The sequence below is a fragment of the Ctenocephalides felis genome, unplaced genomic scaffold (genome assembly GCF_003426905.1).
Source record: "Ctenocephalides felis isolate EL2017-DRISC unplaced genomic scaffold, ASM342690v1 CF-g0.4_SCAFFOLD_01170, whole genome shotgun sequence".
In the NCBI taxonomy this organism is placed as follows: domain Eukaryota; kingdom Metazoa; phylum Arthropoda; class Insecta; order Siphonaptera; family Pulicidae; genus Ctenocephalides; species Ctenocephalides felis.
Genome location: NW_020537324.1, coordinates 53376852 through 53446277, shown reverse-complemented (window position 1 = coordinate 53446277; position 69426 = coordinate 53376852). Strand labels below are relative to the sequence as shown.

The window sequence follows — 69426 nt, the reverse complement described above, 5'->3', positions numbered from 1 at the left end:
GATGCAATAGTATTTTAAATAACCTCTATGATTGCCTGTGGATGGGATGAAAAGAGCTATCTGAACCTTTACGATGGCAAAAGTCTGAACAATGAAAAATATATATCAATCAATTTTATCACCGAAGTGGTGAGATATTATTGAAAGTTAAGTTTCATGATTTTGCCATTAAATCTTTTGTGAGTTGTAGCTAAAGGCCACACATTCAAGCACACTAAGCATGTAGTCAAAAATTGCATATTTTGTGAATTCATAAGATTAGTAGTACATAAAATTAACCTGGTAATCAGTACAACCAATATAATTTCTAAGCTAGAGGCTTTCATTAATCATGTGAGGCTTGTAGGCGGGGTGACAAAAAATCATGAAATCTCAGGTAAGCGAGGGGAAGGTCCAGTTATATATCAGGTGTATTAATTTTTTACCCTCAAAATAAAAAAAAATATTATTGTTTTAATCCGAAAACTTTTACAATTTTTTTCAGGTACTAAAATACGTGAAATGCTTGTTGGAAAAGGGGGGTGATTATAAATATCACCACGTATCACCAAGGGAAAGAGGGGTTCCAAAAATCTTTAGAAATCAATCACGTGATTAATGGACGCCTTCCTAAGGCTAAGGTCAAAATATTTTCTGAAAATACATAGTATGCAAACAGTTTCAATTGGGCCATTGATGAGTATATTTGTCAATCACAGAGCAAGCTGGACTGCAAAGATGAAAAAGACATCTACATTTTACTTCTTTGTTGACATGAGCATACTCGTATATTATGTAAGTATTACTGAATACAGATTGAATTCAATTAAATCTTATATATGTTAATTTAAGTAAGAATAATTTTTGATTAAAATCAAAAACTATTTTTGAAATTAACTGTAAAAAATGTTAACTAAATAATTAAATCTGAATTTTTAAGGATTAAGTCGATTATTTATACGTATTGGAAAATTCCTGTAACTTGCCTCAAGGTAAACTGCCACTCAATTATTTACTTATTTTATACAAGATATTCTAAATATATTGACATTTCAGAAACTAATTTGATTTCTTCAAGAATTGCAGTTCAATACCAAACAGTTTCATTCGTATGACGAATATATCGTCAATACAATATTTTGACACTTCTCCATGACGAATATACTAATCGATCACAGTAAACTACGGATCTCGTTAATCACAATTCACATTAAACTATTATCACAAAATCATCTTATATTATGTTGTGGATTTTATTTTAATTATTAGAATCTTGTTACCGACTATTTCTGGATACAACATAGATATAAAATATAAAACACATGATAAAAATCAACCAGCCCAGTAATGTCCATAAGCTATATATTATATGAATTATGAATATAATCATACTGATGCATTATTGATGAACTGTTTATCAATTTTATTAAATACTTAATTTAAGAGTTATTTGAATCTATAATTAATAAAAATAAGACGTTTTTCAAATACACTGTAACTAATTTGAAAGACGCTGTAATTAGTTTGAAGCAAACCAGGTGTCGATTTTTTTTCAAATAGAATAATTAGGCATTGTCAAGTCACAAAATATATCTTTCAAAGCTTTTACTTCAAAATAGTTTAATTTGAAAAAATATACTTTTTCTTTTTGAGATAATGATAGTGCACCTTTTTACCCGCGAAATTTGGATTTATTTCACTTCTCTATAATTAATCAAATTCCAAATTGTTTTGTAGTCTAGAAGTATAAAAAAGATTAAATTATTTATCAATTTTTCTTCTCTCAGTTCTTTCCATAATATCCTGAAACTTTTCAAAATAGATACTCATTTTGTTTCTTAATGAGGTAATAATCTCAATGTCACTTGAAACATAAAAAATAGTAAAGAAATATGTGCAACCATCATTAATGTCGGTGTTGTTCTAATTCTTTATTTAAAATATCAATATTCAATATACATATAAGCCAAAGTCACCCCCCGTCTATAATGCCACCAGCCCGTTTAGAAGTCACTAGCGCGATTCCTCTCGATGCCTCTCGATGCGAGGGAATGAGATATGCGAATGCGCCCATTTGTAATAGACGCGAGGGATTAAGTCTTCCCTCGGCTCATCATGTACCCATGTACATGTTTAAAGATTAGTGGCTTTTTGATAACCGCTACGGGGTTCTTCATTAAATTATGCTCGACAAGGCGATGAACTCGAAATAAATGGCAGTGGATTATTGTATTATTTCAAATAATTTGAGAATGAAACATTTTCAAGTGAGATAAAAAAATGTAGTTCTTTTTTGTACGTATGAAATGTATTAAAATTTATTACAATTAGTTTTGGCAATATTTGTTAAAATATTTTTTTTATCGTCATGGACTATGTTTGCGTTCATAGGTAAGCAGTTAAGAGTGACGAAACTTGATTCAGAGGTCTCGGGTTCGAGAATCGCTTAGAGCAGCCTGTTGTCAAGCAGTAGTGACAACGATTTTCGCTTGGTAATATAGATAGCAATAGTTTTCCAAGTAAAAATAGCCCTTGCCCGGCATTGCAGCACTAATAAAAGTCAACCCTGTTAGATATAATAATAAGGTCATCAAATATGGATGGAATAACCATTGGGTTACCATCTAAAAATACGTACTAAGGAGTTCAACAGTTTATAGGACGTAAAGTTCTGATTGCTGTTAATATATGAAAATAAAAAAATTGACTATGCACGGGTATTCTTGTACTTGGTATTGTTCTTTTATCGTTAATATGTACACATGGTTCATTTTACAAAATTTCAAATTAAGATTTTTTTATTTTACCAGCAACCAGAACTGAATAGAAACAGATATTAAGGTACAATTAGCTAAACTGTTTATTTCGAAAATAAAGATTTGGCTTTCATTAAAAACCATTTTCAATTGATATCTTTGGATTAATACTTATAATAACTAATTGTATAAGTTAAAGCAATTTGTTTAACACATTTCATTTCATCATTTAGGTGTTTTGGAAATGTATTTTAAGTGTGAACGTGAACAGTAATCAGTAGCTACCAACGAAACATCACAGAAACTGCATATGCTTCAGCATAGATTCTGATTAGAATCTCTTGAGAAATCCATTTATGAAATCTGTTGTTATACATACATAGTTTCTTAAAATATTAAATTATATTTCAACATTCAATTACAAAGAACGGCTTGGCTAATATTTACTAAAAACTAATCAACGCAATTACCAATTAATATTTCTCGTACAAATTTTAAATATTCAAAATAGATTCAAGTTAAAACTTGGACAAAATTTTACATTCATACTTGCACTCGTACTTTTTCGAAATTTTGGTCTCTCTAGATTCAGAATAGCTTGAAACATCGACAAAACATAAAATAAGCAAATCATAATTCGGGAAGGTAATGTATAAGCACTATAATGTATGTACATATAAGCTTATGTTAAGTTAGTAAAATCATGTATAAAAATTTGTAAAAAGGCAAGAAATAAAAGGCTTATTTATTTATTTATTTTATTAATGTATAAGCAAACATGACTCATAGACAATCCATAGATAAACAGATATAAACTAAATAACCTGATAAATAAACAAAATAAAGATCTGAACTACTAGTAGTTGTAATGTTCATAGGGACACATTATTGGGAAAATTGTGAATGACACAAAATAGCAAAAATGAAAAAAAAATTATAAATTGTTATGTGAATGTTACTTCGATTAGTTTTAAAGAAGAGAGGGCTTGAACTCACGACCCTGTCCACGCAAGGCAGTGCATTCAACCGTTACGCCATGGAATACCTATTATTTAAAGTATAATGGAATATATAGATTTTTCTTGCATGAAAGTGTGAATTGATGAGTAAAATGCTTCACGGTCATATAATTTTACCAAACAATATACTGCTTTAAAAGATATTTTAAATGGATTGAACAATGTTGAAATATTCAAACATAAAATTATGTACTATCAAATTAACCAGAACAATTTAACATTCTAATTCAGTCAATAAGTTCAATCATTCGGGAAGTTTTTAATATGTTAAATATTTTAGTAATATTATGTATCTAATAACTAGTTTTGCTAAAATAATATTTTCTCATATCCTTAATCAGGACTTTCTCGTGGTTTAGTGGTTAGAGCTCTAGCTTTCTGGTCAATCGTGATGATACAATATTGGTTAAGCATCTCGTACAGCCTGTTAAGTAGTAGTAATAATAATAATGGTTTTTACTTGAAAATATAGATGATAATATTTTCTAAGTAAAATAGCTTTTTTTGATATTGCTGCATCAAATTAAATATTAAATTTCGCTATTAGAGAAATTTTAATTATAAAATTTATCAAATAAATATAAGTCGTGGTTAAGAATAATGGCTAAAAATAATAATTGCCACATACAGGGTGCTTCAAAAAATGTATATATACTTTGAACTTCCATAGAAAATTTATTTACCGTTCTACAAAGTTAAATTTTAGGAAAATAGAATGCTGTCCAATGTAAATGAAACGTAAGTAACAAATGTTAATACTGTTCAAATTGGAGACCTACAGCATCAATCCAATTCTGAGTACGAGTCACCACCGATTCTGTACATCGTATCAAAACGTCCAATGAGATTTCTCTACACACTATTTTCTATGGAAGTTCAAAGTGTGTATACATTTTTTTGAAGCACCCTGTATTATATTATATAACTTTTAGTTCTGGTTGCAGTTTAAATTAAAAATTCTTAATTTGGGTACAGTTAGCTCAATCAATTCTTACTGATTAAGTAGATTATGTATTCATTCATATCGGGAAGTTCAACTTGCCTTAAGGCAAAACGCTACCGACAACTAGTGTAAATTTGCTCCATACCATCAATGTATTTTTGATTGCGCCAAACATAAATTTGATTTGATTTAGTCATGTTTCACCACAAATAATCCTCAGTATCATTAACATTCGTAAATAATAGCAGTAGAGTAAAATATCGAGACAACTTTCTCGGGTGACGCGTTCGTAGAAACTACGCGCAGTGGGTTGTGTAACGTTGTGAAATAACATACACGTACAAAAGTTTGCTAGCTGAGCGTATTATGTATGATTGCAATGCAAAATTTCACAAATAGCGATTCTGCTTTGTAATCTACGAAGCTACTTCTCTCCTCGACAGATATTTAAATGGCATTGCAATGAAATTAGTACACAATGCTAATGGAATATTATTGCTAATAACACAACATAAATATAAATAGAAATTGCGAACTTCAATCAATTCCATATCAATCGTATAATCAAATATTAAATAAGATTTCATTTTCTTACGGTTACGAAAATATCAATAGTTTGAACATTCCATCCGCGCATAGGTACATGACAATATTATAATAAATAATATTAATTCAATATAAGTACATATATAATAATAATTGGAGTTCCAGAACTAAACTTCAAATCAATTGAGAAACATACCTATAGTGTGAGAACGTTTTCATTTCTATTTCACACCTGCATTGTTTAATTTAATGGAAAGACAGTAAAATTTCTCTAAAAATCTCAAATTAACATTTTAGTATATCTTAAAAAAAATTGATGTATGTATGTATGTGTGTTTTATAATATACGCATATTTGGGTACAATTTTTCACCCACGATGTCGGGATGTCATTATCAACTAATTCAATAAAAAATGATTTAATAAGAAAATTTTCTCAACTCTTTATTTTGAAAATAAAGTTCGCTTTCATGAAAACGATTTTCAATTGATATTTTTGCAACATGCTTATAATATCTGTAATTGTATAAATGGACCAACTGATTTGAATGATTCAAAAATGCTGGCCAGTTTTTGGTAAAGGCAGGTCTAGCCGTTCCAGAGATATAAGCAAAAAGCACAAAAACAACCACGTTTTGAGAGAACGACACATCCGATTAGATTGACATAAAAATATTAGATTTTTATTGATTTAGTGAATAATTGATTACATTATTGCAAAGGCAAGTTCAGCGGATTTGGAAATACGAAAAACAGGTAGCTGTTTTTGAGAGAACGGCGCATCCGATTAGACTGATTTAAAAGGCATATTGTTGGTGATGACGTTGTTTGTTTGTTTATTATGTTTTTGGTCTTATAGATAAACATAGATAGAGCTCGTTGCTCAAATATAAGCTCTTATTTTAGAATAAATTTTAAAATACGACAAAATCTACAGTATTTATAATAATTATTTTAAAATATTTAAAATAATTGCTATTACGCATTGATAAATTTTTATTGATGATTTATTATTTTTATTTTGCAAATATTTAGTTACTGCACGGGAAAGGCACAATTCTATGCACCACTAATTCAATATTATATCAATTGCTTTACTAGAAAATGCATCTTCAATAATTACTTTATACAATTAATTGTTGCAATCGCAATCAATGCTTAAATTTATCATTTTGTTTTTCTTGCGTGATAAATATATTCATTATTTTCGCACTCAAGTTTGAAGTTGATTCAAATGTGATGATGCATTACCGATGCAAAGAAGTAGAATTATTTTTGTTATCGAATAGTTTTCGTGAAATAACTCTTCCAAACGCAAGAATTTCAGACCAATGTAAAATTCTAATTCATTTTTGTGAGAATCTATTATTGAATTAGCAATAAAAATGTTTAATAATTATAATAATTTTTTTCTAGATGTATTCAATATGTATTTCTATAAGCTATATAAAGTAAAATTTGTAGAGCGATAGGCGAGTATGCTACCTAAGATATTTCCTTTTTGCGTTGTACTATTATAAAATATCATTATCTATATACTATTATACATGTTGCGCTAATTTAAAATTGTATCACTAAAATTAAATCATACCTATATAATCAAATTGCATTGCATAAAAATGTAAAATAATAATCATCATATTTATAATAAAATTAAGTTTATTTAACAGGTTAATCGCCACCGTAAGATCAGAAAAATATTCACATAATAATAGCATTGAGCATTGAGCTTTTGTACCGGACAGTTGGTACATCCCGTACAGCGGGTAGCGAAGGCTTGAATCGGACTTATCTTTCACTTCCAAGAGTAAAGTCCGCGTTGTACCATGTATTATAAATAAGTAATAAACATAAACAACATAAACAAGTTGGCGAGGAATCAAATATTGTAATAAAAACTTGCGACAAATTCATAAATTATACTAACGAATCAGTGTTTTATACAGTCCACATTAATTACACATTTACTGCACATTAATTATAAATTTAATTTGAATATCTTTGCCAAACCTACATATTATTTTATAAACCGTTATGTAGAGAAATTTACATTCGTCTTTTACATTTACGCATTTTAATTTTACATTATAGAGTTTGTTATTAGTAAATAGTATGAAATTTAAAACCTTTACTGTATATTAGGGTTTATACAAAAACCGGCATTTTAGAAAATCGGTTTTCGAATTTCAATTTTACTAAATGACCGGTTTCAACCGGTTTTCGAATTTTATATAAAAATAAATTCTTGAAAATTCTCGAATATTTTGTAATTTATCCACAATTTTAGTGTAATTTAGAGTAGTATTTGAATTTATTTATTGTTCAATTTTATAGATAGTAAATAAAATTATTTTAATTTTAATTAGTAGAACTAAAAAATAATAGTTTATCTTGATTAAAAAACTTTGAAAATAATATCACATATAAGAATGAAAATATTTTTGTGATAGTGAAAGGAAAGTGTTCGAATAAATAAAAATAATACATTTTTAAATAAAAAAATTCATTAAATTAAAAAAAAATTAGATACGTGTTGATACATATTTGTTAATATCAATTTTAGTTTTAAAAACAATTAGCTAAACTCGATTATTGTCTGTTCCGAGCAATTTTAATTAATTAATTTTAAACATTCTAATTGTTTTTTTGTTTGATAAAATATGATTTCAAGAAACTGGGAACATCTATCGAATTGCTCACAAATGTTCTTGAAATAGAAAATACTCTCATAATTGCGACCAAATTATGTTTAATTATTTTTAAAGCCTGATATAATAATTCTAAGTTTTTTGTTCTTTAATTTGTGGCTTCTAAAACACTTTTTTTAAGTATGAGTAGAGGAAGTTACTTCAAGAAGTCACACTGATTAATATATACACTGGTATAAAAATCTAAATATATACAAATTCTGGGAACCATTGCAAACTGATAAAATATCAAATGCTCATGAACCGATATGATTTTAAGAATCAATACGCTTTCAACTATCTTTTATATTTGGCTATATTTGTCATTTTCCATTTATACAGTAAAAATCGACTTTTTTCACTAAAAAACCGGTTTTCGATTTCCATAATTTTCGCCAAAAACCGGTTTGTAAAACCGGTTTTTGAAAACCGACAAACTTTACTGTATATGCTGGTGTTTGAGTCAAATTGAAAATTTGCATCTTAGCTAGGGAGCTAATCGTGGATCTTCCATTTGATCTTCTGAAAAATATTGTTCAATAATATCATATCCACAGTTACAAAGGTTAAACTAAAACTGAACAGATACATATGACTGACATGATAATTTGCGTATTGATAAATGTACAAAAATATTTATTATACTTTGAATTTTCATAGTATCTGAAAGAACCCTACAATAGCGAGCTTACAATAACGATTTCTTAATTATGGAATTTCAAATACCATGTTTGCCTTGTAATGAAAAGGAAAAGCAGGAGTAACAATGAGAAACGACAAAAAGAAAATATCTTCGAAGACATAAAAATCTTTCATTTTTTTTGTTTGGTTAGCCTTTTCATTTTCTACCCCAAAACCTCTGTGCCCCACGCGGCCTAAAGAGGCGCAAAACGTTCGCCACGCACAAAACGACTGCGTCGCGGCACAAGCCACACCCGAGCGCCGCGGGGAAGCCGAACTGCACGAAACAATTAGGGAATAATTGCGATTTGATGCGCCAATTGAATACGTAATCACTTCTGTGTTTCGGCAGACTTTGCGTCGTGTTTGAGGCGAAAGTGGAGACAGAAATACAACGGCAGGGTCGGACGATGGAAACACTTCTAATGATGAAACTATAATAGAAATATGCAATATAAAATTTTTAAAATTCATTGTGATAAATAGCACAATATACGGATTTAAGAAAAAATAAATATTAATTACCAACTAGCTTAAGTTGTCCCCCTTAATGAGTACACTAGTATAGAGACATGAATTTTTTGTCATTTTTAATTATGGTAAAAAGGTAATTCATTTTTTCGCTATAATTTTTTTTATAATTTATTTATCAATGTTAAAGATACAGAAAAAGTTATAATTTTCTAGAGTTAGCAGTTGTAGAAGTGGGGCATCTCAAAAAATTGCGAGGTAATCATGCAACGCCAACATCTCTTTTTTAACACTTTCACGCCGTTTTTTTACTACTTCGAGTTTCTCGAATTTAAAAAAATTGAAATTGGGGGATGAGTCTGGTATATACCAGCAAGGTGTCTATAAAAAAGATTCTCTGAAAATTTCTAGTAAATCAGTCTAGTAGAACTCGAGAAAACGTAGACATTGTATTGACTATGAGTGCAATTCAACTAAAACAAAATCTCAAGTATGTATATAGTACATTATTATGGCTTGTGATTAACATTTATATTAAACTAAGTCAATTTATTAGGCTTGTGATTAGCATTTTTATTAAAATAAGTCTCTTCGCCTCTTTCAAAAATGTACTAGCAGCGGGGCTATAATGTCTAGTCCTCTTCCTAGTATACCATTTACAGCCTTAGTTGCACATACTATCTAATGTGTATAAATATTGAACAAATTATAAACAGGGTACGACTTAGGCTATGGTACAACTTAATCAGATTTACCTTTATATAGTTTATTATTCGATATTCGATATATAGTTTATTATTCTAAATCATATTTCTAAAGTATGGAAAGATGAAAATGGTAAAAACTTTGGTAATGACTGCAATAAATTCGATGAAAAATGGTCATTTTGTACTTCCCATAGGGCAAGTTATAGTAATCGCAAAAAACTTTACGTTTCAAGGGTTTCTGAACATTTTGGCATACCTTAGAAAAAATGGATGTAGGCGTGTGTGCATGCGTGTGTGTGTGCGGATACAATTTTTCGTCGACGATTTCGGGAGCACGGATCAACGAATATGAAATATTCAAAAGAACATTCGATTCGTATTGATAAGGAGACGTGCTGATTAGTTTTTGGCGAAGGCAGGTCTAGCCGTTCCAAAGATACGGGGCAAAACGTGCCAAAAACAGTAACTCTGTTTTTAAGAGAACGGTGCGCGTCCGATTTTACTAATACAAAAAACATTTTACTTGTATTGACAAGATGAAGAACTGACTAAATTTTTGGGAGGGCAAATGCAGCGGTCTCAATAAAAGTAAGTTAAAAATGCCTTTTGACGATCAAAAATGATCATTAGACATATGCACATCAAATTATCAGATATTTTATAGAGATTTACAAAATGTGTACCGCATTTTGCGTAAATTTAAACAAAAGTTCCTGCAATTTACCTTAAGGCACGATGCCATGCACCCCACTAGTTATGATATAAAGTATTAAATCTAAATTATTATTGTTTTCAAGTGATAGAGATACGACTAATACTTTGCTCTTAAAATTAATATCTCTGAATATTGCTCAAAACGCAAAAACAAACTTATATTAACACTTTCCCTACTAGAGCGTTTTCCACCGGAGTGTCACTGCTGTCCAGAACAGCGTGTCGCTCAGTAGCACTACTCAATCTCAATAAAATGTATTTAAAAGTTATAAGTGCCACTTCTAAAGATCTAAATTAAATCCTAAAGCAAATGCTGATACACAACATGGCGTTCATAGACGACATAAACAAGTAGTCGAGTAGATGTCGCCCAAAGACGACACTCGTGACCTAAGGGTTATGATTTCATCAATGCAGAAACGTAACTATTTTTGAATGAATAGGGCTTTTTATTAAATTTATACGCGCTAAGAAAATGTCTTTTTATAGGCAATCTGAACTAGATGTTTTATAAGCGATTGTAATTATAATTCTCCTTTGTTCCTAACCCTGGTAAAGCGACTGAATGCCTGTACTTCTAATTGTGATTATATTATACGTACTTAAAAACAAAATTTAAAACGCATCAGAAAATCCACAATCATTGCATTTCAAACGCATCCAACAATTTCTCATGATCAGTTTTTCTCAAGGCGGACATGAAAACGCATTGACGACATTCCATTGAATTCCCTGGTATAGAGTAGATGGCAGACACTTGAGAAAATCCTTAGTCGCGTGTGTCTCGAGCAAAGCCATGTCGGAGTCAACCGCACTTCTCTTACAAATGTACGATGTACGATGTTCGATTATTGTGTACTCGCGGTATCCGTACCGGTTTAACTGGACCGCAAAAGCTTTGTCAAGTCGCCTTCGAGTGTTTGTGACATCAAGCTCGGCTATATGAGTCTATGACAACGGCGCTAGCGGACTTTATTAGTAAAGGATTCATGGAATTATGATTTATTATGAAGTATGGCATAATATTTTTTGTACAAATTGCAGGGGCTTCCAAATGTATAAACGAATATTTGATTGAAATTTGAACTTCAAAGCTGAGTTTTTTTCCCGATCGCCTGCCAGAATTTTCACAATCTGATATTCTTATATATTTTTTAACTTTTTGTAGGGTGTGTAATGGGCGGAAAATCGAAATTGAAAATTTTTACATTGCTCGACGTTTTGAAGATTTCTGAACATTTTGGCATACCTCAGAAAGAAAGGATGTGTGTGTGTGTGTGAGTGTGTATGTATGTATGGATACAATTTTTCGTCCACGTTTTTGGGCGCACGGATCAACCGATTTGAATGGTTCAAAAAACATTCGATTTCTATTGATAGGGAGATATGCTGATTAGTTTTTGGAAAAGGCAGGTCCAGCCGATTAGGAGATACGGAGCAAAGAGTGCAAAAAATAGAAATCGAGTTTTTGAGAGATCGGAGTATCCGATTTGAATGATTCCAATAACTTTATGCTTGTTTTAACAAATTAATTTTGCTTCAAAAATTTTTTATTTAATTTTTTTTCCAAAAAAATGTTTTTTTGTATATCGAAAATAATTCAGATTTTTATTTTAATTCTGTTTTAATATACTTTAAACAAATAATTTCAACTTTCCAATTTAGTTTATATAATTCTTATAAATATTCGACAATGTTACAATATTTATAATAATCTATTTTAAAACATTTAATATTCCTCGATCATTTTGTGACGGTACGGGAGGTTCCAGCAATTTGCCTTAAGGCACGATGCCATACACCCCACTAGTTAATATATTTCGGTACATGATTAAATTTAGTCATTAGAATTAAATTAAAAAATAAGTAATTGACTTAATTACAGTAAAATACAGCAATAAAACAAAATTTAACTTAACATTTATCACGTAACGCAATGTTAACCTAAAGAAAAATTGTTATGATATTGGGATAGTTTGTTTAAGGCTTGTTTAGTAGATCTTGAGATTCTTTTTCAGGTAAGAAATCATTTAAATATTTAAATATGTTATTATTAGCAGTATTCATAAAAATGTTTGAGAACTCTGACAGTTCAATTTTCTTGAGAATTCTAGCATTTTACACACTCTCTCAAAGTTTTAAAAGCATTGGATTCGTATTCATAGAGAGACGTGGTGATTAGTTTTTGTCAAAGGCAGTTCCAGCCATTTCGAAAATACTAGACAAAAACGACAAAAGATGATAATGCATTTCCAAATATTTTATCAGTATTTCATTTCGTCAATACAAATAAATTGGTTTTTTGAATCATTCCAACCCTATCCTAAATCGGATGCTCAGATCTCTCAAAAACAGAATTATCATTTATGGCAGTTTTGAATTATCCAAATCGGTTGATCCGTGTTCCCGAAATCGTCGACAAAAATTTGTATCCGTCCGCACACACACACACACACATGTTTTCTAAGGTATGTATGCCTAATTCAGACATCTTTGAAAAATAAAAATATATAAAAAAAACTATTTTCGATCTTTTTGCGATTACTATAACTTACCCCACGAGAAATTACAAATGTGATTTGATGTATTTCGTTTGCAACAGCTACGCAGCACAATCTCTATGAAAAAGAAGTTTAAAATATTCTAAATATAAAAATAATTAAAATTATTCAAAAAAATCAAAAATTTCAAATTTCACAAATCTGTTTTTTTCCAGTTTTCAAAAAATATTAGTTTTTCTAAAAATTGTAATTTTTGGTACGGAATCCAGCAATTTGCCTCAAGGAAAGATGTTATGCATCCGATTTTTCACAGTTTTCATTCCGACAGTTTTTCCAAAACGATTGTACTTTGCAGTAGCTACTCATTACATATACAAGTAATAGCAGTCATAAATAAATGAAATAAAATATATAAAGCATTTATCATTTTTCTAAATTTAAGAATCTCTGGAAAAGGCAAAGATAGTGTGTCGCGCTTTTATGTTGGCGCGTTTGTATACTCAATTTGTTGTTAAAAGCATTTGTACGCAAGCGGGCGCAGACTTGGCTGCCACTCGTCTTGCGCATACGCTGAGATACTCATCGGAGGGGTTGCAAGAATCGGTGACATCGAGGGTTTGTTTAGAGACTCCTTATTATTCATACTTTGGAACAAAGTTATCAATTTCTATGAAAACTGCAGAAGATATTTTTACAATTTTTTTCCATGAAATGTTTGTTACAAGAAAAATTTTGGCATATATTAGAGAGCACCTGTTAAATTTTCTTAATAATATATTATTTTTAATTTAAACATCTGTATTAATCTCGAGATTTGTATAGAATATTTTGAAGCCATGGCAGAGACTTATAAACAAGTAGTATAAAGTTTGAGATGGAGATGATTTCCTTCTCGAAATAGTTGATTATATGCATTACAATTTATTTATCATAATAATATTTTTTAAATGAAAAACAATACAAATAAAAGTCAATTTACATAGACCCGTTGTGCCTATTACTCTGTTTCGCAAATTATCACTTTACAATTTAAATTTTCACTTTTGTATGTACAAAAATACTTTTACATTTTTACTGTATTTTTAAATTTTTACTTGTACAGATATTTTATCGAATTCATTGCGTTTCTAGTTTAATGTATTTTTTTAGTACATATGCTTATGTTGACCAAAGGTGAGATCATTTGCAATATAATTTTAATTTTTTCGAGAGATGCTCATGTTTTTCAACGAGTTTAATTGGCCCGACACTACTCAGATAATTATTGAAAATACTCAAACAAAATGTAAGTTAATATTTTTTAATTTAATTATGTTAATATACATTTATTATATTGTAAGCATTGTAAAAGTAATATAACTTCATTATATCAATTAGGTGTGCATAGATTATTTTCGAATTTGTGTTAGGGGTCGTCCATTACATAATCGATTTTAAGGAAATATAAACTCCTGGATATTTAAAAGTAACGCCACCCCTCCCTCCCTCAATGTATTTTAGTAGCTAGAAAAAACGGTAGATTTTTTAAAATTTAGGTATAAAAAATAAATACACTTGATATTTCACTAGACCCCTTTTTCCCCGACGTAATATTTCGTATTTTTTTTGTCAAACCCCTATTACAAGCTGATATTTCTGTAATCAAAAATTGCATTTAAATTCTTTTAAAGCAAATTCAGTGCTCTCATATTATTTATAAATTTGACAAAATTTACTAATCTAACCTACGTGCAATGTTTGGTACTATTATCATAAAACTCTAAATATTTTTTGTTCCACAATAAAATTAAGCATACTTATGTGTTATGAAATATGCTAAACCCACAAAGCTTAGAGACCCGATCACATCAATTATAGCAGTTAAATTTTATTATAATTGCTGAAATGTATTTAATATGACATCAAATAATGAACAAAAATTGAATCTGCCTTTGGTAGTTGAGATAGTCTCTATTGATTGCAAGGGATGAATCAGTACATGATAAACCGGCTCGTTAGATTAATTACACAATAATATATAATGTTTGGTAATATCGAAGAAAAAAATATTGCTTATAGTTAATTTCAATATTAAAAAAAAATATATAGAAGAAAAGGTCACTCTCAAAAAAATTTAATAAAATTAAATTTTAATGCAGAGGGTGGCTGGAAGGTCAGAGAAAGAAAAAGTCCACCACCATTAAATCAAAATCAAGTAAATTTTGTAATTTTTTAAATTTCCTATTTTAAACGGCATCTGTGAGGTAAATAGGACCAAATGACAAACATTTGTCAAATGATGCGTAAAAACATATTTCTGCAATTATGAATTAGCTGGTGAATTTTTACTGCACATTCGTAGTTAGATTAGTACGTATTTATTTAGCACAACGGTATTCGGCGTGATTTAGCAGCTTTTATTTTCACAGTATAATTGCCTACCCTACAAGAATTTATAAAATGTTTAATCAATAACTTTTATTATATAAATTATGATATGACAAATTAAGGCACTGGTCTGCTAATACAAATTCTTGTCCCTTGGTACAAATAACATAATCCGCATAGTATATATTTGTATGTTTCAATAGAAATTCCGATTGATCGCGTTCTCTCTAGCTTCAGAATCGTAAAAGCATCAAATCAATAAAGTTTCGAGCGCTCCTGTACACAGTTGGATGTTTATTTTGCATATGTGCTGAATAGAGTAACAAACAGGTAAACCGGTAATGCACTTGCACTTCCAATCAATTACCTCCGCGCCGCTCCTGCGTTCTGCCCAGTTCTGCCGCCGCAACGCAAACAACTAACATCGAATGACCAGAGAAAATATACACAGGCAGAAGGCTAATTGATATCATTATTTTCATTCATTAGCGAAACTAGTGGTGCTGGGAACTGAAGTAAAGTCATATTACCGTCTCAAAAACAAAATCATTACATTTAATAAACATATTAGAATTTAAAAACAAAATAGATGGATGGTGTTTTCAGCGCCCTGGTAGCCTTCCGGCTATAATAACTAGTTGGTATTGGTATGTTGCCTTGAGGCAAGTTACATAAACTTCGCGAAAAATAATTGATTTATTCAATAAAAAATAAATTCATTTATGAGGGGTTAAAAGTATTGCCAGTGGATTTACAATATCACACATAATTGAAAACGAACGAACACGTTAACTCGGAGTATTTTCTAAAGGCAAATTTTCAAAAGTCAATAAATTGAATTTATAATTGAACCAGTTGCCGTAGTACTTTAATGGTTTAGTATGTTCATTAAGACCAAGTACTCTATCGTTATATCAAATAAATCGTCTAATTTTAATTTTAATTAACGTCAAAAAAAATTACTCATTTTCTCAAAGTTTGATGAATTTTTAAGAATAAATTACTTGTCGTAAAGCAGTAATATTTCAATAAGTTGTATAAGATCATGATATATATCATCAAAAAAAGTTTCATCAAGAGTTTCAAAGTTTCAACAGCGAATTACAAGAAAACGGCACGGTAGTTTTGCACCTAAAACTAATCAGTATCATTCCCGACTAATATCTTTCGAACAGTTTTTGATTTTTTAAAATCGATTGGGTAGTTTGTGCTTAAATGTGTACAAATAGTTTATCACTTTTTTCCAAATTTCAAAGGAACGACTCGGCCGATTGTCGCACTGACAAGCGATAGTTCTCATTGAGACACATCAAATGGTTTTTAAATTTCTGAAATCGGTTCAGGCGCTTTTGAGCAATCGTCGAAAGGTCTAATTTTGACAAATGCCAAAAAAACGATACTAATTTTTGCGAGCTTTGACGAATTTTTAAAGCTAAACGAGTTCTCGTAGGACCGTAATATTTTAGTATTATCTAGAAGACTATGGTATCTATCGTCAAAAAAATAATAAAAATCGTCGAAAAAAAATTCTTCAACATTAATACAAGAAAACGGCCAGGCCGATCTCTAACAAAAACTAATCAGCACGATTCCCAACCAATATCTTTCGAACGGTTTTTGAATTTTCAAAATCGATTCAGAACTGCGGGCTAAAACGTTTCACTTTTCCGCTATCTACAAAGAAACGGCTTGGCTGATTGTCCCGCAAAATTGATAAACGCTGGTCCTTATCGCGATGCATCGAATGGCTTTTAAATTTTTGAAATCGGTGGGAAAATAGAGAAAACGTCGATTTACGTCAAAAAATCTGTTCACACACACACACATACTTTTTTTCCAAATTTGGTCTCATTCGATTCAGAATGGCTTGAAAAGTCGAGAAAACATAAAATTAGCGAATCGGATTTTTTGGCGAAAACATAAAGTTCTCTTTCAGGAAATTATTAACGAGTCGTAGGTTCAAACCCGCGTTTGGCCGACCTTGTATCAAGCAGTAATAATAGAAATTTTTGTTAAGAATTATAGATCATAACGTTCCCAATTGCCAAATAAAATATCCATTTGATAGCCTTCCACAAAACGAGGTAGAGAAGTATTAAAGCAATAGCTTAAGTTGAATATAAAGTCTTAGTTGTGATGGCTCCGGAATGTTGTTACTTTTGGGACACGAACGCGTTCCGGAACTATAGATGAATTCTAACAACAAAAATTGGCTGACGATTTTTTTTCTTAAAATCGTGATTTTAACTTACCTACCTAGTTACAGTAATCGCAAAAAAATCGAAAATGAAATGTTTCATATATCGTTACATTTCAGATGTTTCTGAACATTTTGGCATGCCTTAGAAAAAATGGATGTATGTGTGTGTGGATGTTTGTATGTGCGCGCGTGTGTGTGTGCGGATACAAATTTTCATCGACAATTTCGGGAACACTGATCAACCAATTTGAATAATTCAAAAAACATTCGATTTGTATTGATAAGGATTAGTTTTTGGCAAAGACAGGTCTAAAAATTTGGCAAAGACCAAACATTGTAATTCAGTTTTTGAGAGAACATTTCAAAAAATATTTCATTTGTATTGACGAAATAAAGTACCGTTTAAATTATTTTGAAGGCAAGTTTAGCAGTTTTAGAGATCGAGTGAAAAGAGTATAAAAAATGCCATTTGGCGGTCAAAATTGATCATAAGACATATGCACATATTTTAATGATAAGTATGAATTTTGTCTTATCGCTAAAACAGCCACACATCACGATTGCTTTTAAAAAAGTTCAAAATTTTCAGAAAAGTTCAAAGTACAATATAAATTTCGGAATATAAAAACAAAATTCAAATTGACCAAAAAAGTCAATTTTTTCAAAAATTTCAAAAATAACTTCTTTTTTTTCTTTGAATTTCTTTTGAAACATATATTGTAGTATGCAAATTATTATTTTAACTTATTGTTATTATTTTGGATACACTTTCGATTACTTTTAAATATGTTTTGCTTCATTCGTTCTCTTTGAAAATACGAAGAAGAAGTCTAAGCTTTATTACACTTGATAAATAATATTACTGGAAAATTTGAATATTGTTTCAATATTTAAAGATTTATGAAACAAAATACATTACAAAAATTAATGTTTAGTGTACAACGGTATGTATATAAAGGAAAAACGTATGCCTCGTTTGTTATTGTTATCTATTCTATACAGAGTAACAAAGACATGAATAATGTTTCATAATTATTGAAAAACAATTTCGTAGTTTGCGCAAACATTGACATTATTCAATAATTTTTGTCATCGTTAATTATGTTCAACCTAATTTTGATGAATGTAATATTTCACATTGAACATATTCATATTCATAATTCCGGCCATGCTTTGATCACAATTATATTTAACACTAAATATGTTCTGTATTGTACATCTTGATACTTGATATCGATCGCATTGACAACGATCTGTCATCTGAAGAGTTTCATTTTGATTAAGGTCGATATGATGATCTTCGATTCCCGAAAAACATTTTAAAAAAATTATCTTCATCAAACACTTGTATAAACAACCCTATCGTGAAAACACAAAACATTTGTCTGATATTCAGATATCGTGAGTGCATTGTGTCTCAATAAAGTATGTCTAAAATGCATCTTGATTCGATAACACATAAAATAAAAATCAACATAAAAAATACGATGGTTTTGCTGCAAGTCATCTAGCGTGTTTGTCGGCATAAAAAGTTTTCCTTTAAGGCTATAATCAGTAAAAGGGTTCGCGTTTTAAAAACATGTCGAACGATTCTAAATGCCCAATGCAAAAAGCTGGCTTTTAAATTTAATTATAGCTTTTACAGTGGTTTGGTGTATATACATATTTTCAATAGTATAATCTATATTATACAAAATAGTTTGATGGTGCTTAAATATTTATTGCTAAGTACCTACTATATCCAACGTTTTAAGTTTGGACAAAAACTAAAAAATTTTCTGAACGGATTAATTTTCAAGATTTTCTCATACAATTCATTCTCTTTTGCAAGCAAACACGTGCAGGTGAAAAATTTGGAGTTTGATACATTTTGGTGAGTGGAAAAAAAGAAAATTTAAGTAAAACGGTTAAAAAAGTGTTGAACATTTTACATAACTTTGATGTTAGTTTTAGAATTAAGAAAAAGTGACATCGAACGCTTTTATGTCATAAATCGATTATATATATGTTGCTACATCATATAATTTCAACAAAATATTTAGAACAATTATGTTTAGTATTAAAAATTATTTATTATAATCTAAATAAAATAACTTATACTTTTTTATCATAAATTGTGCAAATCATGTAAGCATGGCTAAAATATTTGATTAAGAAATAAGAGTTGCATATTTGGCTTCAAATGATTTTGAAATTAATATGAATATAAAGATGGTTTTGAAATATATTAAGTGATAATCACAGTAATCAAAATTTATAAAGTAACAAAGATATAAAATTTGAATTCACACCGATAAAATATAGCCACAGAAGAAAATATGATAATATTAGAAACATTCTAAGGATATGAATTTCGGAAAAACTGTTTATATTTTTTTTACGAAGTCCAATGGATGTCACGCACAATCACGCAAGTACAAGTACGTAAATTTATTTATAAAGTGCAGAAGATTGGATAGCCCATCCAATCTATATTTTCGTTATTATGGACGTTCTAAATTCGACTTTTTTACAAAATTATACAAGCAATCAGAATACCATAAAAAACATATGTTGTTATAAGGTTCCATTTAAACACGAGTAACCAAACGATTTTGTATTCGATAGAATGGCAATTTCTTTGAGCTTTATGTTTGATTTAAGTAATAGATCCATTGGTTGGTCTGGATAGTTCAAGAAACGTTTAGACCAATATAAAACTTCAAAGTTCACCAACAATATGTCAAAAGCATGCAAAGTTAGGAATATTTTTAACAACAATATTTGAAAGTAGAGGGAAAAAAATGTGTAATCAGCAATCGTCGTGAATCAAGCAACGTCGCTAACAGGAGATAAACGGCCACTATTAAAAATGTATGAAAAAAGTATTTTCTTTTGTTGTTAGTTTTTCATTTACTCTCATCGCCGTTTAGTTCACGAGACCTTAATATAAGATGTAGTAATAATTTTATGCTGAAAAATATGCCCATGAAATTTAGATTTTGGTGTGGCTGAATATTGTAGCTATTTACTTCGTAAAATCACTCTAGGAATAAAAATAAGACATTGGAACTGTTTGGCACCTGGTTGCCCCATTTTGCCTCGCCTCTAATATAAAAAGAACCAGATAACAATTTAAAAAAAAATAGAAAAAAGCATATTTATACCATGATGAATGGTAGCTAGGAGCTCTACTAAACTTATAGTCAAATAGTTTAGTGTTTTCATGTGGTATTTGTTGTGATGAGTTGGTTTAGCTTCTACAATATAATTGCTCAAAATCAAGTCAAAGTTAGAACCTTAGTGCTCCGCTCTACTCTATTAATGTTTCCATTATTCCAATATGATTCTTGTTACTCATATACAGATTAGAGATTTCACTGCTATTTAATGAATGATATCTTTATATTACAAGCATTTCGATCGTTCGTATAAACATAATGGATAATCATCCAGAGCTGTTTGTAACTTGTAATGATCACTAATCTTCAATCTCGATCTGTATCATTTGACTTTTGCTTCGTCTAGCCGCTAGCGCATGCGTATACGTGTGATTATAATCCGCCTCATCATCCTATTAAGTCCCTATGACTTTACACTTCACAGTTACAATAATATTTACTGTCGAATAATAAAACCGTCGAAAACAATACAATTCAAAATCAAACAATGAATTCTCAAAATTCTTGACCGGCGCAACCTCGGGCGGCAGATGGTCTTCAGCGATAGCCGGCGTGTGTTGCCCGGAGCGACTTCAAAGCAGCGCGGAGGTTGAGGTTATCCAAGTGCAGTTCGGAGAAGCCGATGACGTGACTTTCTTTGTTCTTTAGTAGTCAGAACTAAATCATATGATTTGACCATTTCTTTATTTACTTCCTTAACACTTTTACCTAAAGGTGTCTATATTCCACACCTTTCTATGGTTTTTGGCTGTCTGCTTAACTTAAATGTCAAGGGTTCAATAAGTTATGTATGCGAAATTCAGTTATAAAGGCGTAGGCGTACCGTAAGTTAAAAGTTTCAAAAGTTTTAAAGAATTTTGAAAAATTTAACTTTTCGGAAAAATTTGATGTTTTTATATGTTGAAATTCTTTGAAAATTTTGATTTTTTTCAAAGCAGTCGCGCTGCGTAGCTGTTTTATAGACGAAATATCGAAGGGCGTAAGCGTCGCGTCGCTGCCTAACGTTTAAACATTAAACGTTGGTTAAATAGTAAACATTAAACGTTGGTATGGAACCCACAGAAATATAAACAAATTGTGTTCTTATTACTAAAATCTCTACAAAAAATCTGATAAAATTTTATGTGCATGTGTCTGATGATCATTTTTGTCCACCAAATGGGTAACTTAAGTTAACCAATTATTCATAGCTAGACAAACTCTACAATACCACTTTTTGTACCAACTTATTAATTTAGTTAGAGAGCCTAGAGCCCCTAGACTCTTGCTTGTGAACTTTTATATTAATTTCGATTCAAATAAAGGCGCTAGTGATCCATAAATTTTAAAGATAGAATTTATATGTCGATATTAAAAGTATAGTATTTTATAATTAAAAATTAAATATAGGCCATTTCGCATTTTGGCTATTCTAAAACCATTGTATTTTATTTTAATTTAAAATCAAATAATTGACCTTTTTACGTCTTGGCTGTGCTTTCTGAGATACTTTTGGAGTAAAAGAAGACAGACGACAAAGTTTCGATAAATATATAAAATGATATTTCTATAAAACTGAATTAAAAAGGAATTATATTGAACATAGTTCGATAGTTATTATTATTGTATATGTCTTGTGATGGCTTTCACAGTATCATTTCTAATAGACAAATTCGACTCTGCACCCCGACCTACTTTCATATTAAATGATGGCTATAAATATATTATGGTACAAAAATACCCATATATTTATTTATATAAGATTTTTTATAACTTGTTAGTCAATATTAAAATAAGTTCATTATACTTTTAATTTCGTTCTAGCCTCGTATTTCAAGAATTTCTTTCATTTTACAAATAAACCCGATGTTGCTCTTCTTCATTAATTCGATAAAGAACATTTCTCTTAACAAATAAACCCGATGTTGCTCTTCTTCATTAATTCGATAAAAAACATTCTCTTATAAGAAATTGGTATCAACTACTTAAATAGATATTAATGGGACCCATTACTATTATAATCTTCTCAAATTAGTTATTGCATTAAATGATTAATCGTGTTTACTTTGTAGAAGGGAAAATAAAACTAATCCATTGAATTTAATAATTTTGTTAATTTACAGTACAAAAATAATTCATTTAATCAAGTTCATTAATTTAATCACAAAACAAAAACCAATACTTTTAACAATTTACTAAGTTCATTTCTGAACAATATAGTTTCAACATTATTAGATAAAATTAATGAAACAAAAAAAATTGTTATACGGTTCGAATGTGCACTATCATATGACCTAATTAGCTTATTTTCTGGTTGTTACTGAATTAGGCTCAATAAAAATAAATATCTCTATGTAAAGGTGAACAATCTAATCTGACATATTAAAAAGTTGAGAAATAAATATTACATCTTCTCTAGTTCATGCTTTACTTGTTCTAAAACATTTTTTATATTCTTTGTTCTTTTTTTTCTAGCAATTTATCAATCATATGTATTCTTTTTTACTAGCATTTATTGTTTACCTTTTTGTAATATGAATTCAATATAGATCTTGAGTATCTAACATTTAAATCATCTCTTTACAGGTCCAGGTTATAATCTCTTTACTTAGCATCATCAATGAAAAAATGCTTATATCAACTTTTTGGCAGGTCAAAAGAAGAAAACCAAATTGAAACATACAATCCTGAATGTAAATCTTTTCTCATTAGAATCTCAGATTATTGGGACATACAAAGTTGGTTGGAAGTCGTTACTTCACATTTTATACAAACCTAAAAATCAGGAAATAACGGAAAGGAGTTAAGCGAAACTTCTCCTATGAGAAACTTTATTGAACTTATTGATTTTTTTTTAAATATGCCAACTTTTTTAAATGAACTTATGAGTTTTCTAATTATATTATTATAACAACAAGAACGTTTCGATATCAAATACTATATTCGTCTAAATTGTAGATAAACATTTATGAAAAGGTATTAATTGTATTACAAACGAGCCGTCACTCCGACTCAAGAATCAGATTTTGAAGAACTCTTGCGCGTGGATGGCTTTATGGGTGATCATTGTTGTCCGAATAAATATAAACGTAATTGTTGCCAGTTATTCGAGATTTAACCCCGTGGTGGTCCAAAACATTACACAATTTATGGTCATGACCATATTTTTAATAATGTGATGCAGATAAACATTTGCCAATTTAGTATACAAACAAAAAATTATGAGTAATACTTTGCAACGGAAATATATTACCTACAAAGAAGTCAGTAGTTTAAAAATAAGACTAAACTAGTCGGTATTGGTATTTTGCCTTAAAGCAAGTTACATGAACTTCCCTATATGTGTAAATAATCGACTTGATCCATATAAAATAAATTAATTTGTGAGTGGTTAAAAGTATTCGAAGTTGATTTATTACACATTATTGAAAATCGAACACGTTAGTCGGGTCGGAGTATTTTCTAAAAGCAAATTTTCAAAAATCAATAATTTTTATAATTGAACCAGTTTCCGTGGGACTTTAATGATTTAGTATGTTTATTAAGATTAAGTACTCTATCGTTATACCAAGTAAATCATCTAATTTTAATTTTAACAAACGTCAAAAAAATTACTCAATTTCTCAAACTTTGATGAATTTTTAAAATTGAACTACTTGTTGTAAGACCGTAATATTTCAGTAAGTTCTATAAGACCATAATATATATCGCCAAAATTAGACAACTAGTCGTAGAACCGTAATATTTTAGTATGATCTATAGGATTATAGTATCTAAAACATAAAAATCGTCGAAAAAAAACATTTTAACACTTTATTGCTAGAAACGACCCGGCCGATCTTTACCAAAATCAGATCGATTCCCAACCAATAAATTTTAAACGGTTTTTGAATTTTCAATTCAACTGGTTTTTAATTTGTACATCGATTCAGAATTGCGGGCTAAAACGTGGACGAAAAATTTTGCACTTTTCTGCTATTTACAAAGAAACAGCTTGGTTGATCGTCGCGCAAAATTAATGAACGTTAGTTCTCATCGAGATACATCGAATGGCTTTTAAATTTTTGAAGTCGATGTGGCCATTTATAAGAAAACGTCGATTTACGGCAAAAAATCTGTTCATACACACATACACTTTTTCCAAATTTGGTCTCATTCGATTCAGAATGGCTTGAAACGTCGAGAAAACAAAATTATCGAATCGGATTTTTTGATGAAAACAAATTTCTCCGTCGGGAAGTTAATAAAATTATTTTAATTTTTATATTAATGTATTATGCAAGATTAAAAAAATGTCAATCTCGCAAAAATGCCAATTCAATAATCTACTAAATAATTAAGCGATTCGATCACACCATAAGACGTTTCCTAAACACCCACTTCTTAGCACATAAACGTAAAATAATCCATGTTTCTTCAAAATATTATCGGTACAACAACATTTGTGTAAAGAAACATCTGAGACGTCTGCTTTTATAATATTATTATATAAATACGAGCGCGGTCGCGTTCACTTTGTGCTGCGAAATGATGTTCTCGCCGCCCCATTTATATAACATGATAAGAAGCTTTAAGAAAAGTAATATTTGAGTAATATTTTCAATCACGATGCCCGTATTACATTCTATTCATTGGCTATTCTGAGCAGATTAGGAAGCTCTACGAGGCGGATAGGGGGCTTACTGGAAGCCACACGCTGGAACCGACTACTATTGAAAGATGCAATGCAAATATACCACCAGGAATATGTTCCTGCACAGCATATTATGCAATTCTGCACGGGGGATTAAAGAAAAGCGTGGGTATCGAAGTGAGATACCAGATTGGCATATTATTAATTTATTCAAATAAACATCATAATTGATACATACGCCAAAACTGTTATATATGCTATAACTATATAAAGATAATTAACACAAAAACAAGAGTAGTTGATCACTACTATTGAACCATGGAAAGCAAATATACCACCAGAAATATGTTCCTGCACAGCATATTATGCAATTCTGCACGGGGAATTGAAGAAAAGTGTGAGCATCAAAGTGAGATACCCGATTGGCACATTATTCACTCAAATAAACATCAAAGTTGACATATACGCCAAAAATGTTATATATTAATATCTAATATATGTAATTAACACAAAAACAAGAATGGTTGACCACTGGGATGCTCTTTTGGGAAAAATATATCTAAGTTAAGATATTCGACATAATAACAGCTTCTAGACCACGCTGATAGCAGTAGAATGTGATGTAGTTTCTCTGATATTAAGCAGTTGTGATATCTACTTTTTCTTGAAATTCTAGATAAAGATATGTTTCCAAGTAACCCTTCTCATCGTTGCTAAAATAAGTTATATCATTAGTATTAGAAAGATACCAGATTGCTACCTTTTTTTTATTTATCTGTCTAAACAATCTGAATCTTTCAATAAGGTTATCTGCTGTTGGGTATAAGACGTATAGACTTTCTTATTTGTGAAGTTTCACTGTATAAATCTATTGTTTATCAATTTATTAAATCTTGCGGCCACTTTTTTTCAGTCTTCTTATAGGAATTTTTTTTCGCAAATCTTGTAGGTTGCTTTTCAATATAAAAATAAATTTTTTACAAGCTGAAATAACTACCAATGGACTGCCTTAATAGGTGGAAAGTAAAGTACATGACAATCAGATTATGACACAGATTAATTTATGCTAAACAATAATCAAATAAATAAAGAAGTTTCAAACATTGTACTTGAGCTGTACAAAATTAATCTCATAAATTGCATCTGTTCCTAATATTTCCATAAAATTGCTCCATTACGATTTGACTAAAAACTGTTTCAGTTTCAAATTTTTAATAATAGCAAAACCAGAGTTTTTCAGCGAGCCGCAAATTCATTACCACTGTACATTTACCATAATACAATAACAAATGTGATCTTGAGTCATATTTATATATTAAGTTTTAAAATTTATTTATTGAAAATTGACTATATACATACCTATACAAGGTGTACCAAAACTCAATGTCAAGACAAAACGGGGTTTATATTTTGCTCGAATTTTTTACCATTTATCAAGTATTTTAACATTTTACAATCCTGAATAGAAGTGCCAACTTTTGATGGAATTTTCCACTACACTTTAGTACATCTTTAGCAGGGCCTCTAAAAATCAATCAATTTTAAACAATTTAAATTCGAAGTTCAATAAAAAATCTTAATTCTTGAAAACTTAAGAAAATTGTATTAAATTAAATAAATTTATTTATTGTGGTTCTAGAAATGCTATTCGGAATTACGATTCCAAAATTGAAATGAACAAAATTAATAAAAATTAACAACGAAAACCGAAAAATGGTCATAATTTCACAAAGCTCTAAGTTGCACTTAAAAGCTCATAATTTCTAAGCAACGTGAGAAGTTTTTAAGGAAACTTAAAGTCAATACTATCACTCCGTTTTGGCTTACCCACATATTGGCTTGTTATCCAGGTCAGCTGGATAACACTCAGTAGGGATCAGATTATCACTTAAGACTATAGAACATATATTTATATATATATATATATATATATATATATATATATATATATGTATGTATGTATGTATTTATGTTATAAATTTTATTTTTATATATAATATAAAATTACATTTCCATAAACCATGTTATTACAAATAATAACAACATACTAATTATAAAATTTCAATCAAAAAGTGGATTCGCATAGAAATTATTATTATAGTTAATGTGCCCAAATATTTCCTATAATATCAAGAACACATATAGCACTTGCCATATACTATTATATTTAATTAATGTATTTTTACAGCGCATTTATAAAATCTTACCAAATATGAAATGTTTAATTTTCGATCTTCAAAGTTTGCTTGATCATTTAAGAAGCTTAATAGAGAGGCTTTATATGTTATTCAATTCACCGTTGTTCTTAAAAGAGTTTTTCATTGTGTTTCGTAATTATCATTAATTACCGTAACTACGAACAAACTTCGATAATTATACGAATCAAAAGTATTACTTACACGCGCTCCTATTGTCGGTATGCGCGATATATACACATCAATTTTTTACATTAACATTGAGTTGATTCACACTGTAATGTAAAGAGTACATTGTGAAATTAATAGTTGTAAATAAAGAAAAATCAAAAACTAAAAAAATAATAGAAAAATCAAGGAAATTTCGTTACATTATTAAAAATGTAGAGATTTTACTTGAGTTTCTTATAACTATAATTATCAACAAAAAGTTCTAATTCTCCCACCGCTGCCACCTAATAAAATGTTGAAATATCACCGCTGCCACAAATAAAATGTTGGAACGACTGATGACACCAAGCTATGTAGACTTCCAAATTTACTAATTTAGATTAGTATTAGAATTCCTAATTTAGATTATACCAAATAACTAGTGGAGCGCATGGCATCGTGCCTTAAGGCAAATTGCTGGAACTTCCCGTACCAAAAATTATTTTTTTGTAAAGATAACATTTTTGAAAAAAAATTACTCTGAAAAATTAGATTTTGAGAAACTATAAATTTTCAAATCGGACGCTCCGTTCTCTTAAAAATTGTGTTACCGTTTTTGGCACTTTTTGCCCCATATCTTCGGAACAACTAGACCTGCCTTCGCCAAAAACTAATCAGCCCGTCTCCTTAACAATATGAATCGAAGTTTTTTGAATTATTCAAATCGCTTCATCCGTGTTCCCGAAATCATCGACGAAAATTTGTATCCAAACACACATACACATACACACACGCACACGCACATGCACACGCACACGCACACGCACACGCACTCGCACACACACACACACATACATCCATTTTTCTAAGGTATGCCAAAATATTCAGAAACCTCTGAAACGTAAGATATATAAAAATTTTCATTTTCGATTTTTTTGCGATTACTATAACTTACCCTACGGGAAGTTTTACTGCTGCTAATATAATATGTAAGCTCCGTAGCCACCAATAATAAGTGGAGAGCTGATCAGTATTAATAAACACTTTATATTTGATTATTTATTTCAAATCACTTATACATTTTACACAACTGACTATTGACTTATTTTTATAACTAACTGACCTTCCGTTATTACAAGTCTTTATTTAGTATTCTTAAGTAAGGTTACTTAATGCATTTTAAGATAACATACAGGTTATCACTTTGTTTACTGATTACTTGGTTAAGTATAAATACAATATAAGTATATCAATAAATGATTAGCGGAATGTTTTGCGCGTTTCCTATGTGCTTTCGATAAATGTGGATAAGATTGAATGCTAAGGATAAACCACAATGTAACAGAATGTTAGAGATGAATAATCAAATACGAACGAAACACGCAGTGTATCTAGCAATGGATACAATTTGCGTATTTTAGCAATAGTTAATGGTAGGTTAATGATAATGTGAATGAAGCTCAACACCTAATATCACATAAGTCGCGCGCACACATACAAGTGATTACAAATACTATACAAATAATGTGTGTTGAGAGTACAGTCCAGCTCGCGTTTCTCAAACAACAGAATTACTTTTGATATCTTTGTGAGAGCCGCCGCGGAATGACTTGCAAACCGCATCACATTCCTTTGAGACGCAATTTCCACACTCGCATATGTCGATGTCGATGTCGAGACGATTCTCTATAAGTACCGAGAGCGTAGGCTTTGAGAAGATATACCTGACATTTGATTCTTCTCGTATCACAACTCACAAGCGATTCGTACATAAAGCGAGCCGCGATGTTCCCGATAGGAAACACCTCCGCGAGGCGATGCTTTTGTTGGGACATTAACTAAATCCGCGAGTGATGCTAGGCGCCGGGCGACAAGCGATCGAACTTGATCATTTAGTGTTTTACATTAACTCATACAAACAAGTGTAAGTTACAATTTGTACATAAATTAAAGTAGATTTATGTTGTTGTTCTTATGTCTGGTTAAGGCTTAACCAGAGTTAACCATGGCGCTCACAGCTTGGTGTCGTCCAAATCCTGACGAGTGTATCCAGCGGCCGGATTTAGAGAAATTTGGCGCCCCGGGGCACTGAAAAAAATGCCGCCCATCCCTGAAACTTTACGAACTTTCAAACCTTTATGTAAAGCAATCGCGCTGCTTCAGCTGCGAGGGACAAAATATAGGAGCGCATAAGCGCCGCGTCGCAGTCTAACGAAATAAACAATGTTACATAACCCATATAAATGTGAACAAAATTTATACTTATTATTAAAATATTTTTAAATAACTGATTAATTTGATGTGCATATGTCTTATGATCTTTTGTCCACCAAATGTTTCTTTTTCAAATTTTGTATGGATCATCGAAACCGTAAACCTGCCTCCCACAAATTTAAGCAGTTATTTATTCTATAATTTTTTTTGAATGATATTGGACGCTTTTTTTCAACAACCTAATTATTTTTTTGGCATTTTGGCCCGTATCTTCAAAACAGTGGACCTGCCTTGACCAATAACTAATCAGCAACGTTCCTTAACCATAGGAATTGAATCATTTTTAAATCGGTTGATCCGTGGTCACTTGAATAATTAAAAAATATTAATTTGTATTGATGGGAAGACGTGCTGATTAGGTTTTGGCACGAATACGAAAAATGGTAATTGAGATTTGATATTTCTTCTTTTGAAACAGCTACGCAGCGCGATTGCTTTGCAAAAAGTTCATAATTTTCAAAAACTTTCAAAATACAAAAATGTGTTTTAAAAGTCAATTTTTTTCATGTTCAATTATTTTCAATTTTAAAGCTCTTTATAAAATGTAATTTTCAGTGCAGGATGTTTCAATAATTTGTCTTAAGGCACAATGCCATGCGTCACTAGTTTAATTTTTTTTTCAACGCTAGATGCTTGGAAGTGCAGAAATTCGTCATTTTAAGAAGGCTCGAGAACTGAAGAAAATATTTTTCTTAAACTTTCAGCTTGTTTACGGATCTTTATATTAGCCAAATTGACAAATTTGATAATGACTTATTAACCAATTTGATTATTTACGTTCGGAGGCAAGGAAAAATACTATATTTTAATAATCGGTTATTTCAACCCAAAATTTGCATTGCAAATGTATTATGTTTTGTTAATTATATATCTTGAAATAAAAAATGTTGTTAAAGAAAAGTTGATTATATTGTATAGAATTTTTTTCTCGCTATCCAAATTTTGCCGCCCCCAAAAATTTGCCGCCCTGGGCGGTAGCCCGATTGCCCCTACTGTAAATCCAGCACTGAGTGTATCCGTTAGATACAGAGTAGATATCGGATGTTAAATAAGGGGTTTATTTTTAAAATTGAAAAACTTTATTTGCCGACTTTATAGTAAGCATATAGGGTAGGTGCAATTTGATTTTGAGCAATTATATTGTAAAAGCCAAACGAATTATATCACAACGAATAACACATATCCAAGAAACAATTATCTGACTATGTTTAGTAAAACACGTACACACGCACACGTACACTCGCGCACGCACACACACACGCACGCACACTCTCATATACACACACACATACATCCATTTTTTCTAAGGTATGCCAAAATTTTCAGAAACCTCTGAATCGTGAATAAATAAAAAATAAACTAGTGGGGCGCATGGCATCGTGCCTTGAGGCAAATTGCTGGAACTTTCCGTACCAAAAATTATTATTTTTTAAAAAAGATTAACATTGTTGAAAAAAATTTACTTCGAACAAATTAGATTTTTGAGAAATCATAAATTTGACAAAAAATTACTTTTTTTTGGAAAAAAATGTTTTCTTTATTTTGACAAATTTTGAAAATTCTGAACTTTTTTTCAAAGCAATCGTACTGCTTTAACTGCATAGAGACAAAATGTCAAAGCGCGTAAGCGCCGCGTGGCCGTCTAACGGATAAACATTGGTACAAAACCCATAGGAATGTAACCAAATTTATACTTATTATTAAAATTTCTGTAAAATATCTGATAATTTGATGTGCATATGTCTAATGATCATTTTTGACCGCTAAATGGCATTTTTTTAACTTTTTTCACTAGATCTCCGAAACCGCTAGACCTGCCTTCATGAAAATGTGATCAATTCTTCATCTTGTCAATACAAGTAAAATGTTTTATTAAAATCGGACGCTCCGTTCTCTTAAAAACCGAGTTAACATTTTTGGCACTTTTTGCCTCGTATCTTCGAAATGGTTAGACCTGCTTTCGCCAAAAACTAATTAGCACGTCTCCTTATCAATACGAATCGAATGTTTTTTGAATTATTCAAATCGCTTCATCCGTGTTCCCGAAATCGTTGACGAAAATTTGTATCAGCACACACATACATGCATGCACACACACACACACACACAAACATCCATTTATTCTAATAATAAGGTATGCCAAAATGTTCAGAAGATTTTGAAAGGTAAAGATATATAAAGATTTTCATTTTCGATTTTTTGCGATTACTATAACTCACCCTACGAGAAGTTAAAAATACCACTCTACCGATTTGGACAATGAGAATATACTTTAAGAAAGATCTTAGCATCTGTCAAAATGTAAAGGGAGGTGTTATAATACACATAATTATATGTTTACACCTCTTGAACGGAAGTGATTTAAAAGCATTTGTTTTACTAAAACTATATTTGAGTAATGCATTTACATCCAATCTTAGTTGTTTTTCTGTGCTTCCATTCACCTGCTTTCTCGGACTAAAATACGAAAACTAACTCATTCTTTTAATTAAGTTAATTATAAAATAACAATATTTGGTAAATACGTGGTGTAAGTAATTAAAAACCTCGCTTCTAAATTCACAAGATTGTAAGTTCAAATCCCACGTTGCAAATTGCCACATATCAAGGAATAGTAATATCCATTTCCATTTGAAAATATGTATTAAGAATGAAAAATCACGTGGGAGGGAGAGGAGACTAGTAAGATATCACGTATATTTATTTTGTACCTGAATTTTCAAAAAAAACTTTATTTTCGTAAATTCAAAAAATTCGTTTGGAAAATTTTACGTAACTAAAAATACACGAGATGTTTTTTGGGAGAAGTTGGGTTATTCTAAATTCCTTAAAAAATTGATCGCGTGATCAAAGGACGCCCTCTAAATATAAAAAAACGGCTTGGCCAATCGTCGCGTAAAACTAATCAATGCGTATTCTTAACAAGTTTTATCGAATATCTTTGATATTATTGTAATTGTATTAGAATTTCGAAAATTTAATTGTAATGTAAAAATCTTCATTGAAAAAAAATTTATTTTTCAGTGTTAAAATTTTCTAAATATTAAAATTTTTCCATTAATTCTAATTTTTTATCTATTTTGATTATTATATAACAAAGCAAATATTATTCCCAATGCAGCCCGAGTCTGTCCAAGTTGCGTCAGGTGTGCATCTATTATTCACCGCACTTATATCGAGCCACTATGCATACATAAACAAATTAATTTCAATTATACGATAACAATCTAAAACACTTACAATAGTCGATTCAACATAATTCAATTGTCTTTTTTTCTCACCACTTGCATCACACAAACACCAAAGTGAAGAAGAAAATATTTTACAGCAAGTTGCGGCCAATGCAATATAAAAAACAATTGAGGGTATATTAAATATTTCTATTATTCATAAGGAATGTACAGACAATTCGAACAGGACGATAAGGAAAATTAAAGTATTTTAATAGGAGTTGTTTTTATACGCATGCATAGGTATGTTACCATATTTTCAAAAAGAGAAATTTAAAAATTGACAAAATCAGTCTTCACAAAAATTGCATCCACTGCAATTTTGTCAAAATAATCGTTAAACTTAAGAGTTCTTTAAGCTATTGTGCGGAATTGACTTAACTACGTCGATTTTAAAACAGACTAAACAACAGTTGAGCTTTTTATTTATTATTACAATTTCTGTAAAACTGTTGAAGTTTTTATTGATGTAAGCAATCCGGGAAAGGATTATTTTCATTCGGAAATCTGCTATCTATATTTACAAGTAAAAACAGGTGTCACTACTGCTTGACATCAGGCAGTTCGAAACGGGTGTCAAAACTGGAATAACAAATCCCATAGTTCTAACTACAATTCTATGGGGAAGACTGAGAAGAAGTCATCAACTGCACTTAAATTGTTTCAGTAAAGGTGTAAACGAAATCAGAAATTAGAAGAGGTACTATTAACGATGATTAAAGATTATTAAGATATGTTATTGAGCAAAACCCTAATAAAATATAAAATATGGTAAAACCTAAACAAATCAAATTTTTGTTTAATCTAAAATTGTTAAAATCGCGGTACAATAGCTCAATAAATGTGATGAAACTAATACAAAACATAACTAATTTGATATTTATTATTCCAATTAGTCTTAAACAAAAATCCTTTGAATAAAATTAGCATAAAATTTTAATGAAGATAACTTCGCATGTTGTAAATATATAAATATCTTTTCCTTAAAAGCAGAAAATCGCAAATGAATTTTTTTGCAAAAATAATGCACAGATCTGGAGTTAGCACAGAGAACTTCTCAGAGGATGAGGATATCTTGCAAAAAAATGATCGTGTTGCTTGTTGATTATCACTAAATCATGATATTTATGTAACGTATATTACTTCTTTAAAAAAATTAATGATTATAACAATATTTATTAAAAAATCATAATATGTAACATGGTTTTTTCTAATTCTTGGAATGTAACCCTTCTTTTTGTACTAGTACTTTGTCTCGTACAACACGGATTTGCATAACACGCTAGTTTTTTGGAACGTATCTATCGTGTTATAGGCGGGTTCCCTGTACATATATAAAGCTTTGTAAAATATTAATAAGCCCTAAATTTTTAAAAATTAACTGCGGTCCTTGACTTAAAGAGGTTGATCATACTTAGAATTAAAATAAATCTAAGCGGTGATAAGACATTGTTCTCTTTTATAAACTTATTATTAGTTATTTTCAAAGTATTTTTTATTATTTTTCATTATACATATAGTCTTTTTTCTAAATACAATAAAATTGTAGAACAGAAAACAGTAAATCACTTATAACGATATTAATATCAACCCGCTATGCCTTTTGGAAATTGATTCAATATTCAATACTGCAGAATATAAATTCAGATACTATTCTAAATGTATGATCTTCAATGTCCACAAACTCATATCAAACAAATTGCATAACATACACAATAATATCAAGTTTATGGCAGGTGCGTTTCCATCAGAATACTGCACCGAGTTGTTAGATGGTTTTTAAATTAGTGCCGAGTGGCAAGAATTAAATATTTTCAGAAAATTTATTGATTGCCTATATCATAAGCTTATTATATTTCATTGAAATGCTTCATTATTCAATCAATGATTTATATCAAAGCAGCTATTTATGTATTGCCGTAACTTTTAAGGTAAAAAATAAGGAAATCAAAATGTCAAAACTTAAGAAATATTAACTTTGTGAACACTATGAAAATTCATCACAAATTAAAATAATAAATTAATTGTGAAGTTAGTTGTTAAAAGAACTACTTAATTTTAGACATTATTATCTAAGTCTTTATATATAAAAATGTGAATGACTAAGTTTTGTAAATAAAGGAGGCAAAAAACAAATGTAAATTTATTATAAATGTTTACTATGTATATCGCCTAGGTATAGGTAAGCCTTAATAATTGCATTTTAGCTGCCTGACATTTGAGTCTTCCAACGGTGCCATGAAAGTGGTGACGTGTAATTATGTTGTATATTTCGAGTCGCAAAACGTCTTAGAATTACGTAAATAATGAATGCTTTTTATTCAGTGTTTGGTTAAAACATCGACAATGACTGGCACGTCTCAGCGATGAGTAGCGACTTTTTTATTGCACAAATTGCACCGACAATGAGTATTTATTCTGCCTGAGACCACTTCTCCGATTTCACAACATAATATGAGCAGTTTTCAAAATAGTCCGTTATGATGAAATAATAAATTAAGGGCATTTGTTATAACATAGTGAAAATAGTGCGCTTCTTGCAACGTAGATTTGCAAAAAGGAATAACATACTTTGATTGCAATAACCGGATAAAATTCGACAAAAAATCATGAAGGTGTCACATATAATTATATATATATATATATATATATATATATATATATATATAACACCATCGCAATGCATTTAGGATCGTAAGATATGTAAAAATTAATAAACATAATCCATGCAAATAACATAATTGAAAAATATTTCTAATTTCGAATTATTAGTGTTCTGATATATTTAATTTATTTTAATATGTTCATTTTTAGTTTTTTTTTCAATTAGATCATCTAATATTATATTATTAAGTATTTCTATATTTTTCATAAATGTATCATCAATTTTTCATGATTTAAGCCATAGCACTAAAAAATAATAATATATGTAGTGGCTTATTCCACTATTCCAATTTACCCGAAAAAATGAAAACTTACGATCATAATTAAATATATTTATATAATTGAAATAATAATGTACTAATAGTACAATATAAAATATTTACTTTATAATATTTATTTAATAACTTTGGATCTTTATCATTTTTTTGTTAGCAATTAAACTTGTTTCTCGTTAACCGATTTGGGAGATTTTTTTATGCTGTGTTTTATTTGTTTAAGAAAATAACTTGCAAAACATTTAAATATTTTTTGCAAATATGTACACGTAAAGTGTGGTCAGTACGCGAAAACAAATATTTTGAGAAATAAGTGATTCAATACTAATTTTTTTTTTATTTGTATTATATTTTGGATATTTAACCGGAGTACGGCACTTACATGTTTATATATATATATATATATATATACATATATATATATGTACATATATATATATATATATATACATACATAAACATTATATATATAATATAATTTATAAACGTGGTTATAAATATAATATAAAAGTGGGTTCGCTTTAATTTGACTATAGAATTTACATGAGGTAAAATTGCTCTTCGATAAAAGCCGATAAAATTTCTTCCGATAAAAATAAAACAAAAATACTGGTAATAAGAGTATTCAATAAAAATGCCATCTAAATTTCCTAACATAGCCCATTATAAGGTAAGATGTTAATTGTTATTAACTCTCTTGTATGACACTATAATTAGTAATAATTTATTAGTAGACATTTGAAATAATTTTTAGTAGTATACTAGTCAGCTGTGTAGTTTAAAATGCGCCATATTTCTTTCATTTGTGACGTAGCCATCTTTGAAAAAAATTAACATACTTAGTCATAGAACTAAATTATTGATTGTTCACGCATTACAAACCAAACCAGTCAACTTAAAAATTTATCTTATATTTATTTATATATCAAGAAGTATATAATTATAAGTTTTGTACTTACTTTGAATAAAATGCTCTAACAAAGACGTGGTCTTTGGGCACAAAGCGTTCAGTACATTTATCACTGATTTGCACAAACACTTTACACATCACCTCACCACATAAAAAATATTGAAAATTTTCACGATTTCTACAAATTCACATGCAACTGAAAATTTTAGCAATTTGATGGAAATTATATATAAAACTCATACTAAACTCCAAATTCCAGGAAAAATCGATTTCCTGAACCACGACAACACTTTATCGCTCGCGTCGGTAAAACTTGGCTATCCAAACATGAAATGAAATGGTATAAAGTTTGACTTATGCAACAACTTCATTCAAATAAATTACCATAAAAATAAAATGATCATGAAAATCAATTCGGGCGGCAATTTTAAAATCATGTCTTACTGACATCAACGTCATCTGACTATACTATAATCATCAAAGATTTCTAATAATATTTAATTATGACTTTAAATGCTTTAAATGTAAGTTATCTTATTGCCTAAATAATTTAGGCTAAATTATTGCTCATGTTTTTTGAATTTTTAAATTTTTATTCAAAATATTTATATTTTACTGTAAGAAACTTGAAATATACCAACATGATAAAATATTGTCATGGATATGGATGATAAATCAGAGCTACTTACGCCAAATATGCAGAGAAATTTTAATATCCATATATCTATATTTTCAAAGTTTTTGTATATGAATTACGATGTTTCCGTATTACAATGACAACTGGTAATTTTTTTGGTATCATAGCGTATGACTTGTTTTGGAATGCAACCCAATAATTGTCCTATCCTAGTAGTGAGCTATTATGACTAGGAGACCCAGGGTATTATTGTAACAGTTTTTGATTGTAATATCTTGGAATTATTGCTGTAACTATTCCTCTAACGAATTGAGTAAAATTAACTCCTAAACAGATGTTCACTATTTCACAATTAATCATCTTCAAGAAAAAGTGCGGTGATACAACTAACCTTGATGGAGCTCGTTTCAATATCACGACAAACGATTTTTTCCCTTTTTAATTTTTCAATTATTTTTATTGGCCTTACTTACTCAAAGCATTTAGCCACTTACATTTCATTTTTTGTATTCTATATTATTTTCATATATATATTATTCTATTTTTATATATTTTGCACTATCTTGTATAAATTATTTACTATCTTTTTTATTTATATTCTATTTTATCGAAATTCTTCAGTGATTCTTTCTTTTTTTTAGATCTCATTTACTCGAAATCTAAACTTGCTTTTCTTCTTTCTTCTAATTTTTTATTTAAATTATACTCGAAAAATCAAATTCAATTTAATTTCCAATTAACTATATTCTTTACATTCTATGTCAATGACAGGATTCGATTCGAAGATACCTGTCGTGTGAGTCGAACACGCTACCGACTGAGCTTTGCCCTCCTATTCTTTACTTATTTTTAAGAAAATATACTTGTTTTTAATCAATTCCTTTCATAAATTAACGCAGACAATAATTAATATAAATAAAATATATTATGTCTCTCGTAATATAAATTCTTATCTACAATTAATATAACACAAATATAAGTTATAGTGTCTCCTGTAACACAATTTACATTTTCTTACATACACCATTCATTTCAATCATCTTCAGTTAAATCTGTATATAATTCTTGTATGTTGCAACTAGCCCCAAGGTTTTGTTTCAACTAACTCTAGAAGTGATTCTTTTATATTAATCAAGATAACTATTTATGCAATTAAGCAAAAATTGATACATTTGAAACAAAATAAGAGATATGAAATTTAAGTCAAAAATAATAGCGCAAAACCGAAATATTATAATCAATTTTATATTACCTGTCGCAAGTGATGGACCTGCACAGTTCTGTTTATTGCGTCGGACAGTGGGACAATTCATCTAAATACAATAATTCAAATCACATAATAAACTATGTTATATTGGAATTAACAAGTATATGATATTGAAAGTAATAGAAAAAATCTATATAAAAAAACATAAACATATATACTGAGATATGGTAAATTAAGGTCAGTAAGGAAAGAATGAGTAAGTTAAATAGGAAGTAATAGAACATTTTAAATAATATCTATGAAAATTAAAATGATAAACTAGCTGTAAATGGAATTCTGTCTTAACGCAATTAGGGCATCGTTCCTTAAAGCAAATTGCTGGAACTTCCCGTACCAAATATTATTATTTTTTTTTAAAAACGATTAACATTTTTGAAAAAATTTTACTTCGAAAAAATTAGATTTTTGAGAATCTAGGATATTGAAAAAAAAAAAAATTTTTGAAAAAAAATATTTCTTTATTTTGACATATTTTGGAAATTCTGAACTTTTTTTCAAAGCAATCGTACTGTTTTAACTGCAAAGAAACAAAATGTCAAAGCGCGTAAGCGCCGCGTCGCCGTCTAACAAATAAACATTGGTACGGAACCCATAGGAATGCAAACAAAATTTATACCTATTGTTAATCTCTATAAAATATCTGATAATTTGATGTGCATATGTCTAATGATCATTTGTGACCGCCAAATGGCATTTTTTTTTTACTTTTTTTTATAGATCTCCGAAACCGCTAGACCTGCCTTTATGAAAATTTGATCGGTTCTTCACCTTGTCAATACAAGTAAAATGTTTTTTGAATTATTAAAATCGGACGCTCCGTTCTTTTAAAAACTGAGTTACCGTTTTTGGCACTTTTTGCCCCGTATCTTCGGAACGGCTAGACATGCCTTCGCCAAAAACTAATCAGCACGTCTCCTTATCGAATGTTTTTTGAATTATTTAAATCGGTTGATCGGTGTTCCCGAAATCGTCGACGAAAATTTGTATCCGCACACACACACCCGCACACACACACACGCACACACACACACACATACATCCATTTTTTCTAAGGTATGCCAAAATGTTCAGAAACCTTTGAAACGTAAAGATATAAAAATTTTCATTTTCGATTTTTTTGCGATTACTATAACTTGCTCTACGGGAAGTTAATTATTGGTTAATTATGAAGTTTGGAAGTCTGTAATTATCGGCTATTTGTTCATGAAAAATTGCTTAACTGTTAACTCTTAAATGTCATACACTAGTTTTGAATCGGAAACTTCGATCCAGGGCATCAGCATTTCTAACCTTATCGTAGTGGCCAGGTAGGATCGTCGGTCCGAACACCTTCCTGGGCAATGCATTAAGTGGACACGCCCCGACGTGTCCGATGTGTTATAATTGGACCGCTCGGCTTTTGTTCTTCTGTATTATCGGCGGCAGGTAATTGAAGAGCGCTAACATAATAGCAGGCTTTGTACAAAACTATCATAAGTGGTCGCGAGTTTTCTAAACCAGGCGAGAATAGCGGCCTCTGTTAAATATCTTTTTTACATTCATTCTCTGATCTGTTTCATGTATAAGTTTTTACTCCATGGGTAATATTTTTGTTTTTGTCCAAAATGGTGAAGGCAGTATTTGGAAGACAAATTACATTTTGATAGAAATTAAGGAGATCACATGTCTCGGTTTGGTTGGGACCGGATTTCCACCTTTCGTTCCAGGATTTTCTGAAAGCAATACTTGCCCGGACTCAGACTTTTTTGCCAGAATTAGATCTTTTGTCTCTGATTGTCCTGGGTTTTTGAAACCTCCAGGTTTAAATTCAATCTTTGCAATTACTTGATAAAATAAATTCCAACTATCCATAAAATATCTGAAAATGATATACATATATAACTATTATACTTATTCATATAAGCAAAGTATGTTAAAAATGATAAAATTCCGAGTAAAGTATTACAAAGCCTCTCTAAATAGTCAATTGAAACTTTCATTTTAAATTTTACGAATATTGGCTAAAATGATGAAAATGAACTTTTTGTCTATATGGCATAAGTGCTAATTTTATACTAAAGTTGTAAGTTAATTATAAAAAGAATTTAACAAAATTTGGCCCATTACTTAATAGCGAAAAAAGCATATAGATCTAGAATAGAAAATATAACATATAATGTCCTACTAAACTTGATTTTCTTCAAATAGTATTTGTTAACTTCACGTTGGAAAGTATATATTGTAATCGTCCAAAAATCTAAAATGTAAAGTTTTGCACATCTTGGCGTTTCAGAGGATTCTGAACATTTTGGCATACCTTAGAAAAGATGGCTGTATGTATTTGTGTGTGTGTGCAAATGTATGGATACAATTTTTAGCCCATGTTTTCGGGAGCACGGATCAACCGATTTGAAATATTCAAATAGCAATCGATTCCTATTGATAGGGAGACGTGCTGATTAGTTTTTGGCAGAAGTCAGCCCAACCCTTGCGTGCAGCAAGGAACAAGGAGTGCAGAAAATGGAAATGGAGTTTTTGAGAGAACTGAGCATCCGATTTGAATGATTAAAAAAACATTCGTAATGATGAGAAGATGTGGTGATCAGTTTTTGGCAAATAAAAGCTTAGCCGTTTCAGAAATGAAGAGTTAAAAGTTATAAAATGGCAGTTTTTGAGAGAACAAGGCTTTCGTTTGGAATAATTCAAAATACATTTTGGTGGTGAAGAAAAGATTAGTTTAAGAAGGGAAATATTTTTTTTATGTTATCTTTTTTAAATACCAAAAATTATTCGGAATTTGATTTTAGCCCTAGCTAGAATTCTGAAACTCTCTTATATACTTCAAATAAATAATTTGAACTTTGCGGTTTAGTTTATATAATTCTTAGACATAATTAAAATTACAGTATTTATAATAATACATATATTTGAAAGCATTTAATATTGCTCGAATATTTCATTACAATACGGGATGTTTTATCAATTTGCCTTACGGCACGATGCTATGCACCACCTATATTAGCATAAGCACTATATATAGTGCATTTTTTACAGATATAATACTGTGTATGATCATGATCTGGTATTTTGTCAAAAATATAAATAAATACACTATAAAGATTAAGCATTGTTTTCTATCTTGAAAATCTTCCTAGAAACTTGATGGTACTCATTGAAAAAAATTGTTATTCGAAAATCTAATCTTTATATCTAATCTAATACAATTTTCTCAACTTGGCTTCCGTCAACTCAATTGGAAGATTCCTGCGATTTAAATTGTATAGACGGAAACCAAATCTAGATCAACTATCAAAAAAATATTGAGTAGTAAAATATATAATTAAATATATTTCTTTCGATCGGAATATCTAAGGTCTATTGTCTAGTAGGTAATTATTATTTGTTAATAAACCATTATAATTATTTCACGCAATTGCGATAAGATTCAGAAATGTTTTTATACACTTCTTTTGTTATTTTCGCATTATTATAAAATGCTTTTAAATAAGTGCTAAATTGTGTAAGAAATATTACGAAAACAATATAATAGCTTTTATAATGGTTAGTTAATTGCTATTAATTTGTATTCTCACAGTTGAGTAATGGAAGAAGAAAAGATACATTGCGATATGTCTAGAACTGATATATAATAATTCAATAATAGGTTACAATTAATAATTTGAACTACTAATTTTTAAAGACTTTCATACAATATTATTTAATTAATAATACTATTAACATTTAATGAAAACTAATATATTTGATATAACACATAATAATAAAAATGTAGGGGTAATATCATGATGTTATCATAATAGTGTACATACTTATAAAAATGCCATAACTATAAATAAATTCGTTATTCGTTATTGTTATAATTACTTTTTGGTCAAAAATAATAATATGAAATAACGCGTCATTAATTATCACGTTTCAATTATTTGACATAGTAGGTCAAACTAGCATAAAGGTATAAGGTCTTTATTATGAATGATTATAATTACCTGGTTGATATAAAATGTCAGTATCGCTGGGGCCATGTTTTCCTTCCGTTGAAAGACAGATTGCAAAATGCGATTGCCTACTTAATTTAAAATTGCTGCTTAGATGAAACAGATTAAAGAAAATTGCATTCTTATCTTGAAGGTAAAGCTATTATAACTGTTGGAAGTTTTATGGCAAGATTATTTATAAAAATTTTGCAGTTCATTATATTATGTAGTTATTGTTTGAACATTAGAAAAAATATACTTAAAAAAATGATATTACTTGCCATAAACAATGATGTTTAATCAGTTAACGCATTATGGAATGGAGCAAACCTGCTATCTACTTCAAGTTTACAAATTCAGAAAATATTTCTGCTAATTAGCTAATTAGCTAATTAAACTTAATACAACTTTGTAAATCAAGTATTCAATAAAAAATAACGCACTAGATCGCATTTGTACCTTTGCAATTGCACCTTTACAATATTTTATTCAGTATACGAACACAGAAAAAATTATATACAGCTATCTCATCTATAACTCATATCACCTACCTAAAATGTTTAGGGAATAAAATAATAAAATTATTAGTAAGGGCTTTGGCTTTCGAATCAGAAGTTGCTGGTTCAATACTCGCCGCAGACAGCCTGGTGTCAAGCAGTAGTTGCTCGGTTTTCAATTAGTAATATAGATTGAAATATGTTTCCAAGTAAAAATAGCTCTTCGAAGGATTACAGCTACCAGATAGAAGACCGTGGATTTAATTTGTAACATCGTTCAAAATTCAAAATTTTAAAATAACATGATAACTCTATATTACGGCGGTCTATATTCGTGTGACAGTCGTAGTCACAGACTGTCAATAAGCTATGCATTTGCTTTGTCATCAGGCGTTTTACACCTCGAACACGCGCAGTTGTCCAATAACAATTTTATTATTTGTGCAACTTCCTGATGTCTCTGTGAAAAAATATACGTAAAGTTAGGTTTTATGTGTTCAACTCCTGATCGCAGAGCAAATACATAGCTTTTTGGACCCGTAACATATAGCATTAGCATAACATTTCTAATTTAACCAAGAATTTGCCCTTATATCTCAGTTGGTTAAGACAATTAAATTTAACGGATTTAAGAAATACATATGTTGGGTAAATGACTAGTTCCAGCAATTCTTCTTGGTACTATACACCGCTAGTTAACTTCCCGTAGGGTTAATTATTGTAATCATCCAAAAATCGAAATTGAAAATGTATGCATATCTTCACGTTTTGGAGGTTTTTGAACGTTTTGGCATACCTTGAAAAAATTGAATGTGTGTGTATGTATGTATGGATACAATTTTTCATCCACGTTTTCGGGCGCACTATTTGAATAATTCAAAATTCAGATTCCTATTGACAGGGAAATGTGCTGATTAGTTTTTGGGAATGACAGATCCACTCATTTCGGAGATACGGAGCTAAATGTGCAAAAAATGACAATTTCTAAGAGAACAAAGCATCCGATTTGAATGATTCAAAGAACTTTCTGCTTGTGTTGACGAACGAATAATTTTGGGGATTTTCAAAATTCAGTTTATATAATTCTTATAAATATTAGACTATGTCCTTCACTTTAATTCCGGTTTACGTTTTATTTATTTACTTTTCATATATAAATGCTTCATCCTTATTTTTTGTCTATAAAATATAAATAATGAAAATTACTGTATTTATAATAATACATTTGAAAACATTTAATTTTCTTCAAAAATTTCATTACGGTACGGAAAGTTGCAGCAATTCGCCTTAAAGCACGATACCATACACCACTAGTTAATTTATTAACTTCCCGTAGGGTAAGTTATTGTAATCGTCCAAAAATCAAAATTTTTGCATTTCTCGATGTTTTGAAGGTTTCTGAACATTTTGGCATACCTCAGAAAAATGGATGTGTGTGCGTGTATGTATGTATGGATACAATTTTCGTCCACGGTTTCGGGCGTAAGGAAAAATTGATGTGTGTGTGTGTGTTTTGGGTGTCCGCATTTTTTTGTATACGTTTTCGGGCGCACGGATCAACCGATTTGAATGGTTCAAAAAACATTCGATTCCTATTGTTAGGAAGATGTGCTGATTGGTTTTTGGCAAAGGCAGGTCCAGCAGTTACGGAGATAAAGAGCAAAGAGTGCAGAAAATAGAAATCGAGTTTTTGAGAGAACGGAGCATTTGATTTGAATGATCTAAAAACATTCAATTAGTAATGATTGAGAGAAGTAGTTATTAGTTTTTGGCAAAGGCAGGCCCAGCCATTTCCAAGATACAGAGCTAAATGTACAAAAAATTGCAGTTTTTGAGAGAACTAAGCGTCCGATTTAAATGATTCAAAAAATTGATTTTGGAATAAAAAAATTTCGTTTAAAAAAAAATCTTTTTTTCAAAAAATTTTTTTTTGTGTGTCGAAAATACTTCAGATTTTATTTTTAATTCTGAATAAAGTTCTAATATACTTTAAACAAATAATTTCAACTTTGCATTTCAGTTTATATAATTCTTATAAATATTAGACAATGTTACAATATTTATAATAATCTATTTGAAAACATTCAATATTCCTCGAACATTTCTTTACGGTACAGGAAATTCCAGCAATTTGCCTTAAGGCACGATGCCATACACCCCACTAGTTAACTTCCCGTAGGGTAAGTTATAGTAATCGCAAAAAAATCGAAAATGAAAATTTTTATATATCTTTACGTTTCAGAGGTTTCTGAATATTTTGGCATACCTTAGAAAAAATGGATGTATGTGTGTGTGTGTGTGTGTGTGTGTGTGTGTGTGTGTGTGTGTGTGTGTGTGTGTGTGTGTGTGTGTGTGCGTGTGTGTATGTATGTGCGGATACAAATTTTCGTCGACGATTTCGGGAACACCGATCAACCGATTTGAATAATTCAAAAAACATTCGATTCGTATTGATAAGGAGACGTGCTGATTAGTTTTTGGCGAAGTCAGGTCTAGCCGTTCCAAAGATACGGGGCAAAAAGTGCCAAAAACGGTAACTCAGTTTTTAAGAGAACGGAGCGTCCGATTTTAATAATTCAAAAAACATTTTACTTGTATTGACAAGGTGAAGAACCGATCAAATTTTCATAAAGGCAGGTCTAGCGGTTTCGGAGATCTAATAAAAAAAGTGAAAAAAAATGCCATTTGGCGGTCAAAAATGATCATTAGACATATGCACATCAAATTATCAGATATTTTATAGAGATTGTAACAACAAGTATAATTTTGGTTTACATTCCTGTGGGTTCCGTACCAATGTTTACGCGTTAGACGACGACGCGGCGCTTACGCGGTTTGATATTTCGTCTTTATGCAGTTAAAGCAGTACGATTGCTTTGAAAAAAATTTAGATCTTTCAAAATATGTCAAAAAAAGAAAACATTTTTTTTCAAAAAAAAAAAAATTAAAAAATTTTTTTTTTCAAAAAAAAGTAATTTTTTGTCTAATTGTTTGTCAAAAATCTTATTTTTTCGAAGTAATTTTTTTTCAAAAATGTTAATCGTTTCAAATAATCATTTTTGGTACGGGAAGTTCCAGCAATTTGCCTTAAGGCACGATGCCTTAATTGCCTTAAGACAGAATTCCACTTACAGCTAGTTTCAATACAAATTTTCATCCTTACAGTATCTACTGTTTTCTAACATAACAATACCTCTTTACTGCAAAATCCCTTCCAGCACACTGGTTGTCAACAACCCGTTCGCCATGTTGTCTATTAAAAATTCCCGTCGCTCCGACAGAAAGCGCATCGAAGGTGTCAAAGCCTTCGGCGGTCCGCTGCCAGTGACTCAGTGGCTCATTGACAGGTGACGCGTCGGCCCTGTCATTACAGGTGTTTGCCGCGCTATTTGTGTATCGATCGAGAGACGCGCACGTTTCCACAGAGATGCTGCATATGAGAAGACGGTTTATAAGAAATCTTGTAAACTTTATTTTTGTTTAGCAATTTATTTGGAATAGAGCTATGAATCAGTTGAATACCATACTTTTTAATTTTTATTTACTCTTACAGTGTTTCTTGCATTTGTGATTCCCAATACATTATAGAGGAATTGTCACTATGTACATTATTGCAAATTGTTTATCGCTTTTTATGAAATTCAATAACTTTTAAGCTTTCTATGAAAGTTTAACTTTTAAGCTGAAATTTCACCCTGATATTTAAAAATACATTTTTTAAGTATTGACTATCTAGTAAAAATTGATTTGTGATGATCTCAAAGTTCATTTAAACAAATTAGTAAATCAAACAACGTGCATCCTAATACATAAGAAGAAAAGTGCATAATAATACATAAAATCAAAAATAATGAAAACAAAATATTTTTTATTATTAGAGGGAAGTCCCCTAGTGGCGGACACCTAAGGTTGTTTATGAATAAATCAAAAAAAATTTTACGAAATGTTAATTAAATTATGATTTATATTAGATAACAAAGTTTCTAATCAAACTAAATTAGCAAAACCTCAAAAAAAAATTAATACTATCAATTAAACTTTGGTATAAAAAGATATGATTTTAAACAGTGGCACCTAGTACCGAACATTGCAAAATAACCTGCATTGATCACATACGTAGCCATCTTCGCACTCTGAAATATCTGCATATGTGTATTTGACGAATATTCTTAGATATTGCAAAAAGCCACTATTCATCCCCCCTTTTGGCTGAGCCACACCGATGCTCTCAGCTGGTGCATTCACCATAAGCTTTTCATTCTTCGACTAGGAAATACGAAAAATGGGGGTATGTAGTGTCCATTAGCACTCATACAGAACAAAGTTAAATAAATGGAATAAATTACGTATATTCTCACAAGAAATATCAATATGTTTACTGTCCGGCACTATGGGACCACTTAGTGTCCGGTGCTAAGAGACAGACATTGTCGTTCATTTGGTGGCACCTACTAAAATTGGTTAAAAGATCTAATAATATTTTACCATTTTACGGATAACAATTAAGTACAACTTTTATCTTTGCATGCCACTCAAATGTAAATGCATAAATAAAGCTAGAATTACTTCCATTGATATTTAAGTGACGTCGTGATTTTGCGCCTAAAACAGAAAAGGATTGCTCTCGCCGTGGCCGTGTGCTTCACAGGCGAGGCTAGGCGCGAGATCCTGTACCTGTGTGCCCCCGCCCCCAGTGCCCCTTTCACTTGTATTTTGAAATAAAAAGATTTATACATGCTTAAATAATACGCGCTAAAATGGAGTGTCCGGTGCTTGGCACCGTCCGGCGTTACGGGACTACTCCCTAACTTTCCGAAGGCGAACCGTTTCTTTGTAATTAACCGTTGAAAATGTTTTTTGATGAAACTGTTTATTTTGATAGACATCATGGCTCTAAACTTAACGGTTTTACGGCAAGCAGTTTAAATTTAAAAAATCACCAAAGTTTGAAACAATATTATAATCAAAATTTATATCAAAAGTTGCTTTTGTTCAAACATCGTTGATAATTCAAACATCGGCAATTGATTAAAATTTGGAATAATAAACTACAATTTTAGGATTTTTCACAATATTACTTCCTCTAAATAGATAGCTGGTACTTGTCAATAGTCAACTCTAGTTATTTACGCGTATTTATATTATTGAATACTATTGGAAACACGATAAATAATTTTTAATTATTGCAAACTAATATTTGAGAAGCTTTGCTGAACACAAACATTTAAATTAACTCAAAAAACATTCAATCAGAGACTAATGGAGCTCTTTAAAATAATTATTATAAAAAATTAGCACAATATGATTGACATATAGTAATTTAATTTTGGGTTTAATTACAATTTAGCAAGGCACAAAATCAAATATAAATATGGAAATTTCCCAATCTTCAATCAAATGATAATGGATGTTTTAAAAAGTAATTAATAGTTATTGTATTCATTTATTTAATTAATATTAACTGTATTATATAATATATAGTTTTACTGGAAATATTAGAGATCAGATCTTGGCATAGAAATTAATTTTAAAAATCAAAATATTCAGAGCTGAGTTTAAACTTTAGAGGTTTTATGTTATTTATAAAACCGAAGAATCAAGTTTAATAAAAAATGCTCCTTTTCACAATTTTCACAATTTTGATTATGAAAGAATTGCTTATGTTTCACGACTAATAAATAATTATGCTGTTTATTAAACAAATTAAAATTCTGAGTCTTTTTAGTAAATACTATAAAATTTAATATAATTTTAGAATAACAAATACCATTTAAAAATTGAAGATATTTTGTTCAATTTTCTTCATAATTATTTAAAAATAATTAGCAGTTAGGTATTCCAGATAGTCAAGAAGTTCATTTTTATAATTTTTGACAATTTTCGTAAAATTTAAATATAAGTTCAAAATTATGAATGTGAGAGGCTATTTTACCTCTCAATTATAGATTAAAATTTATAGATACTTTTTTGATATATTATAAACAATTATAAACATCATTTTCAACAACATCAAATAATTAAAGTGTGATCATATTTTACATTTAGATTTTAAATTATTTGTAGCACCTCCGTGGATTAGTGGTTAGAGCTTTATTAAGAGATTTCAGTTAAGGGTTCTCGGTTTGATACTCGCCCGATGTCGAGCAGTAGTGACATCGGTTTTTATTTGGAAATATAAATAGCAATAGGCTTCCCAATAAAATTTGCTCTCACCCGACATTGGTGTATCAATAAACAAAATCGCCAATATTGCAGACATTGTAATAATAAAATTGATCAAAAAGAAGCCAACCGTTGGGTTGACTTCTGAAGCCACGTTATTAAAAAGTTATTTCAATAAACTTACCGCACTATTAAGTTCTCATTGTTATTAATAATATAATAAAACTATTATATATAATAAAATAAAATAAATTTTAAATTTTTTAACACTTCATATTCTAGCAAATTCTATGAAAATATGAAACAATAACAAAATTGAAAGCTTGTCTTGTAAATTTCACGTCTGCATTATATAGAAATGCTTTTCGAATACATTTTGCAGTATACATAAATATAACAGTATTAGATACAAAGTGTCAAGTCACTTACAACCCGTTCCTTAGACTGTTTGAACGCCTACGAGAAGCTTTCACCTGTGCACAGTACTGTACCGGCATAGTAACGTTCTGAACGAAATTTTATTTTATTATTATCTTTATACATATAACAGATCGGCACTCTGTAATTATAACGTAAGGCAAAGGCATGCTTTTATCTTCACTTTAAAAGGGGACGTGTACCAAATTCCTTTATCTACACTGCAATATCTCTGACTTCACACTCCGATGTTGACTTTAATACTTGTTATTAATCTAATTATAGATAGTCTTTGTGTTGTGTTTTGTTGTTGTGAAAGAAATTAGATGACGGCGTATTTTTAAAAGTAAATGGACTCTTGACTAATATTTGTGAAGCTCGAGTTTGTTGTAAATGTATAATATCATTGTCATTGCTGTTGATTGGCTCCAATTTTGTAACTTAAGCGCCGTGGAATTTTACAGGAATTTTGGCCGTATATTCATTTTTCTAACTGTTTCTTTGTTTTTTCTTCTTATTTCTTCAACTAGGAAGTTGTGAAGAGAATTGCCGTCCAAAACAGCCTTCTGCTAAAAATAACGAAACAATTACTAAATGCCTTTATCTATGGACAGATCGCAAATTCAAATAAAAAAATGAATGATAATAAGTTATAGATAATATAGTAAGTCGCTTGATTTAGTCATGAAGTTTTCCATTTTTAATATTGAATATAGATGAAATATACACGCATACAATAAAAATTTAGAATTTCAACTTGCTGAAAAAAATTTGGCACATTTTTTATAAATTTCTTTATCGTAACCAATAAGGTTATCTGCTGCCGAATGTATGACGTCCTTTGAACTAGTTAAATATTGTGGCCACTTCATTTTCAGTCCTATAATGGAAATAGTTTTTTGTAGCTGTTGCCTAAATTTGTTTGGGTGATTTGGATTCTTCTGGTAATATTTTGAACTTCTTTCCTTGATAACTTCATTTATATTCTTGATATTTAAGTCTTGGTGTATAGTATCATTGGAAATATACCAGGACAAAAAATGTATCTATGCCAGAGATGTCAACTACGACTGCTGGTATATGCGGATTTATGAGAAAATACAATAAATTGAAATGATTTCAATTACCATTTAAATTTTTTAATTAAAAAATTGTGTTTGATTGATTTTTGATATTGAATATGTATATACTTACCAAATTAGTATCAGTAACAAATAAAAATGTATCATTCGGAATGAAATAATGCCATAAATTCTGTAATATTATGGAATGAGTTATTATAATAAACGCTTTAATTATAAAAAATATATTTTTATATTTTGTTATATTTTCCACCGAACAATTTCATGAATTCAGCGGGTACGTATGCAAATTATTTCGCTGCCGACGCGTATAACACGCAAGTAGAGCGTTTGTATCTTTGAACGTTATTCTTTCATGTACAACAAGCAAAAAAACATTATTTAAATTTCAGCTCCTCCCCGACAGACTCACTACGACAGCGCTGAGAGGATGAGAAAATGTCGAAGAACCTAGTGCTGGAATACATATTTCGATATTGCTTGTATGTTAAATCCAAATCTCAAATTTGATTCATAATTCATAAGACTTATTTGGAAAAGCCACATAAAAACAAAAAAGCAGCAAATAATGATCAATATGAAAGAATTTGATTGACTACTGCGTAAAAACTATAAGCTCTCTGTTGAAAATAAGTTGCTGCTATATAAATCAATCATTAAACCAATCTGGACCTACGGAATTGAGCTCTGGGGATGTGCTTACAAATCAAATATAGCTATAATGCAGAGAACTCAGTCAAAAATTTACGTATAATTTTAATTCTCCGTGGTACGTGACAAATAAAACCATTCACAGCGACCTCAACATGAAAACGGTGCAATTAACGTTCAAAGAATTTAAGGAAAAATACAAACGCAAACTGGACTCACATTCGATCCATCAATAGTTCAATATTTGACATTACTCAACCTTATGGCATAAGGAGATTGAAACTCCTTAAATATTGTCAATTTAGCTCATAGGAATCTTTATGTATTTCTGATTGTTAAATAAAAAAGAGTTAAAATAAAAAATAATAATAATTGGTTTTAATCAACGACAAATAAGCGTACCACTGGATAAAGGATTTCTCTTCAAACTACGTATGTTATATTTACTGACTGTTTGTTATATCAAAACGGATTGTAATTGCATCTAAAAAAATGAGATAAATGTTTATGGATAAGTCATTTGAGGATAAAAAAAGGCAGTAGATTAGGGCGATACGCAGAGGTCCAATTTGACTTTGAGCAATTATATTGTAAAAACCTAACCAATTATATTATTTTTTATTTGCATGGATTTATTGCCTATCAAAATAATATAATTATATAAAAACAATAAGCTGGGTGTAAATAACCAATTATATGAGAACAAATAACACATATCAAAAAAAAAATATCTGACTATGTTCCGTAAAAATCCTAGCTGTTTTTTTTTTTAATTTATCACCTTGTTCTTTTTACGGGTTCTTTTTGCGGGTTAAAATGGGACAGCCAGGCGACAAACAAGTCTAATGTCTAATTTTTCTAACTACATTATTCAATTAATGCAGAATATAAATTTTATTGATACATTGGTTATTGAGATAAAACTACATATAACCTTGATCTGGTCTGGTATTTTTCACAAATAATCCTATACAGAGTTGAAATACCTATTTATTTAACTAATATGTTGTAAAATTATTTTTTATTCACTGTTTTTTATTGTTTACGTCCTTTAACATTTTTGACAAGAGCCTGAAATAATAGCTATTATTATTGATTACGGCTTGCTTATGAATAAATAAATAAATAAATAAAAATAAATAAATATAATTAGTCCTTTTACCCTACCATGATAAGGTTTATTTTAAAAGCAGTTGAACTTAAAAATAACAATATATAACAGTGTAGAACGTATACTTAAAAATTATATTAATGTCTGTAAACTAAACAACAGTGCTTACAACCAGAAAAACTAACAACGAAAGAAAATATTTTTTGTTATGGATTTTCAAACATTGCCGATTATCGCCCTGCTCTACCCGCTATTAATAACTCTATGGGCAATTTTTCTCTGAAGTTCTGATGTAAAGATCTTTTTAAATCTAATTATTTTTATATAAAATGTAAGAAAGTATAGTTATTGTGTTATTTTATGTTGTATCGCTCTAACCTAACCAGTATTGATATAAAAGACTAATATGAATGAATTTGAATATTATATTAACTTTCCATAGGGTAAGTCGTTTCTGGCGATTAGTTTTTGGTGGAGCTAAATGTGCAAAAAATGGCAGTTTTTGAAAGAACAAAGCATCCGATTTGAATGATTCAAAAAACTTTCTGCTTGTGTTGACGAAACGTTTGCTTTTGGGGGAAAAAATAAAAATTATTTGAAATTTTTTTGAGCTTCAAAAAAAATTTTTTGGATATCGAAAATAATTCGGATTTTAATTTAAATTCTGGCTAATAAAGTACTAAAGCTCACTTATATAATTCAATTAAATAATTTTATTTAAATCTAATTTAACTTAGCAGCAATTAAACGATTAAACAATGTCCTTTATTTTGAAACCGATTGATTGAGTTTTGTTTATTTAGGTACGGGAAGTTCCAGCAATTTGTCTTAAGGCACGATGTCATACACCGCTAGTTTGTTTGAATTGCAGCGGTATGCGCACGGCCTTGTAACCCTAAAGACCCGCATTCAAATCTTTTTTTCAGACAATTTGTTATCAAGAAGTAGAGATATATATTTTGATATGAAAATGCATACCGAATGGATCCGCGTCTCATCACTAGCGTCGCGAGGCATCACGTATGCACATACGATTATTCGGTGCCGTGTTATGTCCCGCGTTCGCGAGTATTTTTCCCCTTTTGCTCCTGTCCTCCGGGAAATGGCGTCCGACTGAACGTCAAAATGGCGTTAAATCAAATTTATCACTTATCATATCAATTCATATAGACATATAGAGCGAGCTGACTGACGATAAAACGCGACGTAAACGGTAAACGATTTGGCACATATTTATGCATATGTATATCTCGATGGATTTGCATGTTGCATATATTCGTAAGCACCAACATAGCAGAACTTGAATTTAATTTGTAGAAAAAATATAATTTCGGATATTAAAAAAAAGATACTAGTGGTGTATGGCATCGTGCCTTAAAGAACTTCCGTACTGTAACGAAATATTCGAGAAATATTAAATGTTTTCAAATAGATTATTATTGAACATACTGTACCATTGTCAACATAGAATACTGTAACATTGTCTAATATTTATAAAAATTATACAGACTGAATTACAAAGTTAAAATTTTATTTGAAGTATATAACTTTAGCAAGAATTAAAGTTAAAATCTGAATAATTTTCGATATACAAAAAAAAAATAATTTAAAGTAAATTAATATATTTTATTTCCCAAAATCAATTGTTTTGCCAACACAAACAGAAAGTTTTTTGAATCATTTAAATCGGACGCTTTGTTCTCTCAAAAACTGACATTTTTTGTACATTTAACACCGTATCTTCAAAACGGTTGGACCTGCCTATGCCAAAAACTAATCACCACTTATCATCATAATTACAAAGTAATGTTTTATAGATCATTCAAATCGGGTGCTCCGTTCTCTCAAAAAATCGATTTCTATTTTTGCACTCTTTGCTCTGTATCTCCGTAACGGCTGGAACTGCTTTTGCCAAAAACTAATCAGCGCATCTCCTTATCAATAGGAATCAAATGTTTTTTTCTAACATTTAAATCGATTGATCCATGCGCACGAAAACGTGGACGAAAAAATGCGGACATACAAAACAAACACACGTCCATTTTTTTTGAGGTATGCCAAACTGTTGAGAAACCTTTAAAACGTGAACATATGCAAAAATTTTCATTTTCGATTGTCGGCCCTTTACTATAACTACACTATGGGAAGTTAATAATATGTTAGTAATTGATAACAAATGTGGCAATCCTGTTGGATTGCCAGAAAGACGGTATATTATTTCGGACGGTTTTTTATTTCAACAATTTGGCTGAAACAATGTTGTTGTCAAATTAAACACCATTGTAATAATGATTCTGACTAGATCTCAGTATATTGGTACATCACCATTGTCATGATGATTCTGACTAGATCTCAGTATATTGATACATAGTTACTTTAATATTTTGACTGATTAGCAAACTGGTAATTATTAGCTAACTACATTTTAGACTCATTTCAAAGAAGAAATTATAATAAAACACTAGTCGTGATGGTGACTTATTAATTTTAAAAAGTGAAATGATGTCATAATTCGTTTATTTATATTAACCATATTTAAAAATATGTCTTGTCATATTATATTCATAAGAGCTTTGTGATTGTTCAAAAGACTATTTTGTGTGTGTGTTACATACTTCTGTCAATAAAAGTTGTTATAAACCATTTTAGTGCTCACAGCTATTGTTTTTTAACCTATGTTTATGCTATCTACAGGATGGTTATGACACTCGACCTTTTTTGTATGACTGAATTTTATGACTAATTGATAATCTATCGTATTTATTGACAATATTTCAGTATTTGTACCTAGACAAATGTTTAAATTACCATTTAATTCACTTTACCAGAATTATTGCATGTTTGTATATGTATACGTTATACCTTTAAAAATATAGCTATAAATAAATATATATGTATTTATATGCTTATCTAATAGAGAGCAAATTGAATTATAAATTTAATAAGCGCCTACATACATCGAACACAAACGGCAAAAATATTATCAAAGCTCGATGATAAGACATCAAAGTGAGAAAAATGAAATTATCTTGGTGCTTTGTTTGTAATTGCATTTGCGACAACTCAGTCAATTCAATGGGTCACACGGAACGCTATTCGAGAGTATTTATTATAAGAGAGGGAAGGTGATGGCGTTGAAATTGACACCCGCCAATATATTGACCTCATCCATAGAGGGAGGTCTCAAAGGCGCCCTCGAGCACTAATTGATTTCAGACACGCGTTTTAGCAACACAAAAGCGAAACATGCACTTTAAGGCAATTCACTGCAGTAATTGCAAGAAGGCATCATCCATTATACAAGTTTGACATAAACTCACACCCAGGTTGAGTTTTCTTCAACCATTCAAAAATAAGGTATAATGTATAAACGAATAATGTAGATGCTGCTTTACATGTTTTAATATTTGGAAAATAATTTATATTCATAAATAATTTTATGGTTTGTTAATATGCTAAGTACAGGTATAGCCTGATAGATTTTTCTGATTTTCTTGAAGGATAGAGCGGGTCTAAAAACACCGCGGGTAAAAAGGTCCACCACCATTTTCTCAAAAAACAAGTAAATTATATAATTTACGATACTATATTAAAGTAGAAGACAAAAGATGTATATAGCCAGTCATGGCCTTAATTTTCACGACGTCGCTTTCAGGAAAAGTTTACATATACATTATTAGTATTATTAATGATAGCTTTTATGTATTTGTAATCCTGCAGGAATGAAATATTGAGGAAAGATAATATCTATTGTCAGTTTGTTATTTTCAGCTGTAGTATTTATGAAAAAAATTACAACAAAAGTTTCAAGCTAGTACTGTGTAACTTGCAACCTTTCCTTTCAAAATTTAACGATTCGAAATTTTCTATAGATTCTAATCCAATTTAAGTATTTTTAATGTTATTCAATAAAATTTTTGATAATTCGATTTATTTTATAGAAAACAATCCAAAAATGTTATCTGTATTGAATCTATGTGATGAATATATTATTATTAACTTCCCTAAGGAGAAGTTTATGTTTTCATCCAAAAATCCGAATTGCTAATTTTATATTTTCTCGACGTTTCAAGCCATTCTGAATCGAATGAGACCAAATTTGGAAAAAGTATGTGTGTGTGTTTTCTCAAAAATGGCTGGACCGATTTCAAAAATTTAAAAGCCATTCGATGTATCTCGATGAGCACTAGCGTTTCTAAGTTTTGTGCGACGATCGGCCGAGCCGTTTCTTTGTAAATCGCAGAAAAGTGAAAATTTTTTCGTCTACGTTTTAGCCCGCAACTCTGAATAGATTTTGAAATTTCAAAAACTGTTCGAAACATATTGGTTGGGAATCGACCTGATTAGTTTTTGGTAAAGATCGGCCGGGCCGTTTTCTTGTAATAAGGTTTTAAAATATTTTTGTTCGACGATTTTCGTGATTTTGACGGTAGATACCATAGTCTTATAGATCATACTAGAATATTACGGTCCTACGACGTTTAATTTAAGTCGTTTAATTTTAAAAAATCGTCAAAGTTTACAAAAATTAGTGTCGTTTTTTTGGTGTCAAAATTGTAACTTTCATCGACGTTTGCTCAAAAACGCCTGAGCCGATTTCAAAAATTTAAAAGCCAATCAATGTATTTTGATGTGGATTAGTTTTTCTCAGTTAGTTTTGTGCAGCGATTGGCCGAGCCATTTCTTTGTAATTTGGAAAAAAGTGTTAAATTTTTCTTTCACATTTAAGCTCATTTATTTCTTTATTTAAGCTCATTTATCTATTTATTTATTTTTATTGAATAAATCGATTTTTTACACATATCGGGAAGTTCATGTAACTTCAAGGCAAAATACCAATACCAACTAGTTTACAATTTCTGTAATACTGATGAGTTTTTATAGATGCAGCAATGCCGAGGAGAAACATATTGATATCTATATTTCGAAGTGAAGTAAAGTAGTAGACTTTTCACTTTGCTGTGAAAACGAAACCTTTCTCGTTATAATAATAGTTAATGATTGCTATTGCTATTGATCAAATAAAAAAAATCAAGTGGAAACCGTCTGAAAATTACTACTAGTTGACATCAGGTTGTATGAGATAGGTTTCGAACCTGGAACATCTGATTCGAAGGCCTCAAGTGATGATGCATAAATGTTATTTGAGTCCTACCTATATTATTGATATAATGCAAATGTACATCATTCGATCGAGTTGCATCGCACAAAGACAATACCTGAGACTGCTTTTACTGTTATATAATTATTGTCGCAGAGTTGGAAATAGAATATTCCGTCAGAATATGCAGAGCGGCGCTTCCTCTTCCGCACTCATGCACGACATTGGGAATGCTTTGCAAATTGTATGGTGACTAATTACATATGTTTCTGATATATTTAACAAAGATCATAATTACTGTACATAAAGTTTACTACGAGAATATAACTAACTAGTTGGTATTGGTGTTTTGCCTTGAGGCAAGTTACATGAACTTCCCGATATGTGTAAATAATCGACTTATTCAATAAAAAATAAATTAATTCATAAGTGATTAAAAGTATTCTGAGTGGATTTATTACACATAATTGAAAACGAACGAACACGTTAACTCGGAGTATTTTCCAAAAGCAAATTTTCAAAAATCAATAATTTTTATAATTGAATCAGTTTCCGTAGGACTTTAATGGTTCAGTATATTCATTCAGACCAAGTATTCTATCGTTATACCAAGTAAATCATCTAATTTTAATTTTAACAAACGTCAAAAGACTACTAAATTTCTCAACCTTTGATAAATTTTTAAAATTAAACTACTTGTCGTAAGCCATAATATTTCTGTCTGTCTATAAAATCATGATATTTATCGCACAAAAAAGTTCCGTAAAAACCGGCTTAAATTTTTTTTTCAACAGTTAATTACAAGAAAACGGCTTGGTAGATTTTCACCTAAAACTAATCAGTATCATTCCTTCAAATGTTGAAAAAAACTTCAACACTATTTCCCAAATTACAAAGAAACGCCTCGGGAGATCGTCGCACAAACGATAGCCCTCATTGAGATACATCAAACGACTTTTAATCTTTTAAATTTCTAAAATTGGTTCAGGCGTTTTTAAGCAAACGTCGATGAAAAGTCTAATTTTGACAAATGCCAAAAAAAAACGATTCTAACATTTGCGAACTTTGAAGAATTTTTAAAATTAAACGACTTGTTGTAGGGCCGTAATATTTTAGCATGATCTAAAAGACCAAGGTATCTATCGACAAAAAAAAATCATAAAATAAGTCAAAAAAAATTTTACACTTTATTACACGAAAACACTTTATTACAAGAAAACGGTCCGGCCGATCAAAAACTAATCAGCACGATTCCCAACCAATATCTTTAGAACGGTTTTTGAATTTTCAAAATCGATTCAGAATTGCGGGCTAAAACGTGGTCGATTTTTTTTCACTTTTTTGCGATTTACAAAGAAACGGTTCGGCCCATCGTAGCGCAAAGCTGACAAACGATAGTCCTCATCGAGATACATCGAATGGCTTTTAAATTTTTTAAATCGGTCCAGCCGTTTTTGAGAATACGTCGATTTACGGAAAAGATCTCCTTTGGGAAGTTAAAAAAATTTATCTTTGCAATTATATAATTCCTATAAAAATTAGAGAATATCCTTCATTTTAAATCCGATTGAATGAGTTTTGTTTAGTTACTTTCCATGTAAGCATATATGGAAGTGGTCGACCAATTCATAAGCTCTTATATCTTGTCTATAAAATGCAAATAATAAAAGTTACATTTACATACATTTATAATTCCTCGAATATTTCATTACGATACGCAAAGTTCCAGTTCCATTCCACTTTTCCTTAAAGCACGATGTCATGCATCACTAGTTTATTTTATTTTGAAATTACGTAAATATAAAAAACAAAATAAATTTGTTTTAATATAGTAACAAACTACATTATTATTATCAAAAAAATCGGTATTTTATTTTCTAAACATGAAGTAGATATATACATTGCTCAAACTCTTTGCTTCAAATAAATGTGTAACAACTCACGTTCGAAAATTCAAAGAAAATTTTTGATACTACTCCGGCAATTTAACTTTGTGTCGTTTCGCTGATATATATTTCTATTTTATATAATATATTGATGGAGCGTCTTTATTTGAGATGAAACAATGGTTCAACTGAAAATTGTATCAATTTCTTTTTATCGTATTCTTTGCTCACATATACCTTTTTATTATTGAAAATTGTATTTCTTTGAAGAACGAGTTTTACTTTGTGTTTCATAAATCACCGTTCACAAAGCTGGTACATTGGAGTAAACTTTATAAATGTTTTTTCTTGTACTTACATGATGGTGTATACATGAGCATGATCAATATTAAATTATACTGTATTGATTCTACTTGAGTTGAGTTTATCTTTATTTATATAATATTGTAAATAATTAAAACACTAACATTTTTTTAGTATATTTCAGTGGTAAATAGAAATCATTGGCCAAAAATTATAAATCCTGAATACGAAGTGATAAGTATGCCATTAAGTATTGAATGTAAATGAAGAATACTTTGTACTCACATATATTTGAAGAAAATGATACTAGCTATATTGTGTTTTATATATCGCCGTGGTGTTGTCGAGCCGGAATGCCCCGGAACGTCGTTCCGGTACTTGGTTTTTGGACAGGAACGCCTTCCGCCACTAAAGGTGTTTTTTGATAAAGAGAATTGAATAAAAAATTAAAGACTTGCTGATTTTTTTTATAAATTTTGATGAATTTTTATATGTATTATTATAAACAAGGTGAAATAAATATTCCAAACGCAATTCGGAACGTTTTTTCGAACCAAACCGAGACAAACGATTATTTATTTCCTAAACTTTAGCGTTCCGGTAAAAAAATAGCACAACACCAGTAATCTCAAAATAATATATTATTACTATACTAATTATTGCTGAACAGCGAACAGCACTTAAAAATTACGTCGGTTTGTTATAGGTGATAACCCAACCAATTGTCATAAATTTTATTTTTGCAATTTCTGTAATAATTTTTTCATTCATTCAGCAATACCAAGTAAGGCCCATTTTTACTTGAAAATATATGCAGCAGTCATTCAAATAGATTATTATAAACACTGTAACATTATTTAATATTTATAAGAATGATATAAATTGAATTGCAATGTTAAATTTATTTATTTAAAGTATTTAAGTGAGTTTTAGAACTTGAGATAGCTTTAAAATTAAAATCTGAATTATTTTTAAAATTTTTTTCGGAAAAATTAAATATAAAATATTTTTTTTGGAAAAATTAAATTTGAAATTATTTTTTTTTCAGAAGCAATTTTGTCAACACAAGCAAAAAAGTTTTTTGAATCATTCAAATCGGATGCTTAGTTCTCTCAAAATCTGCCATTTTTTGCACATCTCCCTATCAATATGAATCGAATGTTTCCTGAACCATTCAAATCGGTTGATCCGTGCGCCTGAAAACGAGGACGAAAAATTGTATCCATACATACATACACACGAGCACACATTTTTCTATGAGATATGCCAAAATGTTCAGAAACCTTCAAAATGCGAAGGAATAAAAAAAAATTTCAATTTCGATTTTTGGACGATCACAATAACTTACCCGAGAAGTAACTAATACGAGAGGTTAATAATACATTGGACTTATTTGGCTCTGGCCGTCTGAATTTTCCCGCCTTTGGTATAAAAAGGACCATGTTACGAGTTGTTCAGAAACAGCAATAAACACATTTTTACAACAATGTAATTAGCTACGAGTTTAACTCTAACTAAACATGGTCAGATAGTTGTTTGTTTCATATGTGTTTCTTGTTTTCATATAATTAGTTTGGTTTTCATAATATAAATGCTCAAAGTCAAAATTGGTCCTTGCCCTACCTTATAATATTTTCGACATGTGGACTGAACCTAAATAACCCGCCACAAATTAGCAAAATTTACTCCATCGGGGACTTGCGAGACTGAAGTAATTAAATTTGGCTGTCGGACAACTATTTCAACAACTGTATTTCACGATCTGCGCGTCGCAAATAATAGTAATAAGATACGCCTAATAAGATATTGTGCCGGCCTACGATTCCCGAGGGGATGTAATCGCGCGTCAGCCCCATTCGAGTGGGGGCCTTCCTAGTTCCTACCCCTAATTACAGCGAAGCCGCGGACTGCGTAACTCGGCCGGCGGTTCTAATAATAGTGACGAATCGGTTTGTAATCGCTTATTTGTGTTTGCGACGGTATCGCGTGCCGCGACATTTATTTAGAAAATATTTACAAAAAACCTCTTTGTATTCATACATTTGTATTCGTTATACACATTACATTATATGTGCGCTGATCGGACGGCAAGATATGGATGAAATGTTCGAAAAAACAACGGATGTAACTCAGACTAAATAAGCAACGCGGTGTTCATTAATTGAAGTCTTTTCGTTTGACTACATATAATTTGTTAAAGTGTATAATGTAATGTAAATATTTATTTAAATTCGAATTATTTAATGTATTGTGGAGTACGCTGTAAAAGCTTTGTTTTTGGAATTAAAATACGTTGCATCATATTAGAAACTTTAGTGAAAATTTCAGTAATGGTATATTTTGAGATCTATTCTGCTAAAAAATAGACCAATGATATGGCAAAGTTTTGTTACGTTGCGTTGTTTATACAAAATTGTATCAAAAACTGTTGAAAAACTTTTAGATCAATTCATTATTAAAAATTCTAATGCTGATGACTTTTTATTGGGTACAGTAATGTCCAATAAGGGACACCATCTCTTGAAAACTCATTGTCATGTATATTTTCATTAAAAACATTACTACTGCTCGACATCAGGCTGTCGAAGCGGGAATCGCAACTGCAATCTTCTGCATGATTGGAAGCTCATATTTCTAACTGATAATTCTTAGAAAACGGCTATAAAAAAGTCAATAAAAAAGAGGTCTATTCTGCCGAAAAATAGACCAATGATATGGCAAGGTTATGTTAAAATGCAGATTTCATATAAAATTGTATTAAAAACTGTTGAAAAACTTTTAGATCAATTCATTATCAAAGATTCTAATGCTGATGACTTTTTATTGGATGCAGTAATGTCCAATAAGGGTCACAAGCACTTGAAAACTCATTGTCACGTATATTTTCAAGCAAAAACTCATTGTCACGTATATTTTCAAGCAAAAACATCACTACTGCTTGACATCAGGCTGTCAGAATCCGGTATCGAAACTGCAACCTTCTGCATGGTTGGAAGCTTATAGCTCTTACTGGTAATTCATAGAAAACGAAAATTCATAGTTCCGACTAAATTGGTTGTTTTCATAGTGTTTGAGAAATTTCGGCCCTTTTAATTTGAATTTATATTAATTATATTTCAACTTATTTCTGGGTGCTATAAAATAGAAAATTAAGGAATAACTTCAAAAGTTTGAGGTGGTATTTCCAAATACACCAATAGTATGGCAAGGTTATGTTATGATGAAAACCTTTTAGATCAATTCATTATTAAAAATTCTAATGTTGATGACTTTTTATTGGATGCAATAATGTCCAGTAAAGAGTTGTCAAAATATTGTTTCAAATATCATAGTTACAACTCAAAGTCAAAATTATATTATGATAATTAAATTTTCAGAATTGAAATGTAACTCACAAAGACTCATGATGAACCATAAGAGCTGATAAATTTGTTTACAAGAGTTATTTTCGAGAAAACGTCCACAAAAAGTCAAAAATCGGTTCACACATACACACACACATACTAGTTCCTTTAGTCTCGTTTAATTCAGAATGGCTAGAAACGTCGAGAATATATAAAATTAGCAAATTGGATTTTCTCGCAAAAACATAAATTCATCTTGGGGTAGTTAATGATATCAACACCGAACAATACAAATTAGTATGCACAAACGTATCATTGTGTACATATTGAGTTCAATTTATACTTTAAATTTATTTATTCGATGTTCAAACATATTCTTGATAAATACTTATATTATTTATTGTGTACGTTTTGACATCATATGCATGTCATCATTCAGCAATTCATATCATGAAACACTAAAAATATAAACATTGTTTTATAATTATGCAATGAACACAAAACTTTAATATAAAATTAAAATAGATAAAATTTAAAAATATGACACAATTATGTAGTTAACTACGTCAATTTTCAACATAAACTCAGAGTTTTGTATAAAATTTATATATTTTGCCGAAGAAAAATATGTTCAGCAAATAAAAATCACCATGATTCACATTTTCGAATCAAACATCGTTCAGCATGGCGTACAATCATTTCTATCAAACTTCTAACAGCGTTTACATACATAAAAGATTTTCAAAATTCCCGTTGGACTATATATGGACTTTGTATGAAATTGAGAACACAAAAACTAAACCGATGCCCAAGTTCGAACAGAACGAACCAGAAGTAAAGTTAACTCGGTTTAGAGAAACGTATCGCAATTCCCTATTTATCTGCAGTATTGGCGTTGGATATTTTTACAAAGTTTTGCTAAACATTTACGATACAAGATACACACTAGAATCGGCTTCGGAATAGATAGTTAGATCTCTGATAAACTTTTTATGAGAAAAAATTTACAGAAGAAAAGATAATCATTTTTATTGTAATATAATGTATATCATTTCTATATCTAATTATACACATTTATTAGATAAATAAAACTATTATGCATAGATATTGCCTGCGCGCAATGACATTATTGACCATGTGCTATTAAAGACAAAAAAATCAATTTAATTATCGGTATTCAATGTGTTAAAAAATCTATGTTAACAAATTTTAAATTAAATTTTCTCAGTCACATTATTTGCATTGAATATTATATAATAATTTTAAAAAAGCAAAGGTAAAAGATTCGTTTGCTAAGAGTTCCGTCTAGATGGGTTGCTATCAAAGTTTTTGAAAAACTTCGATTCTGTTAACTTAGATTACTATTATAAATATATTTTAATTTGATGAAGGCATAACTTCAAACGTTTGAGATACTATTGCCAAATTATTCAAAATAGAAATTTGATAATAAAATAAAACATAAAAATACAGAAAAGAAAATAACATACATATGCATTTTTAACATATATTAAAAATATCTAGGAAACATTAAATCTAAACTAGTTAAAATATCAGTAATCTTACATGATTTGTTATGTGTTTCAAAAATAAGCAAGATTTATAAAAACATATTAATTTAATTGGAATAAAATTAAACGAACAAAAAATTAAACTAGTGGGGTGTATGGCATCGTGCTTTAAGGCAAATTGCTGGAACTTCCCGTACCGTAACGAAATGTTCGAGGAATACTGAATGTTTTCAAATAGATTATTATAAATATTGTAACATTGTCTAATATTTATTAGAACTGTAAAAACTGAATTGGAAAGTTAAAATTATTTGTTTAAAGTATATTAGAACTTTAGTCAGAATTAAAAAATAAAATTTGAATTATTTTCGATATACAAAAAAACTAAAAAAAAATGATACAAATTTTTTTTACCAAAATCAATTATTTTGTTAAAACAAGCTGAAAGTTCTTTGAATCATTTAAATTGGACGCTTAGTTCTCTCAAAAACTGCCATTTTTGCACATATAGCTCTGTATCTTCGAAATGTCTGGGCCTGCGATTGCCAAAAACTAATAATCACTTCTCCCAATTATTACTAATTGAATGTTTTTAGATCATTTAAATCGGATGCTCCGTTCACTCAAAAACTCGGTTCCTATTTTCTGCACTCTTTGCTCCGTATCTCCGTAACTGCTGGACCCGCCTTTGCCAAAAACTAATCAGCACATCTCCCTATCAATAGGAATCGAATATTTTTTGAACCATTCAAATCGGTTGATTCGTGCGCCCGAAAACGTGGACGAAAAATTGTATCCATACATACATACACACACACACATCCATTTTTTCTGAGGTATGCCAAAATGTTCAGAAACCTTCAAAACGTCGAGAAATGTAAAAATTTTCAATTTCTATTTTCGGCCCATTACAATAGCTTACCCTACGGGAAGTTAATGTAAGATGTCATTTGCATTGAATTAAACAAAACAAGTCTAAAAATGACATCTTCACTCTCACTTTAAGGGAACTATATCAAACAACTACATAAAAACACAAACAGAACAATCACAAGCATCAATTAATAATTATTTTTTCATTTAATTATACTACTCCACAAAAACAAAATATTGACCAAAAATTGTATTGACCATTGCAAAAAATAAATTGAATGGTCGAAAAGCATTGATTAAAATTTTAAAATTTAAATCGTTTATAATAATTTTCGGCATATTTTCTCATATTTTGATTAATCAAGTAAGTAAAAATTTTCAGCTCCTTATCTACACGGAAGAAGATCATTTCCAAATCGAGTCACGTAATATCGGAACCGGCTTGATCGCTTCACTCCTGCTGGAACCTCTGACGAGACAGGGTGGTGCGATCGTTTGCGAAGGTTCACGTCCGCAACTCGACCAGCCGTATACGATTTGGCGGACCACCGTACACTTATTCTTATTCAACTCGAACAGAAACGACTGTATATACATAACATTCGGAAACAAAGGGATTTTGGAAATCTTTGAAAATATTTTTCTGTTTTATCAACAGCAATGAAAACTTAACGAGTTCTATGAGCTATGTGATGACTTCTTAATGATGTCAATACAGATGGCAACGGTTGTCCATCCCGTATTGTTGAAATTATTAATAACTAGTGGTGCATCGCATTGTGCCTTAAGGCAAATTGCTGGATTTTTCCGTATTGTAATGAAATATTCAAAGAATATTAAATATTTTCCAAGAGATTATTAAAAATACTGAAAATTTCATTATTCGTATTTTATAAACAAAATATAAGAGCTTATAAATTGGACAACGTTTACACGTGTTAACATAAGAAGTAAATAAACAAAACTTAATAAAGCGAAGTAAGAATGAAGAAACTTATCTCATATTTCTAAGAATTATATGAATTGAATTGCAAAGTTAAAATTTAATTTGAAGTATATAGAAGGTATAGCAAGAATTAAAATTAAAATCTGAATTATTTTTCGAAAAAATAAGATTTATTGAAATTTTAGAATAATATTTGTTTGTCTCACTAAATAATTTTTTTTTTCAAGCAAAATGTTATTAAAATTATTCACATCGGTTGCTTTTACTTTCAAAAACTGCAACTTTTTACAATTTAGCTAATTCTCTCTGAAACAGATGTCTTTCCAAAACTGTCACTTAAACCAATCCCCACATCTTCTCATCATTACGAATTGAATGTTTATTGAATCTCCTTATCAATAAATCGAATACTTTTTGAATATTCAAATCGGTTGATCCGTGATCCCGAAAACGTGGACGAAAAATTGTATCTATTCATATACACTTATTATATACACACACATGAATTTTTTTTTACGATGAGGTATGCCAAAATGTTCATAAACCTCTAATGCGTGAAGATATGCTAAAAATTTTGCAAAGATTTTTGGACGATTACTGTAACTTACCCTACGAGAAGTTAAAAATTCTAATATTGATGGCATTTGGGTTTTTCATACTAATATTTATATTTTCAAGCGGGAATAAAACCTCTGAATGAAGACCCATAGCTCTAACCAATAAGTCAAGGAGATACCCCTTTGAAAACACAAGCATCAATGTATTTTGCCCACAATAAAAATATAACGATTTTAAACAAAGATGATTTTGCAATTTATCACAAATTTTTTACTTATATACAATAAAACTTATGAAATAATAGAAAATGGATAATTAAACTATCAGAATTCATTAAATACATTTTCAGTGTTATAATTTCCTATTTTCTGATGCCTAAATTTATGTTGTATTTAAAATCACTGTCTCGCAATACATTCATGTGATTTCGTATAAAGTCTTAAAATAAGTTATCATTTCTAAAATCGCAATATTCAGTAAAAATATCAATTTAATTATATTATGGCTATTATACATCTAACTGCGTGGGTGATTAAGTATAATTTAAAGTAATGTTTAGTTAGTTTACTAACAATAAAGTTTGATACGATTATATAACATCTTCAATACTTCAATTAATTCCTTGAATTTGAACACAATTCCTGATTACTCTTACTAATAATAATATACTTTTTTGCTAAAACTGAGTGTCAAGACATACCTTTGTATTTTTTTTTTAATTTGCCCCAAAATATATAAATAAGATTTTATATCACAATTATCTACCTTTTTCATTGATACACAAACTTAGTACATTTATCACTCTGAATCATCAACTCTCAATTGCTTACGATTCTAAGAGTGTTATTTTATGTAGTTCCATCTTTCAACAGATTCGGTAACTTGAAATATTATATATTTTGATATCAAGTGAAGATTTCTCACTAATTACAAAATACTAGCATAAATTTAAAATAAATATGCCCCGTATAATTGATACACCGGTAGGTACGCCCTGTAAAAGATTCAAAGTCCTCGATTTATTGTTGAACTTTCTCTGAAAAAAAATTATTTTTGAAACTAAATAATCACATTGAAAATGTATTAAAGCATTTTTCAGGAGAAAGACGTCTTCTGTTTGCATTTTTTAGGTTATTCACAATTTTTATAGTCTCAAATCAGTAGAAGTTGGATTAAGCCGCCTGGTGCAAAAGCAATTTTCGACACTAAAACAAGAAAAATGTTTTATATAAGAATGATTGGCGTTCATTACTAACTAATTGTAATTTAATTGTGATATGCTTTTTCAATATATTAATAATTCAACACGAAAAGTTGGGCATATTCCGAAGGTTAAAACTAGATATACATTACAAATAGACATAATTTACTTAAAATATTATTATCTTTATATATAATAAAATAAGTCGGGTTTTCCTTCTGACGAAATAACTCCAGAACGCACGAACTGATTTCGACAATTTAGGTCTCGGGCTCCGCAAGGTTTATAGCTAAGAAAATTAGTAGCGCATGACATCGTGCCCTAATGCAAATTGCTGAAACTTCGCGCACCGTAATTAAAAATTCGAGTAAATAAAAATATCAACAATTGTTTTAAATAATTTCAAATAGATTATCTACATATTCACATATATTAAAAATAAGTCGGTTTTCCTTCTTGACGATATAACTCCGGAACGCACAAACCGATTTCGACATTTTGCATTCGTTGGAAAGGTAAGGGCTCGGCGGGGAAGGAAAATTAGTTGTGCATGGCATCGTGCCTTAATGCAAGCTGCTGGAACTTCACGCACCGTAATTAAAATTCGAGTAATGACATTAGTGAGAATTATCAGAATTATGCTTGGTTAAGTCACGAGACAATACTTGCCACAAAGAATAATGATGTACACGCTCTAATTTCACCATTCAATAAAAAAATGCTGGCGATTTGGTGACATGCCAATGATTCTGACTGGTCTTCCGTTTGACTTCAAATGATTGCAATTTCCAGTTTGCCTTGCGTTCGCAATAACAAGTCGCAAGGCCAATCGCTTAGTGTTTACGGGATAAATTTCAAGTGATTATT

General features: G+C 30.0%; 1 protein-coding gene across 1 annotated transcript; it reads right to left on the bottom strand.

Annotated features, from left to right (window-relative positions):
• Positions 1-40577: 40577 nt before the first annotated feature.
• Positions 40578-68138, bottom strand: LOC113367374. The gene is made up of 3 exons (XM_026608985.1): positions 68059-68138; positions 46607-46843; positions 40578-40803 (listed from the first exon to the last, which is right to left on the bottom strand). The coding sequence occupies exons 1-3, from the start codon at positions 68130-68132 to the stop codon at positions 40578-40580; spliced, it is 537 nt and encodes a 178-aa protein (XP_026464770.1). The 5' UTR covers positions 68133-68138.
• Between the last annotated feature and the right edge of the window lie 1288 nt (positions 68139-69426).

What these genes read in the sequence shown, in the direction of transcription:
- LOC113367374 (XM_026608985.1), bottom strand. Translation starts at nt 68,132, where the DNA reads ATGAAAAAGGTAGATAATTGTGATATAAAATCTTATTTATATATTTTG. An exon ending in ATTAAAAAAAAAATACAAAG is followed by an intron (nt 46,844 to 68,058) that starts GTATGTCTTGAC and finishes TCTCATATGCAG; the next exon opens with CATCTCTGTGGAAACGTGCG. An exon ending in AGGGATTTTGCAGTAAAGAG is followed by an intron (nt 40,804 to 46,606) that starts GTATTGTTATGT and finishes TATCATTTTCAG; the next exon opens with ATATTTTATGGATAGTTGGA.